At 36.8% G+C, this 64,919-nt stretch overlaps 3 protein-coding genes and 1 long non-coding RNA gene across 7 annotated transcripts in view; 1 reads left to right on the forward strand and 3 right to left on the reverse strand.

Moving 5' to 3' along the window:
* Positions 1 to 1,347, forward strand: part of LOC148787132 (uncharacterized) — a 5,023-nt gene extending 3,676 nt beyond the window's left edge. For all 4 annotated transcript variants that reach the window (XR_016066685.1, XR_016066686.1, XR_016066684.1 and 1 more), the window contains 3 exons: positions 1 to 324; positions 394 to 925; positions 997 to 1,347. The exon at positions 1 to 324 is cut by the window's left edge. This is a non-coding gene — a long non-coding RNA (uncharacterized LOC148787132). The remainder of the gene's footprint in view (positions 325 to 393; positions 926 to 996) is intronic.
* Positions 1,348 to 19,512: 18,165 nt separating this feature from the next.
* Positions 19,513 to 20,488, reverse strand: LOC148787133 (uncharacterized). Its single transcript, XM_088883492.1, has 2 exons — positions 20,233 to 20,488; positions 19,513 to 19,853 (listed from the first exon to the last, which is right to left on the reverse strand). Exons 1-2 carry the CDS (start codon positions 20,486 to 20,488, stop codon positions 19,513 to 19,515), a joined length of 597 nt encoding a protein of 198 aa, XP_088739618.1.
* Positions 20,489 to 28,417: 7,929 nt separating this feature from the next.
* Positions 28,418 to 32,533, reverse strand: LOC105167768 (voltage-dependent L-type calcium channel subunit). The gene is made up of 3 exons (XM_011087585.3): positions 32,003 to 32,533; positions 29,972 to 30,209; positions 28,418 to 28,783 (listed from the first exon to the last, which is right to left on the reverse strand). Exons 1-3 carry the CDS (start codon positions 32,285 to 32,287, stop codon positions 28,632 to 28,634), a joined length of 675 nt encoding a protein of 224 aa, XP_011085887.1. The 5' UTR covers positions 32,288 to 32,533; the 3' UTR covers positions 28,418 to 28,631.
* A 24,871-nt stretch (positions 32,534 to 57,404) lies between these two features.
* On the reverse strand, positions 57,405 to 59,620 carry LOC105167769 (hikeshi-like protein). The gene is made up of 2 exons (XM_011087586.2): positions 58,882 to 59,620; positions 57,405 to 57,678 (listed from the first exon to the last, which is right to left on the reverse strand). Exon 1 carries the CDS (start codon positions 59,461 to 59,463, stop codon positions 58,891 to 58,893), a length of 573 nt encoding a protein of 190 aa, XP_011085888.1. The 5' UTR covers positions 59,464 to 59,620; the 3' UTR covers positions 57,405 to 57,678; positions 58,882 to 58,890.
* Between the last annotated feature and the right edge of the window lie 5,299 nt (positions 59,621 to 64,919).

Genomic DNA, 64,919 nt, shown 5'->3' on the forward strand with positions numbered 1-64,919 from the left:
AGGTAAACGCCCCTTTATCCCCTGGTTCCATAGCGGGAAGCTCCTCGAAAAAATCTCGTATCGGCTCTATGGGGACACCTCCTTCTTGCACCTCTTATGTGCCACTGCCTGTTCCTCATTCCTAGGAGGAAATGGACATCCCCCCCAGTCTTCCCGTGCACCCTCTGCCTGTCTCTATAGACGCCATTTGCTGGAACAGGACAATGGGAAAGCGACTCTGGTGGCAGATTTGAGGAGGGGGACCTTGTCATTATAGGATAAGCAACTGTTTTCCCTCTCTCTTGGGAAGAGCTAGAGGGATTGGGGGCCCTCTACCTCTTCAAGGTATCTTTTTGTCTATGTCTTTCATATATTGTCTGTATATTCCTTTTTGATGATTTGTGTTTTTCATAGGCGGCCTCAATCTATGAAAAGTGCTCCTCTAGACTTCAAGCAACCCCTCCTGTTCCTTCTAGTGACGCTCAGACGCGCAAACTAGAGGATAGGTTGGAGCATTTGGGGAATGAAAATGCTAAGTTGAGGGAGACTAAGGAAGTAACAAGGCGCTATCAACAATTGGAGAGGGAAGTAAGTAAGCTAAGGAAGGAGGCGGCCGACCATGAGGGTGCTCTGAAGAAAGTAGTGGAGAAGGCGGTGACGGACTTCCCCTATTCTGAAGAGGGAAAAAAATACTTGGAGGCTTACTGAGAGAGCCGCTTGAAAGATTTCAGGGGGTCCCTAGAGTAGCAACAGGAGGTAGCTAAGATAGCGGGGCCTTTCTTCGAGTACGGCTTCTCGGCCTGCAAAGAGCAGTTTCAAGCTCAAGGTTACCCCCCTGCAGGAGAGGAGCCCTCCGTCCTTGATCTTGCTACCGCCTTGTACAACACACCTGATCCTTTTGCCGAACCCTCCGTCCAAGGAGAGGGAGCCCTGCCCCCAGACTCAAGTTAGTTTCCTTCTTCATCTTCTGCTCGTATCTTGTTCTATTTTTATAGTGATCTTCGTAATATCTCGCAGAAGGAGATCTGGACAATCTAATGTGGGAGGCCGAGGCAGAAGTGAAGAGCCCCCTATATGAAGCCGCAATTGATGCCACAACAGAGAATCTTCAGAGAGAAGGTACTTCTGGAGAGAAGGGAGAGGGGTCTCCTCAAGCCAATAACACAGCTCCTCCTGCCGCCCCCTAACTTGATTGTTGGTCTAGACGAAAAATAATTTTATTTCCTTGCTTTGCTTGCTATCCCCGATGCGAAATTGGGATGAAACAAATTTAATTTTTCTGCTCCTGTAGGGATATTTTTAATTCACCCCTTGCCATATTTTTAGGCCAGGGGCCTGGTAATGCGACTTGACTGGTTTCTGCTTTCATACTTGTTGTTCATCTTGAGGAATGAGGTTGTGTTCTTGGTGTGTTGATATTGCAGGTTTTGTTATGATGAGGGTCATTCCTCACGTTTTTTGAGGGAGGTCACCAAAACTATTCATACTATTCATTTACACAAACTATTCATATTTTTGAAAAATTGCATATTATAATTAAAAGGCTAAAATGCATAAAACTCCCATCTATTTTAATAATAGGTAAAAAATCCTCACTGTTTTGTTACATATAGTTCAATTGCCCGCCTCTTTCCGTTAAATCTAACTAACAGCGTTAATTTTTTAAAAAATGACGTAATACCCTTACTTCAAATATATTATTTTTTATTTTAATAACCATTGGATTTGTATTGATTATGCCTAAACAGTCAGATCTAATCAATTAATCATGACCGTTAAATCTTAAATTTATAAAAAAAATCAAGAGTTGGTATTTTATTGATTAAAAATATATATTATAAAAAAATTATTTGAAAAAAAAAACAAAATTAATCCCCACCTCCCCAATCCACCCCGACCCAGCTTTCTAACACCGCCCCCGTGACCGCCACCTAGCCGCCTCCCCCTCACCCCCCTTGCGCAACAACCCCCCCCCCAACCTTCCCCCCGCTCCCCCCAAAACAAGCAAGAGGTCGATGTCGTTGCTCTTCTGGGTTTGGACATTGCCCAAAGCTATCGCCCTTTTGTGCAGGGGCGGCGGCCATCGCTGTCAGCCAAGCTTTTTTCTTTTTTTTTTTTTAATTTCTTTAATTAATTTTAATTATAATAATTAAATATATTTTAGGTAAGTAAAACTCATTTTCAATAATTATAATAATTTAATATATATTATAGGTAATTAAAAATAATTTTAAATAATTATAATAGTAAAATATATATTTTAGTTAATTTAAAATAATTTTAGATTTAGCAATTATAATTTTTAAATTTCAGTTTTAACAATTATAAAAAATATTTAAATTTAAATTTAATTTAATTTAATTTAATTTAATATTTATATTTAAATTATAAAATTTGAAAATTTATATAAATTTTTTATATTTTTAAATACATATATTTAAAAAAAATATTTTTGAATAGATGAAAACGCAAAAAAAAACCACTCAAAATAACTAAAAAAGTATACATATGAAATATGTAAATGCCATCAGTGTATTTTAGTAAAAATCATTCAAAAATAAGGAAAACAAAAACAGTTAAAATCATTCCCAAATGCACAAGGAGCACGTGTCATGCATATTCTGTTAATTACTAACAAAATGGATGTTTTTTGCTATATTTTACAAAACACAGGGGTTTTTTTAACCTATTTCAAAAACATAGGAGTTTTAGTTTTTTCAACAAAATATAAGGGGTAAAATACATTTTAGCCTATTATAAATATTAATACAATTTATACAAATCATTTATTGTTTTTAAAAAAATTATACAAAACATACTAAAAATCTCAATATGATTACATAAAGTACTCTTATCTTTTAATTATCATGAATAAATTATGTAATAATACAAAAAATGGATAGTAGACACAAGATAAGGGGTACAAATATAATTATATCTATATAGAAAGTTGATTAATGAGGGAAGAAGTATTCCACTTTCTTGGATAAATTCCCTGCCTGTCCTACACTACACTCTCTGCATAGGCTTCTTTTTCAATTCCCAATCCCTCGGTCTTGGTAAGGCTGTCAGCCCTTTTTCTTTTCTGTAAAGGTTAATGACACTTTATTTCCCCAAGTTTGGTGTGATGTATCTATTATAGTTTCAAAAATTATATTTAGTATTTTTTATATTTATTTGTATATTAATAAATAAATTTATTTCTTAGTTAAAATTAATTGAATTTAATAATATAAAAAAATTAATATTTATTATCGATTGACTTATTTCAATTCCAATTATTTTTTCACTAAATTACCCTTACAATAGTGAAGATATACCTCCTCATATTCATTAATGCCTGAAGACATATGAGGGCCATTTGGTCATGAAAAAAATTATTTAACCTGCAATAAATCAGTAATAAGTCAATCGTGGAGTAAATATAATTTATTTTTTTAATTTTTTGATCAATAAATTCGGTTAATTTTAACTAATTGGGGGACTTATTTGTTAGATTGAAACTAATCTCAAAATGTTAGATGTAATTTTTCAAATCATAAAAAAATTATATATAATTATACTAAACCTCAAGGGATGGGAGAGTAATTATCCATTTTTATAAATATATTTGTATTTTGTGTATGAATTAATAATATATTAGATTATTATGAGTGAAAAGCAAAATAAAATTAAAATGATATTGATGTGCATAAAAATAAAGATGGTCCAAAGAGGCCCAAGCGGCCAAAAAGAAGAAAGAAATGGGAGGCTATGATACCCTCTAAGAGGCCCAGGATATCCCAAACCTGTATCACTCCCGGGAGGTCAAGGATGTCCCAATCCGCAATCTAACTAGGCAGGCCTAGACAACCCATGTAACCTAAGAAGCTTAGGAAGAAAGGAGGAGACTTAAGACATCCCCAACTCGGATCATCGTTAAAGCCCGATAAAATATTCGACGCAAAAGGCCCACACATGTGGCAGCCCGCACTTCATAATGGTATCCAGCTGGCCTAGGTGTTAGCAGCCACCACGGACCATCTCACCTGAAGGAGTCCCACGTGAACGAGGAGGGACTCCCTAGCGGCTGGGACTTCTCGCAAGCAAGGGGTCTCCCAAGGTAAAGAGGACTCTTACTAAAGCACTCATAGCTACAGATAAGGATGATTTATCCTTTACCCCAACCAACTTCCACAAGAATCTCGGAAGGGGGATAAACCCCTAGCATACGGGGGCACTCCCCTATAATTACAGGTTTGGTCCCTCCAGACGGAGGACCACTCTTACTCTGCAATCTATCCTTTAAGCTCTCTCTAAGCATATTATCATGTAGTCTTGCACTTTTCACCAATTTTATTCACCATATCTCTATTTTCAAATATTTACTTACTTTTTGGCTTCATTTCATCCCGAATCCAATACTAAACTAAGCGTGGGAGTGTTAACGCTTTTCTGCAAGTCCACCCCCTTTAGGATCGACATTTACTTCGACCTAAGCTTTGATAAGAGATCCATATCCGTTGAGCGAATGCGATTTTTACTCGCATCAAGTGTGCCGTCTGTGGGAACACAGAGCTTAGGACGTGAGTAGCACTGGAAACACCCAACAACACCGTGAACAAGCAGAAGACTGTGGAGACAGTTGGTAGCGCCCAAGCCATGCAGGTGGTACTAGGGGCATCCCTGGGCCCCGCGAGTAGGACGACAGTCCCAGGACCTCCCAAGCCCATTGACCTACTGATTGAACCTCCACGCCATAGTACCTCCTCAGACACTTCCTTGGGGGAGCTCCCCCAAAGACTCCAATGGACCATACAACAGATGATTGCAACTTACGGGAACAAATGGTGAAACTAGCCCCAGCCCACGGGGCGACCCCATCCGACATGTACGTCCCAAAAGAGGAAGGTGAAAGAGTACTCCTTGCCCCTACACCGCTAGTCACAAGAGGCTAGGGACCTCCCTTACACACCTAGCAGAATGTCTCTCCTCAGTGGCTCACACATCTGGAATGCCTGCAGAAAAGCATCCAAGACGTCTAGTAGCAGATCGCGGGAGACCCTCCGGGGAGCAGTATGGCATCCCCTTCAATGAAGAAATCCTAGTAGACGAACTTCTCCTCAACTGGAAGGAGCCCAATTTGTCGGAGTACGACGAACCACAAATCAACAGGAGCACCTATCCTGCTCTGATAATGTTGCCCTTCTCCACCACTGTTGGAGTTAAGTGTCGTGGGTTCGTAACTACTTTCACACGGTCGGCCCAACAGTGGTTTAATCAATTATCCTTGGGATCCATGCTATCATCTAGAGACTTTCACTCTCTCTTTCTCCGTCAATTTGCCATTAGTAAACGATGTCAAAAGACAATCATAGGTCTTTTTTCTTTACAACAAAAAAAAGGAGAATCACTAAGGGAGTCTCTTTAATGGTTTTACTTAGCGGCATTAGAGGTCCCTACTGTTACATTTGATACAGTAATTTGTGCTTTTACATAGGATTACAAGATGGGGATTTCATCAAGTCCTTAACTAAGAATCCCCCACTCAATTTTTACAATCTCCTAGCACTAGCTGAACAATACATTTACTTGAAGGAGGCTTGGGAGTACAAGAATGAAATCCTTGGTGAAGAAGAGGACGAGTACCTACTCCATCCAAAAGCTTTCTCAGAATAAGCCCTGTCCCTACCTCCTAAGAAAATAAGCCTTACCCCAGGGCAGACATCCTTCTAAAAATAAAGCTCTGCCTTCCACATAGGGACAGAGGCCCCCATCCATGGAGGCACCCCAGCCCTCCTTTAGGTAGGCATTTAGACCCGTCTCTAGGGGACTTGTAAGCTCCATCCCATGTAGGCACTAAGCTCTCTTCGGCGGAGGAATTTAAGCCCTACTTCCGGTGGACACTTTATTCTTCCTTCGGTGAGGCACCTAAGTCCTGTTCCAAGTAGGAATTCAGGCCTCACCTCTAAAGATGTATCTTAGAAAAAAAAATTATTGACTAACAAATTCACTTTTGGAAAGTGCCGTGTTAGTCATCCTTTACTTGGAGTAAAGCATTTTATTACCTTATGGATGGTTAAATGGACTTAGACATATTTTAATGCATACATATAAGGTATATATGTGCATTAGTTATTTGGATTAACTAATGAATGAATACATAATACACAAAATAATTTTCTACACCCACTCTCCACCTCTCGGCCACCCCCTCTAATATACACACTTGGTGTGTATTTCTCTCTCTAATTTTCTTCTAGCAAAAAGAATTGAGGAATTTTAATTCCTGTATGGTTTGGACACAACTTTAGAGGGTTTCTAAGTTGAAGCCTTGGGTGAATGGACTAAAGGAAGGAGGTTTGAAATAAATCAAATCAAAGATGTAATTTTGATTTGTGATTTATGTATCTCTCATTTTTTATTCAACCATACGTCCCGTTTAATTTTATTATCATTTATTATTAACTACATCGAACACACGGGAACTCTAAAGGTATACCCCTTGGAATCATGATTTTACGTAATTTCATATTACCGCTTCCGCTTGCACGTTCCCGGGCTGATTCACTCGCATTTTGATTTCAAGTGGTATCAGAGCCCAGTTTGTTGTAGGGGCTATGTTTTGTGTGAATAAGCATGATAATATATGTTTTTATTTTTTGAAGCATGGTATATTTTTGCTTATTCTAGAACAATTATACAAGAAAATTAATTTGTTTAATTTTTACAATTTTGGATGATTTAAGTATTTTATGAAGATTGGATTTTCTGGTAAAATACTTATTTTTAATTTCAGTTTAATGTGTGAAAATTAAAAAAAAAAAAAAGAACTAGCGTAGTAGCAGTGCACTACCGACCGGCAGTGCACAGCGTGCGCGTGCGTGGGCGAGAGCCTGCGCTTAGGCCTGACCAGCGCGCGCACAGGAAGGTAGTGTGTGCATGGGCCCGCATGCGGATGTGCGCACACACTACTACTAACGGCCCACGACTGGGCTTTTTTTGTCGTTTTTCCAAAAAATTCAAATTTTTAATTTTTGCACATTTTTTTGGAAAATATTAATTTTTTGCTGATTTGATTTTGGAAGAAATTGGATTTTTTCTAGAATTAAATTATTTTAATTAATTAGGTTTATTCGCGTGCACTGGACGCGCGAGGCTTAATCATCCACTTGATTTGCAAATTTTAAGCATTTTATTTTCTGCATATAATTGTTTGTCATGGTGTTAGATATCGCGATATTTTTTGAATGTTCATTTTCTTGTATAGCCTGATTAATTATTGTTATGTGTTAAAATGAATATGAATGGATGATCGCGAAGCCATAGACCGCATGTATGTCTTTTAATTTTTTATTGGGTGGGCCCGTGTGTCTTGTGATTTAATTTCTTACTCCTTCTCGTTTTTAGTCTTGGAATAATAAGGCTTGCTATCTCCCACCTAATGTACTGCCCCCGACTTCTGATCGTGGTTTCTTTTTAAATTGTAATTCAAAGTAGTATAGGACTTTTTTGGTGAGGATTTATTTTAAGCAAGCCCATGAAGAAGAAGGTACACAAAGGAGGAGGCCCACGGAGAAGGCGGGCCATGGAGATATCGCGAGACCAATCTATATGTTGATGGGTAAAATATTATGTAATAGCACAGGGCCATCTTAGACTGACTATAGACTCACTGCGGGCTTAGTGGATCGCATAGGTTGGGCTCGTGATCACCCAAGAGGGGTATGCTAGGTTTCATTGCATGTGATGCATATTTTTAAATGCTTTAAATATTTAATATTTATGCATGAAATATTAATACGTGATGAGGTCTCGGTCTGAAAGTCAAAATAACTCTCACTTGGTTGGACCAAGTTGAATATTAGGCTCATAATGGACTTAGATCAAAATAGTTTTGATCTGTCCAAGCCTTCCATCTACAGCAATGTGGTGAGGAAGCTACCGATACCTAAGTATGGCCTCACGAGTCGTGGCAAATTTGGGATAGAGGAAAGCTGCACCATTGTTGTGAACAAAGGAACATGTTCACCGTTTCCCTATCTCACGAATTGTGGGGGGCGACGAGTGAAATGTGATTTGATTGATGGGTCGGGCCTAACACCTAGTAGCATGATTTTCTTGGAATCCTTGGAATCATGTGAAGAGGTGAGGCAAAAGATCTTGGAAATCTCATGGGATGAGAATATCGCAATCGATGCCATTCTCATTCCATGAGATTCCCAAGATGTTTTGCCTCACCTTTTCACATGATCTCGAGGATTCCAAGCGAATCATGCTACTTGGTGTTAAGCCCGACCAAATCAATCAAATCACACCTCAATTGTCGCCCCCCACCACTCGTGAGACAGGGTAAAAGTGAATGTGTTCCTTTGTTCACAATAATGATGCAACTTTCCTCTATTCCAAGTGTGCCAGCTTGGGTAGTGACAAGCTTCCTCACCATATTATTATGGATGGAAACCTTGGACAGATCAAACTATTTTGATCCAAGTCCATTTTGGCCCCTAACACTTTAACTTGGTCCAACCGAGTGAGGGTTAATGTTTGAGTTGTTTGACCGAGACCTCATCCCATAATTATGTTGCATGCATAACATCAAATGCTTAAGCAATGAATAAATCGCCGGATGCAATGCAGTTAAGGATACCCCTGTGGGATGATCACAAGCCCAACCTATGCGACTCATTGAGCCCGTAGTGAGTCATTGGTCACTCTAAGGTGTCCCTATGGTATTACAAAAACAATTTACGCATCAACATGTAGATGTGCCTTGTAACTTGTCCGTGAGCCTCCTCCTCCGTGGATTTTTTTCTCCATGGGCTTGCTTTAAAATAAAAAACCTCACCAAAATTCCTATACTACTCTCATTACATCTTAAAGAGAAACCTCGACCAAAAGTCAGGGAGAGTACATAAGGAGGGAGATAGCAAGCCTATTATTCCAAGGCTAAAACGAGAAGGAGAGAGAAGATTGTATTTAAACCATAAACATAAACATACAAGAGGTCGTGGGCTTCGTGATCATCCATCCATACATTTCATAATATACATCCAATGTAATATTATAATCTATGATATCTAATATCACAAATTAATTATACAAAAAAATCAGAAGGATGACCGAAAATATGAGCATCCAATGCACATAATAAATCAAATTAATTATGCAATTTTAATTTTTTAGAAAAAATCTAATGCTATCAAAAATTAAAATCAGCATAATTAATAAAGAAGAAAAATTCCAAAAAATCAAATTTTTGAAAATGGCCCAACTGTCAGCCGTCAGCCCTGCAGTGCACACTGCAGTCGTTACCAATAGTGGCCCCTCTACTAGCATGTGTTGCGCCCGCGTGCCGGCCGTGCGCTCACTGTGTGCCACTGCTGCTGTGATTTTTCTCCCCCTTTTTTTTGTTTAATATAAAACAACAAAAATAAAGCATAAACACAGAAAATTCTAAATTTTTATATGCTTTAATCATTCATAAATTGCAAAAATGAACAAGCTATTTTCATCATATAACGACTAAACGAAAAGCAATAAAAACATACTTCAAAAATCGTAAAAACACATTAACATGCAAATATCTCATAACCATCAGCCCCTACATCGAACCAAGTTCTGATACCACTTGAAGGGAATCGCGTGGTATGGCCCAGGAATATGCTAGTGGAAGCGGTAAACAAAACGCATAATAACAAAAATTAAATGCAGAAAATAACGAATCCAAGGGGTGTACCCTTGGAGTTCCTGGGCGTTTGGTGTACTATAAAATAAAACAAACATGGGGCTGATGTAGAAACCATAAAAACCCAAAATAAAAGGAGTGAATAACGATATCTCATTTTTCACGATAACTTGAAATGCTTTTTACTTGAGGCTCCAATGTAGCAGCCTTCTAATTCGTCCACACCACACCAAAGTCGGGATCTCTACGTCCTCTTTTCTAGAAGAGAAGAAGAGCAAAAAATTGTACCTAGGGCAAGAGAGAGGGGCGGCCGAGTGCAATAGGAAGAGAGTGGGGATATTCTTTTTGTTGTGTAATGATGATCATAATTATTTTCAAATAATTATATTTTATATATATATCTTGTTTAGATAATTAAGAATGTTTCTAAATATATTCTGTAATCTACAAGGTCTATTTCTCCTTATTCCCAATAAAGAGATCTCAAAAAATGGCTAGAATTGCACTTTCCAAAATTGTGATTTGCTAGCCATTTATTTTCTTCCATGTAATTTTTTATTGGCTCAAAATAATTGTGCTTGGCTGATTTTTTCGTTAAAAAAATACAAGTCCAATGAATTTTTATTTAAATTAAATTTAATAAAAATCTAATTTAATTGAGCCAAACTTGTATTTAATCTAATTAAATACATATGCCCAAATTATCCTTATTATTTAATAAGAACTAACTTATTAAACTATAAGGACAAACGCAATATAAATTAATGCCATTAATTTGTTCTTAGGTCTTTTTCCATCCAATGGATCTCTCTTTTTAAGTAATCGAATTACTTGTGGAATTAATTCTAAATTAATTCCTTGTTCCTTTTCAGTGATTTGTGTGTGACTCTTTAGGTTCACCTTCAAGCTAGGCTTGGGCTGGTGTCTAACACTATTATTAATTATATCTAATTTAATTATTAATTATTAATTAACCTGTAATCAAGAAAATCCGTCATCGCGGGTGGCCGTCTAGCAGCGGTCCATGGCACTAGAGAGTAGGTGAATTTTCGTGCGAACATTTAGGCTTTCGAGTCCATATAGGTATGGTCCTTTCGTCTACCCTCTCCGACCTTAGTTTAGGACATGGAATTAGGTATCAGTTCCTATCCTGGTTTAAGAACCTCTTTTTTCTATTCGATCAACGATTGTGGACATAGATTCATAAAACATGAACGCATCTCCAAGTGCATAGGAGATACCTCTGTCACATATTGACAAGGGACGAATCATCTTTTTGGAACTTACCGTCCTCGCTACATAATCCAACTGCACTGGATAAAGCTTATGATGTTCATGTTTGTGACACAATCACCTCTCGTGTAGATCCAAGATACAGTCATTGTATGCATGTGACTACCGTGATTCCTCAAGTCTGAGGATTACTCTGGTACTATTGGAACCGGGGACTCATGTCATATCCATTAAGCTTCCAAGGCTTCCATATGATGATTCCCACGAGTCAGTTTAGTTAGTTGACCACCTTGTTAACTAACCCACTAAAATTGCATAGACGTCCAACGCTATTGTCGATGAAATGTGGAACTCATCCAATGAATGCAATACTTAGTGGAAGTCTCAGTAGGGCTCTTGATTCCCAATCTCGAGGTTCTCGACTTGGAACGTTTCAGACCAACCCTCAGAAGTTGGTTTTATAGCCGCCATCTAATACGCAGCCCAACTACATGGGTTATTAAGTGGTCTGTGGGAATCTGTTATGACGTAAAAGTGATGCTTAACGTAATTCGATAAGCAGAACAGACACACGCGCCAAAGTTGAATACTTACCGTATTTGTCAGGATAATATTGCTTAAATAAAGATTGCTTGAATGGTTCTCAAAACCACACATGTGATTGGCTTTTGGTCACCTATTTCAACACTGCAAGGAGCAATTCCAGGCTCAATGGTATCCTTGTTCAGGAGAAGAGCCTACCTTCCTTGACCTTGCATCCTTTCTATACATTGTGCCTGATCCCTTTGTTGGGAACCCCCTTGATTCAGGTTATTCCTCCTTCATCCTCTAATTATATCATTCTTGCTTTATACTAATTTGTAGAAGGAGACTTAGACCATCTTTTGGGGGAGGTTGAGGCAGAAGTAAGGAATCTCCCAATCGAAGCAACAATTGACTCTACAACGACGGATCTATTGGGTGAAGGCGCCCCTGAGTCGAATGAAGAAGAAGTGCCCTTGGCCGCTGATGCAAAACCCCTTACTGCTCTTGCGACTGCTCCTAATGTCCTTCTTGAGAAGGTAAAAGAAGACCCCGGCTATAGGGAAAAAAAATGATGTAGTATGATTTTCTCCTTCTTTGTGTTGGCACGAAAACAATTTAATTTTTCTGCTCTGTTCCTTTCCCCCATTGGAAATGGGGATAAGATGATTTAAATTTTCTTTTGTTGGATGATATTCCCGGCCATGTTTTTAGGCTGGGGGTTATAATGTGATGCCCTTTGCCCTTTGCTTTACTTCGTGCTTGACGTTTATCATGGTGTTTGCATTACCTTCTTGAATGATGGAATTCTTAGACCTTGTTTGAAGTGGCAGGATATGAGGGAGACTATCATGAGGGATGCCCCTTTACCTTTTCAGTATCTTACATGCTCCGGAATGGGGTTATTGTTTATATTATATTATGAAACATAATTATGTAAAGAGAAATGAATGAGAGGTGTATGAGAGCTTAAAATGGGGGACCTGGAGGCTACCTGGATGATAGAGGCCTGCATGAATTTTAGCAAAGCTTACTCCTATGTTGTTTTTGTGCCTCGCATCAGTAAAAAATGTAAGACGGCATACCTTTATAGGGGGATGCCCCCAACAGAGGGGAAATCTCATTGAATATCCGTTCTTTAGTAATGATCTGGCCTTTGATGTCTATTGATGAAGGTCTCCTTCAGAAAGACTTATTTAGAGAAAGTCTTTCAAGGGGGACTTACCGGAGGATATCCTTCAGGAAGATGTATTTAGAGGGAGTCTTTCAAAAGGACTTATTGGCGGATGTTTTCCAGAAGGACGTATTTAAAGGGAGTCTTTCAAGAGGACTTATTGGAGGATGTCCTTCAAGAGATCATATTTAGAGGAAGTCCTTCAGAAGGACTTATCAAAAGATGTCTTTCAAGAGGATGTATTTCAAGGGAGTCCTTCAAGAGGACTTATTGAACGCAAAGGGAACGACCTCCTTCATACATAGTATTTCTTGAGGTTGTGTATGTTCCAAAGACGTGATAGTGGACGTCCCTCAAGATTTTCTAACTTATATGCTCCTAGTCCTATTACTTCTGTAACTTTAAAAAAGGTCCTTCCCAAGTGGGGTCTAATTTTTCTACTGGTTTCAACTTGTCTACCCTTCTTCATACTAGATCTTGGACTTGGAAACTTCGTATATTTACTCTTCTGTTGTGAGCATTAATCATACTGTTCTTGTATCTTTGAATGAAAATGAAAGCTTTCTCTCTCAATTGTTTAATAAAATCATTTTGGGGCTTCTTGAAGGAGGCCTCCTCCCTTGTATCTTTCCTTTTCTCCCCACGACTCTCCTTCTTAGCAGCTTGCCCGTTCTCCGTGTTGATATATTTTGTTGCGCGAGCTAGGAAGGCGTCGAACTTGGAGACATGTTTCTTGGCCAGTACGTGAAGAAGTCCCTGTCCAAAAGTCCTTGTGGGAAACCACTAGCCTTCACTTCCTGAGTGGTGGAGGGTACTTCCATCGTCACAACATTAAATCTTTGCAAGTATTCCTTCAATGATTCATTGTGTTTTTGGCATATGGCAAAGAGGCTAAGCTCCAAAGCTTCCGACTGCTAGCTAATTGGTGCAAAAAGAGAGATTGTAATTCTTGGAAACTTCCTATTACTCCCACAGGCAACTGATTGAACCACTACTATGCGGCCCTCGTGAAGGTGGTAACAGAAATGCTAAACTTGATCCTGTTCTTGTACCTTTGTAAAAGAGCATCATTCTCTAAATGTGAGAGATGCTCCTGGGGATCAGTCGTCCCATCATATTCAACGATAGCCAGGGTGCGACAATTTGCTGGAAGTTCATCCTCTATCACTGCCTCTATGAAGGGGACACCTTGTAGCTCATCTTCAGGGGCCCTGCAATCTACTATTGGACATCTTGGAGACTTTTTTGGAGGCATTTCAATTGTGCCAGCCATTGTCGGGCGAATTCTTGAGGGGCCGCTAGAGGGGGTCCTTGTCTCTCACCTTGTTGGGTTTTGGGTGCAGAGGCGCCTCCTTTAGCTAGGCCTCCTTCTATTCCTTCTTTAGGGACGCCTATTTCCATTACAAGAGCCGTGCGGGCAGGAACAAGCACTGCCATCTGCTCCTGAATTTCTATTGTGACCACCTGCTGGATTGCGCCTAACAAGGCTGGAGAAATCTCTCTTGAAGTGGTATCGGAAGAGGTACTTTGTTTTGGGGGTCGACCACAAGATCCACCACTCTGGGAGCTGGCATTAGTGCAGGGAGTGGTAGGGCGGATCCTCCACCAATCGAGGTAAGAGAAGTTCTTGCAACAACTTTCAAAGTTTGATTGTTGCCTCCATGGTCTTTTGTTTGTTTGTAGGATTGCTGGGGGTTTACATGGTGACTCACTTCTTTAACTCAAAGTTATCACAGATGACGCCACTTGATGTTTTCAATTTAGCACTGACCCAATGAGCTTGGGCTTCAAAGATGGATTTGGGCCGATTAGGCAAAAAAACTTGAGAAATGAAACCTATAAAACAACACGTTAGCACTCGACGCTCAAGTTAGTCTAGGATTTATGTTTAAATAATCGTAAAAATAAATCTTAATGAGAATTTATGATACAAGTAAGAAATTCATAGGAGAATTGTGATCAGAATGAAAGTTGATAACCAAAGCAAGAGTAGAAAGCAATTTTTCAGATTCTGGAAGGTGTCTTTGTTGGGGGATTACACCTGTATATATATAGAGGGGGCGACCCCTCTGCTGGGACTCTGCATACTACCTGTATTCTCGAAAAAGGGGGCAAGATACATGTGGATAAGGCATGATTCAATCTTATTTCCAACTGATCACCTCGCAGCAACATGTTTTTTACCTGGGGGAGGACTCCTTGCATGGAAGGACTCCTATTCTGGGAGTCCACTTAGGTTTAGGAATCCTGAGTCTTATGGGCGCCTTCCTTCTCCTGATTTTTCCTAATTGGGCCTTGAAGATGGGCCTGTGCTTTGAAAAGCATTTTACTGGGCCCCTTCTTGGGCTGAATCTGAGGTTCTTTTGGTGGGCTGCCTTCCTTTTGGGTTGATGGGCTCAGCTTAGGCTTCATAACCCCTTTTAGGCCAAGCATTCTTGGGCCACACACATCAATTATGTTTTATGTTGGAAAATTTGAGAGAGAAAACAGAAGATAAGTAGGAGTTTAATGTTTTATTTTTCTTAAAAAAATTTTATCGATATTTTCAAATCAATCAACAAACTAGTATTACAATAGATCAATTAACCAAAAATTCAAAGTAAACAAAAAAAATAACATGCTACTATTGAAAATAGACAAAAACATATCATTCTTGAGACTCAAATTCATAATTTTTAAATTATGAGATCTCAATATCACCACTCAGACAAGAAATCGTTGCTAAGTAAGTGTGTAGTGCATATATTACTTGTATGTTACTTAATTGTCTGTATTTTTTATCATATCAGTTGTGTTATAAATATTAATAATTAATGTAAAATCTTATCTTCCATGAAAAATTGATTTATATAAAATACGAATTGATGCAGGTCACACAATCCGGGTCGGATCGTTGAACCTTGGTACCTTGAGATCGTGTTGCTGAACCCTTATTCGAGCTTCCTGCAAGTGGATCCTGAGAATAGAACGCACGTTTTAGGCTTGCTAGGTAGCCCCAAACTAAGGCCATTCGATGCTTAAGTTAGAAAAAGTGGGATCGAAAGCAATCTAAGGAGAGTTGATGAGATTAAAAACGTGATAAATGCACTTGCCAAAATGTTCATAAATGCTAGTATTTATAGTGTACGGTAACGCATAGGGATGTGCCACATGGAATCATCTGGGTGTCTGGGTGTCAGATGATCCAACGGCTGTCGAAGCAGGCGGGTCCATTGGACTGGGTTAGGGGGGTCGGGTCGGGCGACCTGACCCGTGCCTTCATGCGCGCGATCTTGTCCTTTGCTGCAAATTTCTTTAAAAAATAAGGGCAAATTGGTCTTTTTGACCTTGTTAATGTAATTACCCTCATCATTATTCCCCTACTTCTATTAGTGTCATTAATGACACTAAGAGAAGTCAATCAGCCGCCTTTCAGATCCCAAGATCTCCACCACTGATCCTGCTAACGTATCATCATCCCGTGGCTCATGAAAAGGCGCGTTGTCTCCCATCTTCCCCGATATAGTCCTGCATTTAAACTTCTTGACCGTACCTTCCATTCTAGTTGCTTTCGATCTTCCTCAACTAGCTTCCTTCTCCTTCAGCTTCCTTTCCTCCAAGTATTTTATATTTGTTCCTACTTTCCTTGATATAGCTTCTAGGTCTAGGTCTGGTTCGGGGTCTGTTTCGGGCTCGAGTACTTACTCCAGCTCAGCTTCTGGGTACTACTAAATATGATGTGTAGTAATCCTTGGATTGGGATCATCAATACTGTAAAAAAACCTGTCCAGCAACTCAAAAGAAAATATTATATCCCTGATAGCTATGAAGTAGTCATTCTTCGTTCTTTCGATAGGATGCATCAACCTCCAGAGGGTTTCTGTCATTTTTTCTGTAATGCATATAGAGCAGGTTTACGATTCCCCTTACCTTATGATGTAAATAATATCCTTATTAGGTTAAATCTCTGTCCGATGCAACTCTCCCCTAATTCCGTTAGTCATATTCTTTTGTTCCTCATAGTTATGAAATATCTAGATCTCCTTGAATCTTTTGACAATTTCTGGTCCCTCTATTCTTTCACGACCTCGAAGAGGTCAGGAGAGAGTGGTTCGTTCTACGTTACCGCTCACAAAGATTGCCGATATTTGGACGATCTAAAGTCCAATGTTGGTCCCTGGCGCGAGCGGTATATTTTCATTCGACCTCCTCCTAGGCAATCATGGGATTTTCGCCTCGATTGGCGCATTTCAAAACCTGAACCTGAAACATATGGGGAGGGGTTCGAGAGCGACCTCATCAATTATATAACATTGTTCTGGTACCTTCCCAAACGCTTATTAACGGAAAAGGTGCTGAAGCTCGCGGGCCTCTCCCTTGCGCCCATTCCTACTAAGGGTTCCTTAGGTGATTACTTTTCTATCATTTCCTTCATTATAAGTATCTTATATGAGATTCTAACTCTATTTTCTATGTTGCAGTTTCTAAAGTCATGCTATTTCGCATCGCAAACAAGGTCAAGGCATAAAAGGGTACCTTGCCCCCATCTGTTCATCGTGAGTTAGCTCGCGCCTCCACTCCCCAAAGAGTTCCCATGATGCCTCTGGGTCAGCTGCCATATCTACTCCTATTTCGACGGACCCTCAATCTCCTCCACTTGCTTCTCCAATCTAAATAGATGACCAATCTCCTAAAGTCCAGGTAGAGATCGTAGAAGCCCCAACCGGATCGAGCAACAAGAGAATGAGGGGCAAAGGCAAAGAGAAAGTAGTGGAATCAAGGAGGAGCAACAGCAAAAGTAGAAGTTGAAGTCCTCAATCTTCCAAGTCAGATCGCCAAAGAAGATTGGAAGCCCGCCTCGCTGCGATCGTGAGAATGAGGCAGAGAATCGTAAGAGGCTGCGAGCGCCCCCAGCAGGCGAGTTCCTGAAATGTCGGGCGAAAGGCTGATACCCAATTGGGCGATTTCCATATCTAGCAGCGTCCTACGAACTCGGGCTGGGCAGGACTCTTGGGAGCTGTATAGGGCCGCATGCCTTGAGCGCAACCTAGTCATTTCGGCTCAGACTTCCTATACAGCGGTTCAGGAGAACTTTGCCCACAATATAACTCAGGTAAGGAATGATTTTATTTCCTTGAGCATTATTTCAATTCAATTTTAAATTTCTTTCTTACAGGCGATCGCTTTTGGCCACAACCTCTCCCTACAATGCTCGATGTGGCGGCATGAAAAAATCCAAGCAGATGCGAAGGTTGCCGACCTTGAGAGAAAGTTGGTGGAGCTCCGAGATATGAATGATGCCTTGCGATCAGAATCTGAGCAAAAATTAGCCGAGCTCACTCGCCAACTTGAAGAGGCCATGTCATCAGCCCAACGAGATCGCCGAGCCACTTTCGAGTCGGGCAAGGAACAGGGATTTGAAGCTGGTCGTGAGGCTAGGACGATGGAAGGTCACACTGCTTTCCTCCAATCTTCCGAATATCAAGATGCCATCACCCAAGCTCGTATGCACGACGCTCGTGATTTTATGAAGACCCGAACCTTTCGAGAGGTGGTGGAGACAAAGGCAACCAGTTTCATGACCTTAGGTTTTGACAAGTGTCAAGACCAAATTCATAAGTTACAAGGGTTTGTCGGGGGGCTTTATCACGACCTGCTAGACCCCGCTCTTGTTGGGAACCTTGAGCCTTATCCTGCAGAGGAGGAAGCTCCTCCAGCTCATGACGAGTTTGCTGCCTCGCAAGGGGAAGTCGACCAAGAGCCTAATCCTTCCCAGACCTAGAGCATACTAGCTCTTCATTGTTTTGCTTTTGAAACTTAAATTTTTGTGAATGCCGATTGAACATCTAATTAAGAGATTATTTTTTGTATATGTACTGGCCATCCAACTTTTACCTGAAACGGAAATTTCTCAGCATTTATCCATTTGTTTCGCTTTCGAATTCGCGACAATCGAGCAATATCGCTTTGATCCTTGTGGATAAGTACCCTTAATGATCTTTCAGGTTAGAAAACCATTTGCAGTCTTTCTGAGATCATTAATACTTGAACCATTTTCAGGTTAGAAAACCATTTGCGATCTTTCTTAGATCAATAATATTTGAACCTTTCTCAGGTTAAAAAACCATTTCCAATCTTTCTCAGATCATTAATACTGGAACATTTTTCAAGTTAGAAAACCATTTGCGATCTTTCTCAAATCACTAATAATTGAACCTTTCTCAGGTTAGAAAACCATTTGCGATCTTTCTCAGATCATTAATACTTGAACCTTTTTCAGGTTAGAAAACCATTTGCGACCTTTCTCAGATCACTAATACTTGAACTCTTCTCAGGTTAGAAATTCGTTTGCCATCTTTCTCAAATCGTTTGTACTTGAACCTTTTGCAGGTCACAAATCAAGAACATTCTGGAGCAATAAATTTAAGATGCAGAATGTAACCTTTTCCAGGTTTATAGATTCGATGTCTTTTTCAGACTTGGGTACAAAATGTGCCTTTCTCAGGCTGAAATCTCTATAACTCTCGACCTTTGTAGGTCCTACACGACAAAAATTACTTTGCCCAATATACAAATCATTTCTCAACCTTTATTAGCAAACCTTTTTCAGGTTGCTAGATTATATTTAGGCATAAAACTTCTTCAAATTGTGCACGTTCCACGATCTAGGTAAATCTTTACCTTCCATATCTTGGAGCGCGTAAGTTCCCTTCTTCTTCACCTCTATGACCTTGTAAGGACCTTCCCATGTAGGATCCAGTTTCCCTAAGTGCCTGGATACTTTTACTTTCTTCAAAATGAGGTCTCCTTCCTGGAAACTTCTCAGCTTCACTCTTCGGTTATAGTTCCTAGTCATCAAACTTTTGTATCGCAGAATTTTCGCGTAAGCACGATCTCTACTTTCCTCGATCATGTTGAGAACGAAAGATCTTCCTTGAACGTTTTCTTGTGGGTCATATTAATTTATGCTCGTTGTTTCTTCTCCTATATCTACCGGTATGATTGCCTCGCTTTCGTATACCAGGCAGAATGGGGTCTCTCTTGTTGCAGTTCTTGGTGTAGTTCTATAAACCCATAGCACACCAGGGAGTTCCTCAACCCACGACTCCTTTGCTCCTTCAAGCCGTGTCTTCAAGTGCTGCAACAAGATCCTATTCGTTACCTCGACTTGCCCGTTCACTTGAGGATTCCCTACTGCAATGAAATTTTGCTTGATCTTGAGCTCCTTGCACCATTCCACAATCTTCTTGCTTGGAATTGAGTCCCATAACTGACACCAGTATCCTGGGGATCCCAAACCTGCAGATAATATTTTTTCAAATGAAGTTTATCACCTCTTTTTTAGAGATCTTTGCCAATGCTTTCGCCTCCACCCACTTGGAAAAATACTCCACCGCCACAATCAAAAACTTCTTTTGAGCTGCAGCTTGGGAAAAAGGGCCAACGATGTCAATTCCTCATTGGTCAAAAGGACATACGACCTTAAGAGCTTCTAGTGGGGTCGCTGGTGAATGCAGCAACCCTACGAGCTTCTGACAGCTTTCACACTTCTTTACAAATTCCTTTGTATCCTCAACCTAAGTATGCCTTAAAATTTTCTGCGCCAGTGATTTGCCTCCTGAATGATTCCAACAACTTCCTTCATGAACTTCCCTCATCACATATTAAGCTCTTTCACCATCCAGATATTTTAGTAATATTCCCTCAGTGGTTCTCTTGTATAGCTCTTCCCCCAACATGGTAAACCAATTTGCTATGAACTGTAATCTCCTCGCCGCAACCGAATCGTCAGGAAGCTTCCCCTCTTTCAAATATTGAATTAAGGGAATTCTCCATGAGTTAGCCTCCTCTACTACATGGATAACTTTTTCATTAATCACCGGGGCTTCTCTTATTATTACTGCGATCTTCCTCTCCTTGATCCCTTCAACCATAGCCTCGAACTTGGATAAAGCATTTGCGTCTCATTCTCATCTCGAGGGATCTGATGGATCACACACCTGTCAAAATTGCCCATCATTTCTTTTACCTTGGCTAAATACTATGTCATCGTCCATTCTCTGGTCTCATAGGAGCCCTGCACCTACATCGCCACCAATTGAGAATCTGTATAAACATCCAACTGTTTAACTCCTCCGTCCAGTGCTATCTGGAGAGCTTGAATCAGGGCCTCATATTCTGCCTCATTATTGGTCGCAGGAAAGGATAATCTTATAGCGATCTTGATCTCTACCCCATCAGGCCCTTGCAAAAATATTTCTGCACCTCCATTTTTAGCATTCGAGGATCCATCCACATGCAACAGCCATCTTCCCTCCTCTTTCTGTGGTTCTCCTGTGAACTCAACCAGAAAATCAGCAAACACTTGAGATTTTATCGCATTTCTAGTTTGAAACTCAATATTGAACTTCCCTGGTTCCACTGCCCACTTGACCATCCTTCTCGATACATCAGGTTTCGACATGATTTGTTTCAACGGATGGTTTGTCAATACCACGATCGGATGGGACTGGAAGTAAGGTCGCAACTTTCTGGCGGTCGGACAAGGCCAAAGCCAACTTCTCGATCTGGATATATTTCTTCTCTGCTCCCTACAATATTTTGCTCACATAGTACACAAGACTTTGCTTTCCATGCTCCTCGCGCACCAAGACCGAGCTCACTGCCTCGTCCAAAACTGCCAAGTAAATATATAATTTCTCTCCCACTAATGGGATAGCCAAAAGTGGAGGAGTGGTTAGATATGCCTTTAATTCTTGAAGAGCTTTTTCACATTCCTCTATCCATTCAAAATCTTTCACTTTACGTAAAACTTTAAAGAAAGGTAAATTGCAATCAGCGGACCTAGCAATAAACCGATTTAACGTTGCGATCTTCCCGGTCAGTGTTTTGATATCCTTCACTGATTTTGGCGACCCGAACTGCATGCTCGCATGTATCTTTTCTGGGTTCGCCTCGATCCCTCTTTCACTTACCATATAGGCAAGGAACTTCCCTCCTCTTACTCCGAAGGTGCACTTAGAACGATTTAGTTTCATTCCATAAGATGCATGATAGTAAAGGCCTTCTCCAAGTGCTCCAAGTGGTCGCCTTCTTTCTTGCATTTTACCAACATGTCATCTACATATACCTCCATAGTGGTTCCTATTTGATCATTAAACATTTTGTTCACCAACCTCTGGTAGGTTGTCCTAGCGTTCTTGAGACCAAAAGGCATGACATTGTAACAATACACCGCTTTCTCTGTTATGAAAGCCGTTTTCTCCCTATCTTCCTTTGCCATGAATATCTGATGATAACTTTGATAGGCATCCATCATTCTGAATAATGAGCATCACATTATTGAATCTACCAATAACTCTATTTGAGGTAGTGGATACGGGTCTTTCGGGCACACTTTGTTGAGATCTGTGAAGTCAGTGCACATGCGCCATTTCCCTACCGTCTTTGGAGCAATGACAACATTAGAAAGCCAGGTCATGTATTGGATCTCCGCTACGAACCCAACTTGCAGCAATTTATTCACTTCTCCCTCGATAATTTTATTCCATCGACCCCGAACATTCTTTTCTTTTACTTAACCGGTTTGATCTGGGGATCAATGTTAAGGTGATTCACTATTACCTCATGATCGATCCATTTAAAGTCAGACGGGCTCCATGCGAACATATCATTAATCTTCCTCAAGAACTCTATCGTCATCATTTCCATCTCTTTTGTCATCTATGATCCAATGTGAGTAGTTTTATGGAGCTCGCCTGGGACGAGCTCCACCTCCTTATATTCCTCAACGGGCTCTAATCTTTCCATCTTCCCTCTCTTTACTTCCTCACTCTGCCCTTGCTCCTCTTTTCTCTTCTCCTTCTTCATTGCATCGACTTGCTTGATGGCAAGGTTGTAGCATTTCCGTGCAGCCTTCTGATCATATCTCACCTCCCATATTCCATACTTGGTGGGGAATTTCATCTTCAGATGATATGTAGACACCACTGCTCTGAATTTATTTAATCCAGGTCGCCCCAACACAACATTATAAGCGAATAGACTATCCACGACCAAGAACTGTATCATGCAGGTTTTCCTCCTAGGTTCCTCTCCCATAGATACTGGCAGATCAATCACTCCTTTCGGAACGTCCTCACTTTCCACAAATCCGATCAATGGGGTCCTTACAGGTTTTAGCTTCAGCTCGCCAAGATCCATCTTCCTAAGCACATTAGTAAAGATAATATCTATTGAACTACCATTATACACTAACACTTTGTGCACCTGGTGGTTCACGATGTCCATTCTGATTACCATCGGGTCGTTTTCATCTACCACCCCCGAGCTCAGGTCCTTATTCCTAAAAACAATATCTTCTTGAGGTTCTACGCACAAGACCTGTCTCCATGCCTATATCTACTCTCTCTCGCATATTTCTTGCGGGCCCTTGATGAGTTTTCCCCTGTAGGACCACCCGAAATGGTATGGATGACTCCTTGTCGCGAGGTTCACTCTTGCCCGCATCATCCTTACGACCTCGCTCCCTGCTCCACGATCTGCTTCTATTTCCAGTCTCATTTTTTTTCTCAAAAATTCTTGAAATAACCCTGTCTGATCAGCCTCTCGATCTCTTCCTTGAGTTGAAAGCATTCTTCCGTATCATGACCTTTGTCCTTATGGAACCTGCAATGTTTGTTAGAGAATTTTTTGGCAGGAGTATCTCGCATTTTACCTAGCAATTAAAGAAGCCCCTCATCAACATGGCTCTCTGTCTGGTGGTGTTCAACGGAGTATATCTGTGGTACCTAGGCTGATACGGTCCTCGTCTTTCTCGATCATTTTCGGATCGACTCTTACCTTGTTTAGACCGCTCTCCCCTCGAGCGACCTTGGTCCCTGGTCCATTAACTATCTTTCGTCGCATTCATTTTCTCCTCATCTATGTACTTTTGTGCCAACTCCATCAACTGCTCGATTCCTCCTGGTGCGTCGCGAGCCAAAGCAGATGCAAAACGCCCTTTCTTAAGCCCGTGGATCAGTATGCTAACCATCGTATCAATTCTAAGATCCTGCAATTCTAACATTTCATTGTTGAATCTCTCCATGAAACTCTCGAGTGTCTCATTATCCCTTTGCCTAATGGTAAAGAGGTATGTCGTAGACCTCTTGGCTATCCTCTTACTCGTGAAATGAAAAGAGAATTTCTGCACAAACTGTTCGTAAGGTTCGATGGTCCCACTCCCCAGATTAGTGAATCATTCTTGTGTTTTCCCTTTCAAGGTAGTTGCAAATAGCTTGGCATTAATCGGGTCGGTTGGCCATACAAGTTCATCACCAGATCGAAAGCTGCGACATGCTCTCTCGGATCCTTTGTTCCATCGTACTTGGGAAGATCTGAAAAAAAACTAAGCTGTTATCCACGACCTCCAACAAAATTCTATTTGTGAAAGGAGAATTTCTGTTTTGAGAAACAACCTTCCCTCACTTCTTTAAGTCATCGATCTGCTTGACAAGCTTCTCTATCTGCTGACTAACGTTATCTACCTCTGCCCATGAAATGCCTGGTTGACGTGAGATCGTTTTCTTGCTCATCACCTCATTGGACATTGTTCTCTTTGGACCTTTTTCAAGTGTCCTTGATGCCTCACGCTCATGCTCCACTTTCATTTCCTTGAATAACTGTCTTCTCACTAGTTCACGGGCAGGTGTTACCGTCCTCCTTTCGTATTCCACTATAGCCTTCTTACTCGCCTCTTCAATCATCCTTTGCAAATCCGCACACGTCAACTGTAATATTTGTTTTTCTTCCCTCACAGGAGTTTCTTCCATGTTTTGATCTCTCCTAGACGATCTTTCCATTTCAAACCCACTCGTTCTCAAATTGCTACAGACGGCCCCAAAATGATGCAGGGCGCACAATCTGGGTTGGGTCGTTGAACCTTTGGTACCCTGAGATCGGGTCGTTGAACCCTTCTTCGAGCTTCCTACAAGTGGATCTTGAGAACAGCACGTACGTTAGGCTTGCTGGGTAGCCCCCAGCTAAGGTCCTCCGATTCTTGTGTTAGAAAAAGTGGGGTTAAAAGCGATCTAAGGAGAGCTGATGAGATTGAAAACGTGATAAATGTACTTGCCATAAATGTTCATAAATGTTAGTATTTATAGTGTACAGTACCACATAGGGATATGTCACATAGCATCATCTGGGTATCCGGGTATCAAGTGATCCAACGGCTTTCGAAGCGGGAGGGTCCATTGGACTGGGTCAAGCGGGTTGGGTTGGGCGACTCGAGCCGCACCTTCATGCGCGGATCTTGTCCTCTACTGCAAATTTCTTTAAAAAATAAGGGCAATTTGATATTTTTGACCTTGCTGATGTAATTACCCTCATCACAGTTGCAGGAGGTACAACACGTTATGGGTTACCAGCTGAAATATCTCCCAGTCACATACTTGGGAGTCCCTCTGTACAAGGGTAATAGGAAGGCATGTTTGTTTGATTCGCTCATCTCTAGATTACGTGACATGCTACAGGGGTGGGCGATGACGAATCTATCCCACGGAGGGAGGTTGGCCTTGATTCGATGTGTGTTGCAGGCTACGCCCTTACATCTGCTTCAAGTAATTCATCCACCTAAGTCTATCTTGATAACCATTGAGCGCATATTCAATGGTTTCTTTTGGGGCTCGTACAATGGCCGCCGACATATTTATTGGTCTTCATGGGATAAGATGTGTAGCCTAGTAGAAGAAGGTGGTTTGGGTATTCGGAGTTTGATGGATTATGTTCGGGCTTTTTCCATGAAGCTTTGGTGGCGATTCCAGCTAAAATCATCCTTATGGTCGGACTTCTTGCATGATCGCTACTGTAGGACCCTTCGTCCTACTCATGTGTCGTATAATCGCAACCATTTCTCTATTTGGCATCAACTACGTCGCATCAGGGATGTGGCAGAACCTCTCATCTTCTAAATTTTGGGCCAGGAGTCAGTGTCTTTCTAGCATGATAATTGTTTGGTGAGAAGCCTTTAGTCCAGCTCGTTCGCGAGGCTCCAGACACTATAGAATCGGTATGCTATTATTGGCATGAGGCAGAATGAAATATCCCCAGAATCTTCTGGATAGTCCCGCCACAGATCGCACATGTTATTTGCCAAATTCCCATTGCAGCGGGATAGAGGGACAAAATTGTGTGGACCGCCGGCGAGTAAGGGGATGTTTTCCATAACATCGGCCTGGGAGGCCATTCTTGTGGCGTCCCTCGAAGGCAACTTTTTACAGATATATGGCACCGTTCCTTGCGGCCAATGGTGTCCGTCTTCTTGTGGCGGCTTTTTCAGGATTGGATCCCAATGGATGCACTCATGAAGCAAAAGGGCTTTAGTTTCTCATCAAAATGCCAATTTTGCAAGGCAGATGAGAGCATCTCTCATCTGTTTATAGAAGGTGCAGTAGTTCGGGATCTGTTGCAGCACTTTGCTAACGTCTTTGGGCTTCAGCCTTGTGAAATGGGGAACCTGCTTCGTATGGTGCACTTCTGGCGATACTCTACTCTGTTTCACTCAGATTTGCATATTCGCACTTTCGTACCATTTTTGATTCTATGGTCTACTTGGACACAGCGGACTGATGCAAAATATCATGGGGTACACTTTTACGGCCACGGGCATCATATTGGAGGTTCAACGCCATCTCCGCACATTGTATGCAGCGCGGGCCATGATGAGCATACAGTAGAAGGGTGACTCGCACCGGGCGTTAGCTATGGGTTTCTGCTTCAGGCTGATGGTGCCTCAGGCACCCAGAGTGGTGCGTTGGAATACCCCCTCTCCAACGTGTTTCAAGCTTAATTCGGATGGGTCTTCGCTCGGGAACCCCGGGCCGGCAGCAGTGGTAGGCATTATTAGGGATGCAGTTGGACAGGTGAGACTAACATACCAGTTTGCTTTTGGCACGGCTTTTAGTGTGGTCTCAGAGCTTACTGCTGTCTGGCGTGGTTTAGAGCTAGCTCGAGCACACAGTTTAGCACCCATAGTGGTTGAGGTGGACGCTACCGTAGTTCTCCAACTCTTACATCACGAGCATTTGGGATGTGGGAGGTGCAGCATTTGATCATGCGCATTGTGTAGCTCCAACAGGAATTAGGATCGGATGTACGACATATTTTTTGAGAGGCTAATGGGGCGGCTGATCATCTTGCGAAGGACGCCGCTTCTCGACAATTGACTCGGGTTATGTATCAGTTGGACATTATAGGAGTACTACGAGGCATTATCCGACTTGATTAATTGGGCACTCCCTACCTTCGCCGGTGAGCTTGTATGATGCTTTGAGAATGATTTTTGGTCGGGCATTGGGGGAGAGATTGGCAGGGAGCACTACGCAGCAGGTCCGACCACCGTATAAAAGAGATGGGCATGTCTATAGGTCAAATTCTATTTGTTTTCTAGGCTCAGATAGATTTTGCTTTTTTAGTGTTAATCACTGATATTGCACATATATTAGAATTTTTTGACTATAAAGGGAGTAAGTACTCCTTGTTTACTGGTTTTCAATTGTACATGCTATAATTATTTTTTCTGAGGTAATGAACAGATAGGGGTCCGCCAAACTCCCCGTCTAGGCAGAGGCGATTTTTTACAAAATATATATCGCCAAACTCCCCGTCTAGGCAAAGGCGATTTTTTACAAAATATATATACATATATATAAATATATGACTTCAATTTATATATATAGATGGAATTATAAACAATCTTGCATACAACTGCCCAAATACAACGTGTACGAAATTGCCCGAAACTGGATCCAAACATATTGCAATAATTTTCTCTTTCTTCCTTCCATTCCACGAGTTCGAATATTTTATAAAATAACTTTATAAATTATAACATGTTTAATTCTACAAAAATAAGTTTTCTTGAAGTGTTTTGGATTTAATGGGATCACAAAACTTATTTGCAACGTTAATTTATAATAAATATAGTCAAAATTTAAAAAAATATTACAAATATCAAAGTAAGTTAGAAACTCATTACTTGACATATATAAATTTCTAACATTTTATTCCAAAACCATTTTAAATGAAGTTTCTAAAACATTTTTCAATATTCTATAAATCTTTAAATTTCTATAAAAGGTCTTACAAACAGTTACAAAAGTCACCCAAACACCATCTAAATCCAACTATGGTAAAGCTTAAGAGATGAAATTTATATATATATATTTGTGTATGCTATACAACTATTTACATTGTATCCCAGTCGAATTATGTATTTATTTCAAATGTTGCAAAAAGATGCCTGTTACACCACGATTTTAAGTATAAAAAAAATGATAATTATACTCTCATCTCTTGAGATTTCACATGATTATATGTAGATCTCCTATGGTTTGAAAAATTAAATTTAGTATTCCTAAAGTTTGTTTCCATCAAATAAATAAATCGATTCATTAGTCAAAAATTTACTAAATTTATTAATACCATCAAATTTTGATGAATTTTAACTATTAAAGGAACTTATTTATTAAATAAAAGCAAACCTCAGGGATACGAATATAATTTTTCAAACCACATAGATTTTATATAATTATACTAAATCTCATGGGAGGAGAGCGTAATTATCCCAAAAAAATATATATTTTCAGCTTCAGCCGCTCTGGAATTTTGGAAATATCTTCTTGCTCATGGCAAGAATAGCTCATTTCAAGACTTATAAACTGACTTTCAGTTTGTCCATGAAAAGCAGATCTAATACAACAAAATTCAGAGACCTGCATCACTCATCACTTATCATACTTGTAATTTTTACAACTCCAAACACTAATTCATATATGCAATTTCTACAACCCTGCCAAATTCTATGTATATTACTCAGACTATGCCATTAGAACCAGAAGCATTTACACTGCTACAAGAAAAAAGTAGTCTACATAGAGAAAAACCATATGATAGATCACAACTATCCAAGAAAACTAATATACTCCATCAACAGCAGCATCATTATTTTGTATGACTCGAAAAAGAGACTGCAAATACAGAGATAGATATACAACATATCTTATACATGTCCACACAGTACAGAGCAATAGATGTTCAATCAGATTTCTTTGATACGTTGTGGTCTCGGGCATGCCAAGCAGTAGAATAAGCAGAAACAGCTGATCCGGTCATGGAGATGGACTGCTTTGCCAGATGTCCGGTTTTCTTTGCAGCAAGCCACAGGGTCCAGAAGAATCCGATCCAACCTGATTCGGGCAGGGTGAACAAGTATTATGTAATGCGTAGGATGAAATAAAGACGAGAAAAACACTCATCATGTAGCTTCAAACAAGTAAAAAACCGAGTACAAATGGATAAGTCAGCTGGATCTGATGTGAGAAGAATTGAGATAAAGATTATACAGCGCATGCAGATTTTAGATCTCAAATTATTTAATGTTAGAAACAATTTTTTAGCACCATTCACAGAACTGATGATACTGTGTCCAAGTTATTTCTATAGATATAAGGGCACTAACTTCAGCTGTTGTGACTACAAAAAGAGCGGCTGTTTCCCCAAAATTCTTGTTTTTCGGAGCTTAGAAAGATGAGCAATAATAGACTGCTATTTGTCAAGAGTTACATAGAGAAATTTTCCTCTAATGCCTATGAATCCTAAAAGATGGGGAGTAATAACTTTTTGTGGCACTGATTGTTGATGAATGAGTATGGGCTCAGATTATGGTCTATGCATCGACAACAAATTTCATGCTCTATATTGTTTTCTGCATATATGGTAACAAGAAAAGATGTTCATATGACTTCAAACACACAATAATATTATCTAAAAGCATATCCTTATATGTGAGAGAAAGATAAAGAAAAGAAATTACGTTGCATGAAAATGCCTGAAACGCATACACTGAAAAATTGGGTAAAGAAGCTAAGCGATTGAAACATGGACATAGGAATTTTCTGGAATTAGAGTATCCCATCATTAGTTTCAAAATTAATTAAAAATAAAATCTTTATTTATAAGCTATAGTATGTGTGACACTTATATAACAACTTTATGTATAAGCAGCATGTCTGATCACCTCAAAATTTGAATATTGAATAATTAAAAACAAATTATTTTGACTTCGTAAGAATTTTAACATAGACGTTTTCTAATATATCCTATGCTTTCTGTCATGCTTAGGAGAGGCATTATTTTCTTGATACAAAAGGCCAAGAAACATGTTTCCACTATTAAACAAGGATCAGACTTGCCGTTCGGATTGGGCTTCTCTATTATAGTTCTTTTGAGACAAACAATTCAAAGAACATCAGGCACGTGTCAAAATCAACGAACTCCATCGAGAGTATGTTCCCTTACCTCTAAGTAGAATAGTGGATAAAAAGAATAAAGCAACAGCTAAGTATAATGGATGAAAAGAATAAAACAACAGCTACCTGTAGCTACAAGAACTGCAATAACTGCTGAAATTGTTGCTGTGGAAATGGCAAAGATGGCTACAGCCAATGCTCCCACATAAATTACTGCAGCACAGGTAAAGAATATAGCCAAAAATCCTCCTGCTGCTGCTAAAGACACGAGAAGAGAGATGATGATAGCATTGACGGTTGCCGCAATAAAGAAGAGCATAAAGACAAACAATCCTGTCAAGGCAAGAAAAGAAATCGTCCCAACCTGCAGCAACCATTAAGTATTTGGTGAAACAAAAACATAATAACTCCCTAGAAGAAAATTCACATAATTTAAAGAGTTACAGAGTCTCAAACTTGTCAGATACCCCAACATGCTAGTACACTTTTGAATAAGTATTAAGGCCTAAATTTAAACTAACTTGTTAGATGAAGCAATGATTAATTACTAAATGGAAATACAAACAAAAAAGAATGAAATTGATATAAGAGCATGCGACAAAGAAATACAAGCACAGATAAAAAGATTCGTATATCCCAAGCATGTTAGCCTAATACAGCCAGCTGATAGATATCTTTGCAGCATGCTCCTCTGCAACATTTTGGTTCTTATAAGAGTCAAGCATTACAAAAAATGAACAGAGTATTAACTCTAGCCTGATCTTTTTCTGCGTCTTTTCTTCGCACATGACAGAACTTAAAGAATATTGAGCACACTCCTCAAGAAATAATAGTAGTCAGTATTCACCCAGTAGTTTCTTTACCACTTCTTAGGATGCGAATGAGGGAAGATCAGCCATGATGAAGGTAAGTGGATTTCTTTCCAAAGATTTGAAGTATACTGTTTCATCTCATCATCTCCACTAGTTTCTTCAACATTTAATTGATGAAAGCATACACAAAGTCCATATTCATCCAAAAATCAATGTTCTTCACGCATACTGTTCAATCCATTTTTCTGGTGTGGTCATCTCAGATTACACAAATACAGCCCTCCAGTGAGAACACTATGACCAAACACAGTACCATTTACAGCTGGTGCCACCAAGATCTACATGGATATGATTCTTTTCACAGGTAGTCACGTCACAAGAGCCTACTCAGGCCAAAACATGGATCTTTGAGCATAGTCGACAGAAGTAACCTTACACAATCATCTCCATACTATGTCTAATCATAAATTGCAGATTTAATTTGCAAGATAGGTTTTCTACTCATCTTTTCTCTTATGAGGGAGACAGATAAGTGAAACCACGCGCGTTCATACATGGAACTTCAAAATGGTACCAACACTTGATGAGAAGGACCATTACAATTCTGAATGCTCTAAAAGTGACTGACGGATAGTTTCAAGACAAACAAGATATTTCACGCCTCAGGTATTACAAAATTAATGTCTTACCAACACATCTTACAAATGCTTTCGCCTAAACAGTGATTGTTGCGGTAGTACAAACTTGCCAGAATAATGTTAGTCAGAAAGCTTGTCCCGATATTGAGAATGCGTCTCAGCCAACATAATAATGTATTCGCAATCTTAAGCTACACATTGTCCAAGTCTTCCATCAACCTCTAGAATCACAGTGAGGTGTGCTTTAATGCATCTTAATTCGACCCCTTTAGCCCTTTTCATCTTGAAAGCAATATACATATTACAAGGACAGAGATGCATAAAAGACCAATTAGATACATACAAAAGGTCCCAAAAGGTATGACCTCAACGAACAAACTTTCAATAAGTTCTTGTTACAAAAATAGGTAAAAATAAATACAATTTACATACTCAAGAAAACAATAGTACATCTAGCCACGACAAGAACTCTTTATCTTCGTATATTAAACCTATTTAAAAAACCATAAATGCTCAACCCACTACATAAAATTTTTCTGCTTAATTATTATAATTCAATATAAACAACCACAAAAATAAAGTAGATCCGCATACAATCAATATTAACAGAAAATAACCAACAACAAGTATCAAAAACAATTTTTGATAACGCAGTTAGAAAAAGTCCAAGAAAATGAATTTCTCATAGCAAGTACAAGTAGACTCACAGAAACAACGAGCAGGGAGCGAAGAGGGCTGCCGCGACGGGTCCAGCTGAGAACATTGCGACCAGTGTTCCTTGAAGCATCGCGAAGCAGCGGGACATTGACAGAGAGCGAGGCTTTAACCCTCTGCAGCATAGGTCCGGACGAACTCGGATCGGGGAAGAAAGCGGCAGCGATCAAGCGGCTGAAAATGGTGTAAAGGGTCACGTCTTTCGTCCCTTGTTCACTCTCCCCTACACCCTCCGCAACCAAACCTCCGTTGGGCTTGTTGGCATCATCATCCGCCATGTTTGTTTCTTTCTCACTCTCTGGTGCGTGTTTGTGCGTGAAGAAAGAAAGTGGGCTCTTCTTGTTGACTAGTTGTAAGGAAGTATTTCAAGCATTGATTGGTAATAGTGATGGTTGAATTTGATTAGGCGATGGGAAATTGGGGAGGAACAGAAGCAGGGGCCGGGGGGACAGGGAAGATGGCCAGACGGGCTCTCGACGCGTGGACGGCAGATCATGCCTACGGAGTAGTACTATCTCATTTTTCGCTCATGAGATTTGAGCCAGCTGCTTGTAGCTTGTACTTTCATTCCAAATTAAAGGTGTGTTTGGTTCAAATAAAAAAAAAAAAAGGAAAATGAAAGGAGGAAGAGGGGTTGAAAAGGCAATAGAGATAAAAAGAGTAATAGTTTTTCTTTAAATAGTTTGATATAATTGGAATGACATTAAATTTTAAATGTTTTTCTTTATTTGGTATAAAAAAATAGTTTGAGAAAAAAATATTTTTTTGTTATTTTACTAATTAACTCTTTTTTATTTTACATTAGAAAATAAATAAATTAATATTACATTAAAATAATTTTAGTATATAAAAAAATTGAAAATCTATATTAGGAAAAAAAATATTAATCACATAAGAACAAAAATATTTTTATGTAATATCAAATTATCAACAAAAAAATCAGAAAAAATCTATATTAACCCCTAAATTACTTATTACTAACTTATTGTAGGTCAAATAAATCTTTTTATAATCAAATTACTCCATACATCTTCACACGTTAATACATATGAGGATGTATATTTTTATCGTTATAAGGATAGTTTAGTCAGAAAAAAATTATTTGATCTGCAATAAATCGCAATCAATCAATCAATCGAGAATAAATATCAACTTTTTTATTAATATCAGCAAACTCAGTATATTTTAACTAACATAAGGACTTATTTGTTAGATAGAAGCAAACCTCATGGGTGCTAGATATAATTTTTTAAATCACAGGGAGTCTAAGTGTAATTACCCCAACCTCAGTGGAGGAGAATGTAATTATCCCTAATAAATAATATGTTTAAGCAACTTAAGAATATTACATAAAAGATTTAGTGTCTTGGTGTCACAAATCATTATTTGTGAGTGAAAAACTTTTTTTTCTTCATATTAATATAGATAGATAGCACAGGTAATGAGAATAAGAATTTGAGTAGATGTAGTTAAAAAATATACAAGAGATATTTTTGATAATTCAGAAAATTTGTGTCATAGTGTAAGTAACTGTGACATCCGCAAAATTTTTTATGTAATTGGAAGACTAACTGGTAATTATTAAAAATTTAGATTTAATTAGTAAATAAATTATAGACTGAATTTGGGATATGATAAAACTTGGACGAATTAAATTGGAGTTCGTTATAATATTTGGGAGCAAATTATATTAATTAAAAAATTTAGGAAAGACGTAATGGGTATTTGAGAAAAGTTTAATTAAATAAATAAAATAATAATAATATTATATATATATATAAATAATATATTTATAAGAAATAATATATATGTTAGCAGTAATATAATATTATATAAATATATATATATTAGTAGTAATATAATATTATATACATATATGTATGCATTAGAGGGAGGGACCCACCAGCCCACCGCCTCACCCTCCTCTTTCTTTTTTTGTTGTACACACACATAATACATTACACGCACAAAACACAATTAAGAAAAAAATTGCACTCCTCCCTGTCGCAGAAAAAAACTAAAAAAGCAGAGGTACGCAAATTTCTATTAATTAGTATAATTATATTATTTAATTACTCCATTTATTAAATGTTATTTATATTGCGCGATGTACTATTTAATCGGAGAATTTTATGATTTGGCTATTTAAATTAGTATTTAAATATCACATTTGATATAAAAATGAAATAGTTGGTTACATAAATTATTAGATTTATTAGATTTAATTATCATTATAACTAATTTACACAATTCCATCGGAATGATTAACCAAATATATAATTTTATGTATTATTGCTTAATTAAATTGTATAGCAACAATAAATTAACAGAAAATTCATAGAAATATTTCGAAAAGTTATATTTAAGAAATATTATGTTATAAAGAGGAAAAATGAGGTTTTCAGTGGTAATATAATTTACGAATGTTATTAAAAACGATACTTATAAATATATATGGGGTTTGATTAAATGAATTCTTATGAATTAGTTGATAAATTAAATATATGTTTGAGAAGCTTAGAAAAGGTAGTTATTTAAAAGAAATGGAATAGGGGTTTGGACTTTAATATAAGTGGAATACTAAAAGAATAGTAGGAAATGTACGAACATTATATAATATTTTATTTAGAGTTATAATATTCTAAACATATTGATTGTACGTATAATATTCTATTATATGACGTGACGACAAAGTAGAGGGTTGAGCAGTCCCTCGTGAAATCGAAGCATTTTGGGATTTAAGATAAGTATAGCTAATTGGATTTATATATAGCTATATGTGTAGTATTGTATATATTATATATATTGGTTTCTTGAATACGAACGTGGACTTAGTTTTATATTACTATGCGTGACTTTCGTATATTGATTGTTTATTGTGGATTATTTTGTTAGATTACCTTAACATCGGTGGAATTGCTACTATGTGTCATATGTGTTTGTAATAGTTGGACATGAGAATGGTATGATGACGTGATCGTATAATTGATTGTTGAATGAAATCGAATTGGGAGTTATTATTGAGGAAGTAATTATTATAAAGAATAGAATAATTATCGTGAATTGAAATAAAAGATGATACTTACCTAGTTGGGAACACAGTCAATGGTTTATGATAATGTGATTGATGATGATGTGATTGATGATGTGATTATGAATTAAGCTAGGTACCATGGCGCGTAGGGTACCGGGGTATTTCGGGCAGCGGGAAATATCCTGTGTTGTTAGCTACACACTGGGGTGGTGTGGGGGTACTATGTTTGTTGTGATGTCCTGTGCTGATATTGCTACACAGCTGAAGTAAAAGAGTGTGGGGATATCACACAACGGGTATCCTGTGTTGTATATGATATGATGATGGCCGGCGAAACCATTGACTGATGTACTCCAATTTGAGTAAGTAGGGCCCTTAGCCAATAAACGATAACGTAAGATATTATGTCGTGGATTGATTTACCGTTGTGAGTATGTATTATTGCTTATATCTGATGTTGCTATATGATTAATGATTATTAGTCAATGTGACTGCATGTACGTGAATTGTTGCCTGTGTATATATATAAACTGATTGACTATACTTATTGAGTAGGCAGCTCATTTCTTGCCACGTACTTTTCAGGAGATAGGTCACACTGATCAGTCACATTGAACTTTGAGCCCTGCCATCGTCTTTATTAGGTGGGTCAGCTGTGACATCTGAAGCCAAAGTTTTTTATTGTTGGGTTGTTAAAATATTCTGGTCTTTTATTGGGATTTGTGTTTTAAGTTGTGGTATGATTTTCCTTGAGGTTATGTATATGAGGACATCTAATGAGGGTGAATATAAACTTTCGGAGGTATCTATTATCTTTTGCGGTATATATAAATTATATTGATAAATTAAAATTTATTTTACGGGTTGAAAGAGAATTATTTATAGAATGAGTTTTGATTAAAGAAAGGATGAAATAGTAATAATTAGATGTAGCGAGTAGGGGGTGCTATATTGGGTGGTATCAGAGTAGGTCTACGTTTCTAGGGTAATGATTGTGAGGTGTCCCTAATAATCGAATTGTTTAATGTACGATGGCTTCTCAAGATACACGTGCTGACCAAGTAGTTAGTAGGGAAGAGTCAGCGGAGTTCGTAGATGGCTCAGTGGCACCTGCGGTGCAGGTGGGGTGGAGGTAGGTCGAGAGGGTGTTGGTGCTGATGCTCCTATTCCTCCCGGTGGTGCTCTAGTGGTAGGATTACCACCAGAGCATGCACAGATATTTCAAATGGGCTTTCAGGCCCAAGCACAAGCTCAAGCGTAGTTACTTGCATAGGCGCGCGCATCCTCTGTAGTGCCAGCACCAGTAGTCCCTATAATTGATCGTAATTATGAAAGAATCAAGAAGATGGGGGCTACAGAATTTGAAGGTACCCTAGACCCAGAGATTGCTGAGAGATGGTGGAAAAAAATCGAAGATTTGATGAACTTGATAAATTGCACTCCAGAGAATCGACATAAGTATGTTGTTTCTTTGTTCGTGGGTAATGCCTTGATTTGGTAGAGGTCTGTAAAAAGGGGATATGAGCCAAGAGAAATAACTTAAGCTGAGTTTCAGAAAGAGTTTGATGATAAATACAGACCGAAGATGTATCGAGACAAGAAGAGGATGGAGTTCCTAAATTTAGTGCAATGGGATGATCAGACGGTGGCAGAATATGAACTCCATTTTGCGGCATTAGCCAAGTATGCACCAGAAGCAATAGCGATGCAGGAGGATCGTTGTTACCGTTTTGAGCAGGGGCTAAGGCCGGAGATCAAAAGAAGGCCTTGCAGTCAGAATCACAAATTTTAAAACTCTTGTTGAATCAACGGTTCGGATGGAAGAAGCAGTAATGGAGGACAAAAAGAAGGGGGAAGAAAAGAGGAAATCAACATGTGCAATAGGAAAATCGAGTAGGTTGACCAAGAGGGGAACCGGTCGCTCATTCTCAGCGGTAAGTGGGAGTTTTACACGTGGTGATCCCATTTTTCGTGGAAGTAGTGGACAGAGGTTCGGGGGATCCACGGGCGTTAAAAGAGGTTCATTCGAATGCAACTTATTTGTTACGCCTTCTACTGGATCAAGAAGGAGAGCTGGATCGAGTTATGGTCGAGGACCAATTTTTTCTCCAAGCTGTTCTACATGTGGAAGATAACATCAAGGGCCATGTTGGAGACGGGATGATATACCAAAGACCTGTTATCGCTGTGGAGGTAGAGGACACATTGCTAGGAATTGTTCTAGTCAGACTATGGGTGTGGTTGAAAGTGTTGCTAGCGGGACTCAGAGCCAAAGCAGTGAGGGGATAGTGGCAGGGGAGCTGGGAGAGCCAGAGCCAGAGGCAGAGGTAGAGGCACTAGCAACAGAGATAGTGACCACACTATTGGTAGCGGTATGAGGGGGGCTGGAGCACAAGTTACTTAGGGACAGACCCAAGCAAGGATATATAACATTACTAGAGAGGAAGCCCCAGTATCGAATGATGTGATATCAGGAGATTTGTTGAGGGTTTCTCTCTAATTGCCGGTCCTCTAACCAAGTTGCTCAGAAAGGGGGTAGAATTTCAGTGGACGGAACAATGTCAACAAAGTTTTGATGAGTTGAAGAAGAGACTGACCACCAATCCAATTTTGGTTTTGCCGTCTGGAAGCGGTGGATATATAGTGTATACAGATGCTTCTAAACAGGGTTTGGGATCTGTGCTGATGCAAAACGAAAAGGTAATTGCTTATGCATCCCGTCATTTGAGGAACCATGAGTTAAATTATCCCACACATGACTTGGAGTTAGCCACGATTGTGCATGCACTGAAGATTTGGAGACATTACTTGTACGGAGAAAAATTTCAGATTCTTACTGACCATAAAAGTTTGAAATATGTCTTGACACAGAAGGAATTGAATTTGAAACAGAGAGGATGGATAGAACTGTTGAAGGATTATAATTGCACTATTGACTTCCATCCAAGAAAAGCAAACGTGGTAGCAGATGCCTTGAGTAGAAAGAGTTCAAGTGCATTAGCCAATCTGGGGAATCACAATCAGACATTGCTACTGGAGATGAGGTCTATGAATACAGAATTGGAAGTTGATCAGGTAGCGGGTTTATTGGCAGCCTTGCAACGAACATTCAGAAAGCACGATTGAAAGAATCGAACCACTGACATATCGACTAGCATTACGAGGAGAGTTGTCACAAATACATGATGTTTTCCATATTTCGGTGTTGCGACATTATCGATCTGATCCTAGTTACATTATTCGAAAGCCGGAGATAGAGATTTCTGAGGAGTCAACATATATGGAGAAGCCTGCAGAGATTTTAGATAGAAAAGTAAGGAAATTGATAAGTAAAAACATATCGATGGTAAAAGTAAGATGGAGTCGTCATTCCCCGAGGAGGGCAACTTGGGAGGTTGAGGTGCATATGAGAGAGAAGGATCCCTATTTATTCCATTAAGCGGGTAAGTTAGTTAAATTTTGAAGACGGAATTTTATTTGGAGGGGAGAGTTGTGACATCCGCAAAATTTTTTATGAAATTGGGAGACTAATTGGTAATTACTAAAAATTTAGATTTAATTAGTAAACAAATTATAGACTAAATTTGGGATACGATAAAACTTGAACGGATTAAATTGGAATTCGTTATAATATTTGGGAGCAAATTATATTAATTAAGAAATTTAGGAAGGACGTAATGGATATTTGAGAAAAGTTTAATTAAATAAATAAAATAATAATAATATTATATATATGTAAATAATATATTTATAAGAAATAATATATATGTTAGCAGTAATAAATATATATATTAGTAGTAATAATATTATATACATATATGTCTGCATTAGAGGGAGGGGCCCACCGCCTCACCCTCCTCTTTCTTTTTCTTGTTGTCCACACACATAATACATTACACGCACAACAAACATACAATACACACATATAATACATTACTCGCACAAAACACAATTAAGAAAAAAATTGCACTCCTCCCTCTCGCAGAAACAAACTAAAAAAACAGAGGTACGCAAATTTCTATTTTAATTTATATTAATTAATATAATTATATTATTTAATTACTCCATTTATTAAATATTATTTATATTGCGCGATGTACTATTTAATCGAAGAATTTTATGATTTTGCCTATTTAAATTAGTGTTTAAATATCACATTTGATATAAAAATGATATAGTTGGTTACTTAAATTATTAGATTTATTAGATTTAATTATCATTATAGCTAATTTACACAATTCCATCAGAATGATTAACCAAATATGTATTTTATGTATTATTGCTTAATTAAATTGTATAGCAACAATATATTAACAGAAAATTCATACAAATATTTCAAAAAGTTATATTTAAAAAATATTATGTTATTAAAGAGAAAAAATGAGGTTTTCAGTGGTAATATAATTTACGGATGTTATTAAAAATGATAGTTATAAATATATATGGGGTTTGATTAAATGAATTCTTATGAATTAGTTGATAAATTAAATATATGTTTGAAAAGCTTAGAAAAGGTAGTTATTTGAAAGAAATGGAATAGGGGTTTGGACTTTAATATAAGTGGAATACTAAAAGATTAGTAGGAAATATACGAATATTATATAATATTTTATTTAGAGTTATAATATTCTAAACATATTGATTATACGTATAATATTCTATTATAGGATGTGACGACAAAGTAGAGGGTTGAGCAGTCCCTCGTGAAATCGAAGCATTTTGGGATTTAAGATAAGTATAGCTAATTGGATTTATATATATAGCTATATGTGTAGTATTGTATATATTATATATATTAGTTTCTTGGATGCGAACGTGGACTTGGCTTTATATTATTATGTGTGGCTTTTCTATATTGATTGTTTATATAATTAGTTGTGGATTATTTTGTTAGATTACCTTAACATCGGTGGAATTGCTATTATGTGTCATATGTGTTTGTAATAGTTGGACGTGAGAATGGTATGATCACGTGATCATATAATTGATTGTTGTATAAGATCGAATTGGGAGTTATTATTGAGCAAGTAATTATTATAAAGAATAGAATGATGATCGTGAATTGAAATAAAAGATAATGCTTACCTAGTTGGGAACACAATCAATGATTGATGATGATGTGATATGAAAGATATATGAATTAAGTTAGGTACGATGGCGCGTAGGGTATCGGGGTATTTCGGGCAGCGGGGAATATCCTATACTGTTAGCTACACACTAGGGTGGTGTGGGGGTACCATGTTTATTGTGATGTCCTGTGCTGATATTGCTACACAGCTGAAGTAAAAGAGTGTGGAGATATCACACAACAGATATCCTGTGCTGTATATGATATGATAATGACCGGCGAAACCATTGACTGATGTACTCCAATTAGAGTAAGTAGGGCCCTTAGCCAATAAACGATAACGTCAGATATTATGTCGTGGATTGATTTACAGTTGTGAGTATGTATTACTGCTTATACCTGATGTTGCAATATGATTAATGATTATTAGTCAATGTGATTGCATGTACGTGAATTGTTGCCTGTGTATTTATATAAACTGATTGGCTATACTTATTGAGTAGGCAGCTCATTCCTTGCCACGTACTTTTCAGGAGATAGGTCACACTACTTAGCCACATTGGACTTTGAGCGGTGCCGTCGTGTTTATTAGGTGGGTCAGCCGTGACATCTGAAGCCAGAGTTTTTTATTGTTGGGTTGTTAAATATTCTGATCTTTTATCGGGATTTGTGTTTTAAGTTGTGGTATAATTTTTCTTGAGTTTATGTACATGAGGACATCTAGTGAGGGTGAATATAAACATTCGGAGGTATCTATTACCTTTTGTGGTATATATAAATTATATTGATAAATTAGAATTTATTTTACGGGTTGAAAGAGAATTACTGATAGAATAAGTTTTGATTAAAGAAAGGATCAAATAGTAATAATTAGATGTAGCGAGTAGGGGGTGCTACAGTAACCGCCCTTTGTGAGTAAAAATGAGTTTTCTTTAGAGAAAAGATAATATTTTTTATCTCATAAGTTAAGCCTGTTTCACTTTTAATCGCATTTGTTATAAGATTAACACTTTTGATCCCGTAACTTACAAAAACTACCATTTTTCGTTAGATTCACTTTTTCGTTAGATTTTTTAACGAAGATATACATGTGGTCTTTAAATTTTGTGTGTTGGAGGAAAAAATTGCCGTCATTTCTTGCTTGATAACAATATTGAGGGAAAATATAACAACCATTAAGGGCAAAAATTAAAGATTAAAGAAATTGGGGTAAGAAAAGGGTTTTTCTCTCTTCCATAAAAAACGTTCAATCCCATTTCCCTTCAATTTGCAGCAATGTAGGAGGGATGTGACCGAATTTTCTAGAGAGAGGAGAGAAAAATCCTTTTCTTACCCTAGTTTTCTTCAATCTTTGAGTTTTGTCCTCCATGGTAGCTAATTTTCTCCAATATTGATACCAAGTAAGAAATGGTGCCACCCTGCAACACACAAAAGTTAACGGCCACGTGGCAATCTCCGTTAAAAACTAACGAAAAAGTGGATCGGATAAAAAATAATAATTTTTGTAAATTACGGGATCAAAAATGCTAATCCCGTAACAAATGGGAGTAAGTGAAACAGATCTACCTTATGGAACCAAAAAACTATTTTCCCTTATTAGTACGAGTCGTCATCACACGTCTTTCCAACATGCATATAATAAATAATACTTTTACTCTTTAAAATATATTATACGTAAAAATAAAATATATAAATTAACATATCACATTTAAAAAAAATAAAAAAAATAATTTAGGAATACTATCGGCATAGAAAAAATATGGTGTCACAGTGTCATAAATCCGTTGTTTGTAAGTTTTTATTTTAATATATATATTAGTATAGATAAATAGTATAAGTATATAGATGAAAATAGGAATTTGCGTAAGGATGGTTAAAAAATATATAAGGGATATTTTTCGTAATTGAAAAAATTACTTTTGTAGTATAAGTAATCGTTCTTCGTGAGAAAATCGGGTAATTTTTTTATTAGTATATATATAAATTAATTCCTACAATCGCAGATTTAAGTTTTGGCCCCCCATTGAACATAATAAATTGAATATTTAGCAACAGAGTATTGTCTGGAAGGGAATAAATCATTAAGAGGCTGAGTTCTGTGATTCAAAGTAGATTTTTTTTTTTTTTATAAATAACGCTAAAAAAATATTAATTTAGTGAAAAACGACACGTAAACGTTAGACTTAAAATTCTATTTAAAATGTATAGCATTTTTATCTATCTCAAATGTTTAGAAACCGAATTTTTAGTGTGAGTCAAGACAATTAAAATCTATACTAATTATAAAACGAAACCTTCTTTTATGTCTAACGTGAAAGTTATTATGTGATTTTTACATAATGTATCCTTTATTTTAACATAATACCTTAATTCGTTTTTGCTTACAAAATGAATTTACCAATTTATAAGGGACAAAAATGAAAATTTTATATAGGAAGGTAGTTCTCATACCAATTTATTAAATTAACTAAAATACCCTTCTTTTAAACCTATTCCCAAGGCGGCGGCCACGTAAGATATCTAGAGGTCCCCTCACATAATCGAATAAGGACCAAAGCAGTTCTCAGGTATAAGTGGCGCCGAGGAGAAGTACTCTAAGCCTTAAACAACTAAAAGAGGTCTCCTCACCACCATCCTAAAAATTCGAGGATGCAACATCCTGATAGGATCGCATTTTGAGCTTATTTCATGTAATATTTGGATTTATTTTGTGACAAAATGCTCATAATTAAATATTATTTTGCAGCATTAGGACAAATAAAATGAAAAATGAAGAAAAACGCTAAAATAGAAATTCGGACAAAACTCAAACTCAAGTTTTGGCAAGAATTTGTAGCTGTTTGGACTATCTTTTGATGAATTAGGAGTTTAACTAGGATTATAATTTTATTTCCATAAGTCTTTTAATTCAATTAGGAATCTACTTGTAATCTTAGTAGAATTAGGTATCTAGTTATTATAAATAGGTGATGTAATTCACTTTAGAAGACAACTTTTGAACTCTTCTATTTCTCTATATTTTTATGATATTTTCTTACTTTGCTTTTCATGTGTTCTTCCATGAGCATGTCTAGCTAGTTCTCTCATTTTGGTTAAAGACTTGGTAAATGCTTAAATCCAATGAGTTGTGAGATCTAATTTATACTTTCTACTTTTATTTATATTGGTATTTGTGTTGCTCTCTGTGCTTTTATTACAAATAATCTGATTCATTGTCAAGAATATTTGTCTAGCCAATTGAACTTGCAGATCCGTAATTGTTTGTTTAGTTCAATAACAAGTGGTAACATAGCATAATTGATTATGTAGAAATTTTTTATTATGTTGTAGGGAATGCACAATCTAACTTAAATAAATTCTCGTAGGAATTTATTGGTTAGAATTGGGTCCTTATAGTTCTTAATGCTGTCGGTAATTAAATCTTGAGTACGTTCTCAAGGTTGTTTATTGATTAGGGATCTAGTCAACGGACGTTCCTTGACTATCCACAAAGTAAGGAAATGTGAGGTCGTTAGGTCGTACCAATGACCATAATCAATTTATCTATCATGAATAATTATTATCTTTGCATCTATAATCGACCGTGGAATTAAGCATGATCATGTCTTTAACTGGAATGCTCTTCTCTTATATTTATCTCTTCTAGTTTTATTAGCTTTTTAGTTTAATTTAGTTTTTATTTTTATTCTTCTTCATAATCATAAACCCCCTAATTATTTTTATTTATATTTATTTATTTTTAAGGAATTAATTTAAAATCAATCCCTGTGGATTCGACCCTACTCACACTTCTACAAAAGTGTTCGTAGGAATTATTTTTAGTGGATTCAACACTCATCAAATTTTGGCTCCATTGCCGGAGATTGGTGTTATTAGATTAATTTCTTTTTCCTGTTACTTGATTCTATGCCACATTCTTCTCGTATAGGGGAACTTGAATTCGACCCAGAGATCGAGAAGACCGCTCGTAGACTCCAGAAAGAAATCAAGCAACACAAGAAAAAAGCTTCTACTTCTTCCAAACCAGCAGCAGATTCTGAGTTAGACGTCTCTACGTCTAACGACTAAAGACGAAGTCATGGCCTAAAATCCGGAACGAACGATCAAAGAGATGACTTTCCTTGACTTAAATCAACAACCACTCTACATTGAACATCCTAATTTAAATGTTGATTTTGAACTTAAATCTAGCCTAATTCATTACTTCCTATTTTTTGTGGCCTTGCAGGTGAAGACCCACACAAACACCTCAAACAATTTCATGTGGTGTGTTCCGGCATGAGACCTCAAGGAGTCACCGAAAAACAAGTCAAGTTAAGGGCATTTCCATTCTCATTGGGCGACAAAGCAAAAGATTAATTTTACTCCTTACTTTTAGGATCTATTGTTGGTTGGAACGAGCTCAAGAAACAATTTCTTGAGAACTACTTCCCCGCTTCAAGGACTACAAACATCCGAAAGGAAATAACTGGAATACTCTTCTCTTATATTTATCTCTTCTAATTTTATTAACTTTTTAGTTTAATTTAATTTTTATTTTTATTCTTCTTCATAATCATAAACCCCCCAATTATTTTTATTTTTATTTATTTATTTATTAAGAAATTAATTTAAAACTAATCCCTGTGGATTCGACCCTACTCACACTTCTACAAAAGTGTTTCTAGAAATTATTTTTGATGGAATACGCCAATTCTCCGGTGAAAGTTTCTATGAGTATTGGGAGAGATTCAAGCAATTGGTGGAGAGTTGCCCTCATAACCAAATTCCCGACCATCTTCTAATTCAATACTTTTATGAAGGGTTGTCTGAGGCAAATAGAAGCTTGGTGGATGCAGCTAGTGGAGGTGCTTTGTTTGACAAAACTCCTACCGAAGCACGCAAGTTAATCACAACCATGACAGCTAATAATCAATAATTCGGTAGTAGAAACGAAAACCCCCCACGAAGGATAAATGAGGTAAGTACTTCTATTAATGAATGTTTAGATAAATTTACTTCTCTTGTTGAAAAGTTTATAAGGGAAAGCATTCAACAAGTCAAGACTTGTGGGATATGTACATTTTTGGGACATTGCACCGACACTTGTACTACACTTCAAGAAGAATCAACCGAACATACTGATGCCATTGGTGGATTTTTTGTGCAACAACAAAAGAGACATGACCCATTTTTCAATATCTATAACCCTGGATGGAGAGATCACCTAAATTGGAGGTATGACAATCAACCTCAAAACTTTCAAAGAGTTCCGCACCAACAATCACCACCATCACCACCTCAAACCAATCCCAATAATGGTATGCCCTTTGAGGATACCGTGAAAACACTCGCCTTGAGCACCCAACAATTTCAACAAGAAACTCACAAATTCCATCAAGAAACCCGCTTGAGCATACAAAATTTAGAATCCCAAATGAGCCAACTAGCCTCCACCGTCAGCCGCTTGGACTCTCAAGTAAGTTTCCCTTCCAAACTATTATTAGTCCTAAATAAAATATTAGTGCTATTACCTTGTGCAGTGAAAAAGAGCTACAACTCGAAAATAGCACTAGGCGTGGGCACGCACAGCAAAGCAAAACAGAGGATGCATTCGAAATTCCTCCAAAAGAAGTTGAAAAACCCAATCAAGTTAGCAAGGATAGTCCCAAGGTGTTCATGCCCAAATCTCCCTTCCCGGATTCGCCAAGTCTAAAGAGGAGAAAGAGGAAAAAGAGATTCTTGAAACTTTACTTAAAGTTGGGGTAAATATTCCCCTACTCAATGCAATTAATGGGAGAAAATGTATCTGTCATTTTTCAAAGAAAACTACCTCCTAAATGCAATGATCCAGGTACGTTTTTTATCCCTTGAAAAATTAGAAAGATTGAAATAAAAAAAGCAATATGTGATTTGGGTGCTTCTATCAATATTATGGCTCTTATCATTTTGTGAATCTTTGAATATTGGCCCATTGAAAAAAACGGAGGTTGCTCTTCAACTTGCCAATCATTCCGTAATTTACCCCAAAGGAGTTCTTGAGGATGTACTTGTGCAAGTTAATGACTTGATTTTTCCTGCTGATTTTTATGTGCTTGATATGAGGGGAGATATTTCTCCCAATTCTACATCCATCTTGCTAGGAAAACCATTCCTTAAAACCTCAAAAAGCAAAATTGATTTTGATGCCGGAATTCTCTCTATGGAATTTGATAATGAGGTTATGAGTTTTAGAATTGGTGGTGCCATGAAATATCTAATGATGTGCATTCTATTCTTTTTCATTCATTTTATTGATCCTTTGGTGCAAAAAAATGTTATGTTCGATGGTGGAGGAGCATTCAAGACAACAATTACCAAAAGATCGAGTCCAAGAACTTACAAAAACAAAGCCTTTCATGACAAAATAAGTTCAAGGAAGAAGTCATCCATGGATCGCCAAGTTCTTCTAAATCCACACCATCACCGGGTGCATTACATAGAAGAAGTGAATTTAAAATGTCCAACTTATTTAAGTTGAATCACAACGACATCTAGCCAAAGACCCTAAAGAAAGGCGCTTCTTGGGAAGCAACCTATGTCATTTTCTTTTTCTAAATTATTATTATTTTTTTCTCTCTCATCTAACTTCTTGTGAATGTTGAGATACCGCTAAACAAGTCAAAAGGTATGAGCATCCACAAGAGACTCTCCCTCTCATTCAAGGTCTCATAATTCTCGAGCTCCCGCAGTTCCACCACTTACTCCTGAATCACTAGGGACGTTCTCTTTCTCCTTTTCTCTTATTTCATCGTCCTATATATGCATGCTTGTCACATTGAGGACAATGTGAAATTAAGTGAGGGGAGGTTCTTTTGATGATTGTTTCGATAGAAAAATGAGTCTTGGTGGGTTAATTGTTTTGATTGATGCTTGCTACCCCTTCCATATTTGTTGAAGCCAATAATTTTTTTATCTTGTCCTCATGCTAGTTTTATGATCAAAGACTTATGCTAATCAAGTAATAATTTAGTAATGTGTGACAAGAATGTGCATCTAATGACTCTTGACAACTTACGGTTAAGAACTTGTTTTTGCAAATGGTGATTTGATTTGAAAATTGAATGTGGAAAATTGATGGACATAAGCTCATAAAAATTGATGGTATGTTTGGATTTGTATTTTGATATAATATAAAATAGTATAAAATAAGTGGTGTATGTTTGATGTTGGGATTTAGGAGACAGGAGTTACTGTTCATTATCAAATCATGTCTTTGAATATATATATTTAGTAATATAAATGCGTATGTATATAGTATTTTGTTTGTTAGTGAAATATAATATATATATTTATGTTAAGAGAAGAATAAAAAATAATAAAAACAAGTAATAAAAAAATAAATTACAATTGCACACATAGTGGAGGTGTGCAAAACACAAATAATAAGATGGGCCAAAACACAAAACCGAACATAGCCTATAATTTTTCTTGTCTTGAGAGCCAATGCTTCATGATTTTGCCTTCCTAAAACTTGCTTTGAACCATATCGAGACCACATCTCTATGCATACACTTGAAAATGATAAAGACACTAGGATAAACACCCCTTTACCTTAAAAGAGCACCCACATGCAATTCCCCATAGTAAGCCCATTTGAGCCTTATAAGCCTTAATTCCTTGTTATGAAACCCAAACTCTACCGTCTTTTTATTACCCTTGTTTGGCCCTTCCAAGGACTAGTAGAGTATCAAGGAAACAAAGATGTATTCTAAGTATGTATTTTGACATTAAATGTGGGGATATCTCAATTATTGTAAAGGAGGTTTATGAACTAACATGTCACGTGACAACCTTGATTTATGCCTTAATAGACAAAGAAAGAGAAAAAAGAGAGAAAAGAAAAGAAAAAAAATGCCTTAAAAAAACCAAATAAAAAAAAGAAAAAGAAAAAAAATGGAAAAGAAAAATCGAAGAAGGCAAAGAAAAAAATGAAAAACTCTTTCACTTTGAAAGAAAGGCATAGCTCAAATCGAGAAAAGTGGGACATGAAATTAGAGTATGAGACAGATCAATTTTGAGAAGCTTGGATTCTTACATCTATTACTTGGTGCTCTAATTTAGTTTCTTGAATTTTCACCTCATTTTTCCTAATTCTTCCTAACCCTAAACCAAAACCTCATTACAACCAAAATATAAGACCTCTTGATTCAAAGTGTGCATATTTATAAGTGGTAAAGATTTTGGTGTATAATCAAACCTATGGTGAAGCATTTTCAAAAGCATTGAATGAAATACTCAACAACCAAAAATACTTGAGAGATTGGGAGATATGAGAGCATAGTTCACTTGTTTTTCATGCTTAGTTTTTGATGAAAATCATCTTGTGAAAATTGGTTGAGTTGTTTTTATCATATGGTGTACCATTCTTTGAACACTTAACTAGATTCTTGGTTGGGTACTTTCGTCTACGATCCATAAAGTTTGGAATGAAATTTTTCAACCTATTTTATCTCTATTTCTTTGCATCGAGGACGAGCAAAGAATTAAGTGGGGGAATATTTGATAGGATCGCATTTTGTGCTTATTTCATGTAATATTTTGACCTATTTTGTTACCAAATGCTCATAATTAAATATTATTTTGAAGCATTAGGATAAATAAAACGAAAAATAAAGAAAAGCACCAAAATGAAAATTCGGACAAGATTCAAACTCAATTTTTGGCAAGAATTTGGAGTTGTTTGGACTACCTTTTGATGAATGAGGAGTTTAACTAGGATTGTAATTTTATTTTCATAAGTCTTTTAGTTCAATTAGGAATCTACTTGTAATCCTAGTAGAATTAGGTATCTAGTTATTATAAATAAGTGATGTAATTCACTTTAAGAGACAACTTTTGAACTCTTCTATTTCTCTATATTTTTATGATATTTTCTTACTTTGCTTTTAATACATTCTTCCATGAGCATGTCTAGCTAGTTCTCTCATTCCAGTTACAGATTTGGTGAATGCTTAAATCCAATGAGCTGTGAGATCTAATTTATGCTTTCTACTTTTATTTATATTGGTATTTGTGTTGTTCTCTGTGCTTTTATTACAAATAATCTGATTCATTATCAAGAATATTTGCCTAGCCAATTGAAATTGCAAATTCGTTGTTTGTTCAGTTCAATAACAAGTGGTAACATAGCATAATTGATTATGTAGAAGTTTTTGATTATGTTGTGGGGAATGCACAATCTAACTTAAATAAATCCTCGTAGGAATTTATTGGCTAGAATTGGGTCCTTCTAGTTCTTAATGCTGTCGGTAAATTAAATCTTGAGAATGTTCTCAAGGTTGTTTACTAATTAGGGATTTAGTCAACGGACGTTTCTTGACTATCCACAAGGTAAGGAAATATGAGGTCGTTAGGTCGTACCAATGACCATAACCAATTTATCTATCATGAATAATTATTATCTTTGCATCTATGATCGACCGTGGAATTAAGCATGATCCTGTCTTTAACTGGAATACTCTTCTCTTATATTTATCTCTTCTAATTTTATTAGCTTTTTAGTTTAATTTAGTTTTTATTTTTATTCTTCTTCATAATCATAAACCCCCCAATTATTTTTATTTTTATTTATTATTTTTTAAGAAATTAATTTAAATCAATACCTGTGGATTCAACCCTACTCACACTTCTACAAAAGTGTTCACATGAATCATTTTTGGTGGATTCAACACTCACATCCTTATTCCCCAACAGATACACAGCATACTTCAATAGTTCCCCATATTTGGTGGGAATCCTCTAGCTACCCCTCAAGCCCGAGGGGCATTAGCCCACCATTAGAGACTTTGCACCGAAACTAAAGGGAATTCAGCATTATCCAATAACTTTAAGTTCATGCTCCCCAAAATTCATGGCTTTCTCCAAAAACCTTGTAGCTCCTTATAAATAGAAAGCTCTAATTAGTGAAAATTATATAATACCATTTGTTGCTAATATCTCTATTTTCTTGTGATATGATGCTTGTTCTTGGGTTTACTTGTGGTATTTTGGGGCTTTAATGAAACAAAGAGCAAGCTACAAGAAAACATCTCAAGTGCAAGAAACCAAAAATGAATCAGAAAGCGTATCAAGAATAACCAGTGACCCACAGATTATCAGAAAGCCAACAGGCGGGAGAATGAAGCCATTTTAACCCGTGATCTACAAGTTATTAGGAATCTGTCTAACAGAGAATCGAATTTAATTTTACCCATAGCCACGGGTTATCAATCATGCAGTTAGATATAAATTGAAGAGTTCCAACATAACTACTGAGTCAAAATATTATGTAGAGTAGCTTATGTCTTTATAATTATATTGAGACATCTAGTAGGAATAGAATTATTAAAGAAAGAAGGAAAATTAGACTAAAGTAAGGACTCTCTTTTTCTCTTACCACATCTAGGGAAGTAATATAAATAGAAGAGAAGAAGAAAGCTGGGGAAGGTTCTTTTGGTGGGAGAAAAAAGGGAGAAGATCACTGCACTTGGAGAAAAAGACAAGAAAACAAGTGAAAAAGTTGATCCAGAGCTGGAATGACAGATTCACGCCTGACCTTCAACTCCATGAATTTTTCTATATTCTTTCCTTTTGAGTTTTGTCTAATTAGGATGAAATAATTTCTTTTTGCTAGGGTTTTTAAAATTCTAATCGAAACAATGTTTCAAGTATTTTATCAAATCAAATTAATCCACAATTTTGTATTTGTATATTCATGTCTTATTGTGCTTGTTTTTATAATTTGAGAGCCTAATCAACTCTTAGATTTAATTAATCATGTTGATGAACTGCAGGAAAAAGTAATTCATGGTATGAAATTGAACAACATGTAGACATACATAGACATGATTCATCTAGTTACACAGATTTTTCACAGATCTTAATGCATTATCGTCACGAGTTTTAGAATGGAGAATCCACTATTTTCTTGATAATTATAGGTTTGATATAACTCGAGGAAAATATATTGAATTAACTTGAAAAAAACCTCAGTGCATAAAAATATTGTCTACTAGATTAATTTGTGATTTTTGCATTCATTAGATCAATTAGGTGGACCAATAGCCTCAACATCTTTCTCATCCTTAAATCTTCTCCAACACATTTGTCTAATTTATTTCCTTTAGTAATGATTTTCAGTAGTAGTAACCTATCGCCATTTTTACGATTATCCAGATAATAGTAGATTAGTCATAATTTTAGTAATTATTTCATTTAAATCCTCGTGGGCACGATATTTATTAAACTACTTGATAGCTAATGCACTTTCTAGTGATCCATACATATTTTAGTAATCAAGCTCCCCCAACAGGAAAATGATATTCACAAGATTAAAAGGACATGATCAGAAAGACACATGCAAAAGGACACGTTCGCACACGTTCCTATGTTTTACGCTTTGAATCTACCTACTACAAATTGTTAGCTTGAAGGAGCACTAGATTCGTATTTAAAGTTTTGATTCCGTATCAATCTCTTTATGGTACACAAAACCAAGTAATAACACTCTCATCTTCACTCATTTAATCGTTTTTACCTTCTAGCACTTATTTCACCACATCCCACTCCAAGTGGGCAGAGCATCGTATTTTTTGCTTGCATCATTTATTTCATACGTGCATTTCTTGCACGCATCAAATAATAATTATTTTTCACAAAAATTTTATTTTGATTAATATATAATTTCATATTCATTTTTCAAAAAATATTAATATATTTGATTTAATAATTCTCCTATTAAGTAATATAATTATTTATTAATACACAATAATTTAACTTGCATGTTAATCAATCATACCAATTTAATTTATAATTTTTTGATCATATAGAAATAATATGATCAGATAACATAACAAGTAAAATAATTTTTTTAATTTTAAATATGTGTAATGTACATAAAAATAGATTGACCAAAAGAGGTCTAAACAATCCAAAAAAAAGAAAGAAACGAGAAACCCGTGACATTCTAGAAGACCTAAGTCATGAGAGGCCCCAAAAACACTCGAGTGTGACCTTGGCATGTGCCCCCTAGAAGGTAGACAAGCGGGTGGCCCCTAAAAACTAAATAGGCGCGCGGCCTTAGTAGGTCCCCCCTAGAAAGTAGATAGGCGGGTGGCCTTGGCACCGTCCTTAGATACTAGATAGGCAAGCAACCTTGGCGGGTGCCCCCCCCTCCCAAGGCAGATTGGCAAAAGAAGGAAGCCTGTTTTCTCAAGATCGGCCCAAGAGGGAAGCTCGCTGGAATCAGCCCAAAGAAGAGTCCCCACCCCAATATCCATCCCAGGATGAACCTGCAAGCTTGGCCCAAGAAGGAAGCCCACTACGAAGGGCCTGATGCATCTTTTCAAGGCCAACCCGAATGGAGGAAGGTGCTCTCAAGGGATTGGACTCTTCAGCCTAAGAGGACTTCCCACCAGGTAGAAGTCCGCACGAAGAAAGCGTCCTCCTTTACCCAAAGACTTGCTGCTTAAGAAACGAATAAGGTGCAACCATATCTCTCCTGAATCCCGCTTTCCTTACTGGGCATGCGAATCTCCCTGACAAAAACTCCTGTTACAGAGGGACTCCTCCTTTATAAATAGGAAATACCCCCTCAACAGACAGGCCTTTTCCACACTCGAAAACTCCTCTTGCTGCTACTCTCTACTATAATTTCGTGCTCTTACATATAAGAATCTCACTTTTCTCATAATTTTTCATTATAATTCATTTTTATATTCATCTATTCTTAAATTCGAAACTAACTTAAGTATCAGAGTGCTAACCATTTATTTTGTAGGTCCTCTTTCTTAAGAGCTTTCACTCAATTAGCTCAAATCTAACATTAAGATCCAAAATCTTTGAATTCGTGGTAAAATTGCACGCATCAATTGGCGCCGTCTATAAGAATCTCAGATCTAAGATGTGAGATCAATGGAAAGAGCCCACACCTCCTTGGACGACTCCCTTCAAAGGACGGTCCCCTCACCCTAGAGGACCTCCTACAATTGATTACTACTTCTATTCAAGACCCAACTTCATTGGCTCCATCACCATTGTTATTTAATTCTAATGTTCCACTGATTCAATTTCTAATGTGCAAAGAGCCCCCTAGAAGAACAGGCAGGCATCCTTCTAAGAATAAGCTATGCCTTGTGGTAGGAATCCCTAAAAAAAAAAAAAAAATCATGCACCAAGGGGGCATCCCCCTCAACAAATAAATCTTTATATACCTTCTTCCCTCAAGGAATACTTTTTATTTTGATAATTTTTAGATTTATTTTTTATCCCTTTAAACATATGTTTGTTTGAAGGGATTTTATGAAAAACATACCAATCATAAAAAGTCATGTCTTCCACACAATCACAAAAATCATGTCTTCCATATAAGTACAAAAGCTCTCCTCCGTGGAGGCTCCCCAAGCTCTCCTTTAGGCCAGCACTTAGGTCCTTTTTTGGAAGACACGTAAGCTCTGTCCCATGAGGCACCTACGTCCTTCTCCACGGAGGCATCTAAGCCCTGCTTCCAATGGACACCTTATTCTGTGTCACCTCCTAAGAGACACAATAACTTTGCTCCATTCAATATCTATTCGTAACATATACATGTATTTCTCATTTAACATTCTTCTACAGAAAAATAAAACTCGATATCAAAATAGGAACAAAAAGCACCCGTTAAGCGCTCCTCCATAGAGATACCCTCTTGAAAAGTCTTACTTCATACAAGCACGAAGTAAGTTCTTCTTATTCTAAGCATGCTTATACTAATTATATTCTTTATAGAAGTTCAAATAGAAAAGAGAAAAAAAAATTCATTTTTCGGACCCCATCTCTGGAGATTTCTAGTCTAATAAGTGTGAAAATCTCTACTTATTAGAGTAGGGGGCCTATTGATGTACATAAAAATAAATTAAGCCCAAAAAGGTCCAAACGAACCAAAAAAAAGAAAGAAAATAGAGACCCATGACATCCTAGAAGGCCCAAGTCATGAGTGGCCCCAAAAACATTCGATAGGCGGTTTTGGCAGGTGCCCCTAGAAAGTAGACAAATAGCCTTGGTGGGGTACCCCTTAGAAACTAGATAGGCGAGCGACCTTGGCAAACACCCCCTAAAAAGTAGACAGGCAAGTGTTTTTTGGTAGGTGCCCCCTAGAAACTAAATAAATCGGAGATCTTAGTAGGTGCCCCCCAAAAAATAGATTGGCAAAGGAAGGAGGTCTGATTCCTCAAGATCAGCCCAAAAGGGAGGTTCGCTGGTCTCGGCCCAAAGAGGAACCCCTCACCCCAGAATCCGTCTAAGGGCGAAACTTACAAGCTTAACCCAAAAAGGAGGCCTAGCACGAAGGGCTTGCTGCATCTTTCCAAGGCTAACCCAAATGAAGGAAGGTACCCTCAAGGAATTGAACTCTTCAACATAAGAGGACTACCCACCAGATAGGAGTATGCACGAAACTAGAGTCTCCTTTCATCCGAAAACTTGCTGCTTAAAAAACGGATAAGGTGTAATTGCATCCCTCCTGAATCCTGCCGTCCTCGCTGGGCATACAGATCCCCCTTACTAAAACTCTTGTTACAGAGGACTCCTCCTCTATAAATAGGGGGTACCCCTCAACAAATATTTTCCTTCCACACTTGAGAACTCATCTTGCTGCTACTCTACTACTCTAATTTAGTGCTCTTACATACGAAATTCTCAATTTTTTCATAATTTCTTGTTATAATTTATTTTTATATTAATTTATTCTTAAATTCAGAACTAACTTAAACATTGGAGTGCTAGCCTTTTTATTTTACAGATCCTCTTTCTCAAGATGTTTTCACTCAATTAGCCTAAATCTAACATCAAGATCCATGAAATTTGAACCCATGCTAAAACCGCACGCATCAACGTGAAATTGTAGATTTGGTTGTTTTAATTATTCAAATTATTTAAAAATTATAATATTAACTTTAAATATGTAATTTTAAAAATGAATTATTTAACGACTCTATTCTTATACTTAACCATATTTAACATTTTAAAAGGTGCTATCGAAATTTTCAAATAAATTGAATAATTTAACAACAATTTAAATTTACACTTTTGCATATTAAATATTTCAAATTTTTTATATTTATTCTATACTATCTATATATTATTACTTCTATATCATAAAAAAATATAAATTATATGGCTATGATTAACTAATAGTGTCTTTTTGATGCATAGGAACAAATCATCTCCAGTCTATTAACTTCATTTTAAAAGTGATTTCTTCCAAACACTATTTAATTTAACTTTTACCTACTTTTTAGTTTTTAACAAACACTATCTAATACTCCTAACTTTTTAGAAAAAAACTTTTAAACCAAAAGTTAAAAGCATTTTTAGGTTACTCCTAACTAATTTAACTTTTTTGTAAATAAATTCAATTCACTGTTTACTACTTTGTTCTAATTACAACAACTTAACTCAATTTATTATTTTTAATTTAATTTTAAAATTATATATTTCAAGTTGATAATTAAATTTCAAATAGTTTGAATACTTAAATAATAATTAAATCTACACTTTCATATATTTAGTATTTAATTTGCCATATTATCTATCAGTAAAAATATAAATTAAAAGTTTATGATTAGTTAACAAAATGTTCTTTTTTGGACAATCATACAAGTTCAATTATTGTCGGAATCAATAATTGTATTAATTAATGAAAGCATTATAAATTAAACATCCCATTTCTCTATTAATAGTTTTAAAAAATTAAATATGAAATATACTAATGAAATTTTATACTTTTATTAAAGAAATAATTATTACAAACAGACAAAAAGTATAAATATAAGCAAAAATAATTTCTTTTTAATGCATGTGAACCAAATCCATTCAGATATAACTTTTCCACAAATACTATTCATTTTAGCTTTTGTCTTCTATATTCTTTTTGCAACCACCACTTAAAAACTGCTACAAGAAACTTTTTAAAAATACCATAAGCACCTTGAGAGTGATTTTAACCACTTGCCTTTTGTTTAAAATAATATAAATCCAAATCATTTTTTATTATTTTCTCATTTATAACAATCTTAGTTCATCACCATCGTCATTAATTTATTTTTAAAATTTGCATATTTAAAGTATTATTCGAATTCTTTTAAATAATCTCAATAATTTAATAGAAAACCAATTTACACTTTCACACATTTGATATTTTACAATTTTTATATTTTATTTCCTATGTTATTTAATAGAAGTTTCACAATTTAGTTAAACCAATCGAATCGAACCAAAAATTCGATTCAAATCATATTCGCTTAGTTTTTTTCTTTTTCTTATTTCAACTCTTGGTTTGATTTTTTCGTCACCGTTTGGTGACTGGATCGAACCGAAAACCGACTTATATATATTTTATATTATATATTATATATACCTCTTATTTTATTAATTATATTATATCTTTTCTTTTAATTTAAAATTTTAAATTGTATTCGTAAACATTTCTTCTGTTATACATTTTATTTTTTAAAATTTGATATTCTGTACATTAAAAATACCAAAATTATTTATATTTATTTATTTTTAAAAAAATGATTTTTTTATTTTTTAACCAAAAAACCGAAATCTTCAATTTTAAAAACGGTGACCAAATTTTCCTGAACACCACTATTTTCTAATTATATTATTCCTATATCATCAAGAGAATATAAATTAACTGGCTATGACTAGCAAATAAAACGATTTTTTGTTTTCCGCGTAACCACACAAAATTCATTTATTACTTAATGAAAAATATTATTACATTAAGAACATTTGGCCTTGTTCTTAATATTTTTAAAAAAGTTAAATATAAAATATATTAATCAAAACAAAATTTATTATTTTTTGTGAAAAATAATTATTATTAACAAACAACAACTACAAATATTAACAAAACTAACATATTTTTAACACACGAAAAACAAAATTTTTAAATGAATTAAATTTATTAAATTTTCAAATATTTTTTCTCCAATTAACTTTTATCTGCTTTTTACGTTTCTAACAAACAATGCCCACTTTTGAATCTGCCGCAACCTCCAATTTATTTATTTATTTTTAACAAAAATCACTTATCTAGAAGTTGAAATTTTCGTAAATACTCCTTAGATAAACTAAAAAGTATATTAGAATTTAGAAAAGAGAACTAAATTCGGTCCCGTGATTCTGTGATATGTAAAAAGACACTTGCCTGCAATTGCCGAGAGGTTGTGGAGGCTTCAGATGTATGCAGCGAACATCAACATCTCCTTGCCCTGTTGGTGCTCAATCAAGAATTAATTACCTCACAGGATCAGCTTCATTTCCCTATTTACATTTCCACAAACTTTTTGGTCCAAAATTCCCTTCTGGGCATTACAAGAAACTTCATCGATCGCGAATAAACACATCTAATATTACAACAATCCGGCACTATAACTTATTGAGGTCCTTTCTTTCTCTTCTACTTGTCATGATATGAAGACTGAACTTGATTCCCCTTCCAGCCATGCTAAACCCTCTATCATCCTGGTTCATCTTCTCAAATTGTGTTCGTACATCACTGTTTGTCACCATATCTCAACGATCTACGGGAAAAGACCTCGTGATAAGTTTATTTAGAACATGATGATGGCTGCTCTCATGCGCAACAGTTCTACTCAGGCGACAAAGTACATTAACCAATCCACCCTAGAACTATAACATTCAATGCAAAAGAGAAAAGATGACGAAAAGGGGTGACATATGGAGATTGCGTTATGAATTCTTGATTAAAAGAACCCGAAGAAAAGGCATAGAGATCTACAAGGATCCACCATCACCTGTCTATAATTACCAGCAGCTCATTGACTATAGTCATCTGTCAATGATCAACAGGATACATCACTTTTACACATTTTCTCAATGCCACATCCTTAAGCTCCAATTTGGTCCGACAGTTGCATAACTAATCATAAAATAATTGAATAATGAAATGATCAATTTTGGAGTAATTGATTCTAAATGGGGTGATTATGGCGTTTCCGTTCAGAATAATAAAAGACTGATTGTAGCTAAATTTCAAATCAACTCATTGTTAAGGTTAATGAAAGAATTTATGAGGTCTAATCCGTAATCAGATGAAAAATAGTTATAGTGGTACAAAAGCTGCTTTTGGTTGAATTTAAGCCCAATATATGATAATTGGAAAAGCCGCCAAACCGACACAGAAATTTGCATTTTCACTCGAAATATGATAATCTTTAATATAGTTATTTCCCTCCTGCGTTAACCTTATTCAGAAGCCGGATGTAAACAGTATAGAGGAGAGAACTCAGCTTTCATCACAGAAACCTTCAAATTTACTCTAGTTTCAATAGTTAAATTCACTTGAGCTAATCAAAGTTTCTTCAAGTTCCAACTCCATCATGAGCAATACTCCATTCAGCTTGATCAACAACAAAGAACCCCTACGTCCATTTGGTAACCAAGCCAATGACATTAAGCTTAACTGTGACTTCTAGTCCAGAAAGAATTCCAATTCATCACCAACAACACAATACAACCTTACTCAGAGAAAGATCAATTATAAATTTCAGGTAGTCTTGGGGGCATGAAGTCATTGCTCAACCAATTATAACCAGAGTTTTCTACAGCTATGGAATATTTTCTATATCGTTAGCGGTCTAACGAGCATAAACAAGCAGAAGGAATGAGGTAATGTAGTCACCACTCATCACAACAGATACTTGACAAACTAAAATTTTTCAATCCAGCAGACAAAAATTAGCAAGCTAAATAGTTAGATATACCTTTTACTTCTACAAGGCGAAACCTTTCAGATATTCTGGATCACGCTTAGCCCTTTCCTGAAACTTCTTAAACCACCGGTCCAAGATATCCATTGGCACAACCAGCTTCGACCCATCCACCCCACAAAACGACTGCATGAAATTGAACAAATTCTCCCCAACTTTCAAGGCCAGCCGCTCAATCTTCCTCTCCGCCGCCACGTCAAGCGAAGGCAGCGCCGCCAAATCCTCAACCGACACGCCGATCTTGGCGGATAGAGGCGGAGCGTCCGGCGCCGTCAACTGGGGCACACTTCCGCTTCCGGGCTCTGGCCAAGGGAGAGAAAGGACGGCGGAGGGGCGGGAAATCGTGACGGCGCCGCAGAAGAGAAAAGGGCTGCCGGGGGATTGGATGTAGAGAGCGAGGGCCTTGTCGGGGGGCAGAGTGAAATTGTTGAGGAGGAAAATGCAGATTTCTCGGATGGAATCGTAGGATTCTCCGACGAAGTGATTCATGTCTAGGAGCCAGTGGGTGGAGTCGATTTGGGTGAAGGTGGAGATGTCTAAGGGGAAACTGCGATTCGGGAATACCACTCCGAACATTTTGGGCTGCTGTGTTCTGCTTCTCTCCTTCGATGTTCTTGACGTTTCAGAGGGAAAGAGATGGAATTCGAAGTGGGAATTTGCGGAAGGAGCAGAAGCTTATGAGGTTTTGGAGGGATTTCTTGTGTGGAAGAGTCTAGAAAAGTCCAGGTAACAGGCAAAAAAATTCTAAAGGTAAAAGGAAAAATCATCGTACAAGTAATTTATGTGACATTTTTTTTTTTTTTTTTGAGAAGGTGATTTATGTGATATTATTGTTTACATTTATTTAAACGAATGAAAACAGTTCCACATAAAAATAAATAAATAAATGAATGTAAACAGAAGAAGGAGAAATCAACAATTGGACACGATTAAAAAATGAAATGATTTTAAATGTCTATAAATAATAATAAATTAGATGCCTATCTATGGTGATAGGCTTTCTTAATTAAAGGTTAATCAAGAATTATTAGTTACATTAAATTTATTTAATAATACTGTAAGACGCTAGCTCAAGTCTAGTTGAAGGGTAAACCTAAAGAGTCACACACAAATTACTAGGAAGGAACAAGGAATTAATTTGGAATTAATTCCACAAGTAATTGGATTACTTATAAATGAGAAATTCATTGGATAGAAGACCAAGAATAAAATAATAAAATTAATTTATATTGGTCTTGTCCTTGTTACTTAATAGGTTGGGCCTTATTAATTAATAAAGACAACGAGGGCTTATGTATTTAATCCAATTAAATACATATTGAGCTCATGATGGATTTTTATTGAAATTGAATCTAAATATACATTCATTGTCCTTGTATTTTTAAGCAAAAAAATCAGCCACCCCATCCCTATTCAGCCCATCGAAAAATTATATGGAAGGAAACAATTGGGTAGCAAATTGCGAATTTGGAAAATGCAATTTTAGCCATCGTCTTGATTTGGAATTAAGAATACATACCATATAGATGAATGAATGTATCTACACACGTTCATGTACATCTATACAAGGTATATATATATTATATTGTGTATATCTAAGGGAATTATTTTTATACTGTATATAATAAAAGCAAAAATCCTCTCTTTCCTTGCTCCTCTCGGCCGCCCCTCTCTCTTGCTCTTAGAGCAATTTTTTTTCTTGTTCTTTTCTAGTAAAGAAAGCATTAAGATTCCAATTTCAGTGTGGTATGAACAAATTAGAGGGTTCCTGTGCTGGAGTTTCAAGTAAACAACCTTTCAACCGAATGATAGAAAATGAAGCTATCGTATTTCTGCTTTCTTATTATTTTCGGTTTATGCCTTTTCGCCTCAACCTTGTGTATGTTTATTTTATTTCTCTATACATCGAACGCCCAGGAACTCCAAGGGTACACCCCTTGGATTTGTTATTTTGCGCTTTAATTTTAATTATTATGTGTTTTCATTCTACTGCTTCCACTTGCACATTCCTGGGCCGTACGACGCGATCCTTCAATTGATATTAGAGCCCAATTCGATGTAAGGGTTGATGGTTATCTGATATTATCATGTTAAGTTGCTCATTATGACTTTTGAAGCATGTTTTTATCACTTTTCGTTTGGTAATAATATGATGCAAATAACTCATTCGATTTTTTCAATTAATTGGATGATTCAAGCATGTGAAAATTTATAATTTTCTATGTGGTGCTTGTTTTTGTTGTTTCGTAATAATGACAAAATAAAAAAGGGGAAAACTGTAGCAGCTCTGCCGCTACCGCCGCATAGTGTATGCGCAGTTGGGGCGCGCACGCAAGCGAGGACCTGCACATAGCCTGGCCAGTGCACGCACTGTGCGTGTAGGCAGACGGCCGACAGCTGGGCCATTTTTCATTGTTCTTTTGAAAATTTGGTTTTCTGAAATTTTCTCAACTATTAATTGTGTTGTTTTAACTTTTTGGAATGAAATTGATCTTTTCTGAAATTAAGATTGCGTGATTAATTGGATTTATTATGTGCATTAGATGCACATGTTTTTCGATCATCTTTTTTATTGAAAATTTTGAGCTTGTGTTTTTTTCATATAATTAATTTTATGATATGGATATCATGGACTATCATTTTACATGGGATGTATATTATGTGATGTATGTATGGATGATCACGGAGCCCACCACCACTTGTATGTTTATGTGTATGGTTGGGCTCGTATACCCTTGTAATTTTTTTTTTCTCTACCTTTTGTTTTTGGCTTTGAAATTATAAGACTTGCTATCTCTCTCGTTATGTACTCCCCCGATTTCTGATCGGGATTTTTTTCAGTTGTAATAAGAGTAGTGTAAGATTTTTGATGAAGTTTTTTTATTTTAAAGCAAGCCCATGGAGAGAATGTCGACAGAGGAGGAGGCCCACGGAGGAGTTACAAGGCCTATCTATACGTTGTTGGGTAAATTAATTTTGTAATAGCATAAGACCACCTTAGACTAACCCTAGACTCACTGTGGGCTCAGTAGGTCGCATAAGTTGGGCATTTGATCATTCCACAGAGGTATGCTAAGCTATTTTGCATGCGATATGTTTAATAATTTTATTTGAATGATTTTAAATATTTGATATTTGTGCATGCAAAACATTAATTTGATGAGGTCTCAGTCAACACTCAAATTTAACTCTCACTTGGTTGGACCAAGTTAAAGTGTTAGGACCCAAAATAGACTTGGATCAAAATGATTTGATCTATCCAAGGTTTCCATCAACAATAATGTGGTGAGGAAGCCGCCACTGCACAAATGTGATCTCATGAGTCATGGCACATTTGGAATAGAGGCAAATCGCACCATTATTCTGAACAAAGGAACATGCTTACTGATTTTCTGTCTCACGAGTCGTGGGGAGGGTGACAGTTGAGGTGTGATTTGATTGATGGGATGAGCCTAATACTAAATAAATATTAGGCCTGAAATGGACTTTAAATGGTTTTTCGATCTGTCTAGGCATTCCATTGATGACAATGTGATGAGGAAGCTACCGCTGTACAAATGTGGTCTCACGAGTCGTGACACATTTGGAATAGAAGGTAAGTTGCATTATTGTTATGAATAAAGGAACAAGCTCATTGTTTTCCTGTCTCATAAGTAGTGTGGGGCAACAATTGAAGTATGATTTGATTGCTGGGTCAGGTTTAATACCGAGTAGCATGATTCGTTTGGGGTCCTTGGGATCATGTGAAGAGCTAAGGCAAAACATCTTGAGAATCTCATGGAACGAGAATGTCATTAGTTGCCTCCCAAAAGGCTTTTTTCATGTGAATAATAAAAACGAGGCATGGTAAACTGTTTTTGTGGATCCCAAGCCTACTGCGAAAGGATTTCTCAGAACCCCACTTGAGAGTAGTGGGATTTTATAGAAATAGTGGGAGGGGTTAATGACTGAAAGACCAAATTTTAACTAAAGTACCATATTACAATAATCTACTCTACGCTTTTGAATGCATGTCTAAGATCCACTTTTCATTTTTATGTATTTTTTAGATGATTTTATAGAACACATTAATCAATATATTGGTTGGAAAGTTGGAGAATTGTCCTCGATTTTCGAATCGGCTTATGTCATGGATAAGCCACTTCCACCGGACGTGCGAACGAGGTCCTTACATAAAGAACGTTTGACGTTCATGGTTAAGGCATGGGGACAATCGCATGGTCCGTAGCATCATACTTGCTTCCATCATCTATGAATGGTATGACAGGCTAGACGTTGTTGAGTTAATAATGCTGCACATAAGATAAATTTATGCGGCACCGAACCAACATATTAGATATACCGTGACGAAAGCATTTTTTTGAAGCCGAGATGAGTGAGGGTCGTCTGTACATAAACATGGGTTTAAGATCATATCCCTTGTGGAGAAGCTTGATAACCTCAATGTTGATCTTGAAAAAGAGATGTACGTTGACATAATCTTCCAATAACTTCATTCCTCCTTCGACTTATTTATCATAAACTCTAAATGGGCTTGAGAAGACCATTCATGAGTTGATAGATATGGTTGGACCAATACGAGGCAACGATTGAAAAATCTGCAATATCGGTATTGGATTTGGTGGCTTCCACCTCAAGATTGAAAAGCAAGGGTGTCAGACGCCCTGTGAGGAAAGAATGATGGAGCAAAATCAGCCGCTGGAAGCGTTTTGAGCACTAGTTCGCCTCGATAGGCAAGGGTAAGAGAAACAGAAAAACGGTTCGACAGTCAAGATTTACCCATGACGTTTGCATAAATTTCCATGGGGCATTGGAAGATGGAGTGTTGTGAACTCCTCTCTACCCTATCTATTGCATTTGTTATTGAGCAAACATGATTACCATTTTTATTCTCAAGTATTGGACACATGTTTTAGATACGTATCTCTACAAATGGTTTACAGAATGAAAAGGAGTAGATCACTGAGACATATAGTCTTAAAATTAGGCGATGGTCAGGCTATTGCTACAAAAGCTATAAGACTAAGTGGACTTAAGCATTAGTATTCATGTCAAGACAATATACAATCATGTAACCTAATACGATCAAGTATTTTGTTAGTCAATTGTTGAACAAATTAGACTACAAACTTAATCAATAAAAGATTCTTTTATGAGTCTACTGAGTTATAAGTTGTCGTACTCCATATCATAATTGGATTATGTACGTCAAAATAAATGGCTAAACGGATAGTCAAGAGCAAAACTTACAGAGAGTGACATGCATAAGCTAGGCCATATCCCTCTAGTTAGGATAAGTAGGTTGGTAGATTCAAAGAGTTTAGCAATAGATGATTTGAGTTTACTAATGTACGAATCCTTCCTGAGAAGGAAGAAAGCCGTGAAAGCGCTTTGTGGGACAAAGTGTGCTTGTCAAACAATCTGTTCGATTAAATCCAAATAGACATATGTAGGTCAGTAAATAAAGAACGACCAGTAGAAGGTTCACAAGTCTAAGAAATAAAAGAAAGAAAGTATTATTTTTCCATAGAAGAGATTGAGGGGGAGTTCAGATCTTTGTGCCACAAAAATATTTTCAGTAAGTACAACAAAGACAAAGCATGCAAAAAGAAGCGTACAAATATTTGATTTGACGAGAGGAGTCGATGGAGTGTTGTGAACTCCTCTCTACCCTATCTATTGCATTTTTTTTTGAGCAAACATGATTACTATTTTTATTTTTAAGTATTGGACACTTGCTTTAGATACGTATCTCTACAAATAGTTTACAGAAATGAAAAGGAGTAGACCGCTGAGCCATATAGTCTTAAAATTAGGCGATGGCCAGGCTATTGCTACAAAAGCTATAAGACTAAGTGGACTTAACCATTAGTATTCATGTCAAGACAATATACAATCATGTAACCCAATACGATCAAGTATTTTGTTAGTCAATTGTTGAATAAATTAGACTACAAACTTAATCAATAAAAGATTCTTTTATGAGTCTACTGAGTTATAAGCTGTCGTGCTCCATATCATAATTGGATTAT

This window comes from Sesamum indicum, linkage group LG8, assembly GCF_026168435.1.
Source record: "Sesamum indicum cultivar Baizhima isolate 11 linkage group LG8, ASM2616843v1, whole genome shotgun sequence".
In the NCBI taxonomy this organism is placed as follows: Eukaryota; Viridiplantae; Streptophyta; class Magnoliopsida; order Lamiales; family Pedaliaceae; genus Sesamum; species Sesamum indicum.

What these genes read in the sequence shown, in the direction of transcription:
- LOC105167769 (XM_011087586.2), bottom strand. Translation starts at nt 59,463, where the DNA reads ATGTTCGGAGTGGTATTCCCGAATCGCAGTTTCCCCTTAGACATCTCC.
- LOC148787133 (XM_088883492.1), bottom strand. Translation starts at nt 20,488, where the DNA reads ATGGTTGAAGGGATCAAGGAGAGGAAGATCGCAGTAATAATAAGAGAA. An exon ending in ATTACTAAAATATCTGGATG is followed by an intron (nt 19,854 to 20,232) that starts GTGAAAGAGCTT and finishes TATTATCTGCAG; the next exon opens with GTTTGGGATCCCCAGGATAC.
- LOC105167768 (XM_011087585.3), bottom strand. Translation starts at nt 32,287, where the DNA reads ATGGCGGATGATGATGCCAACAAGCCCAACGGAGGTTTGGTTGCGGAG. An exon ending in GCTCCCTGCTCGTTGTTTCT is followed by an intron (nt 30,210 to 32,002) that starts GTGAGTCTACTT and finishes TGGTTGCTGCAG; the next exon opens with GTTGGGACGATTTCTTTTCT. An exon ending in TGCAGTTCTTGTAGCTACAG is followed by an intron (nt 28,784 to 29,971) that starts GTAGCTGTTGTT and finishes TGCCCGAATCAG; the next exon opens with GTTGGATCGGATTCTTCTGG.